General features: G+C 52.9%; 5 protein-coding genes across 5 annotated transcripts in view; 3 read left to right on the top strand and 2 right to left on the bottom strand.

Annotated features, from left to right (window-relative positions):
• Nucleotides 1–13,749: 13,749 nt before the first annotated feature.
• LOC136110723 (olfactory receptor 14J1-like) lies at nucleotides 13,750–14,682 on the bottom strand. The gene has a single exon (XM_065854323.1). The coding sequence runs from the start codon at nucleotides 14,680–14,682 to the stop codon at nucleotides 13,750–13,752; it is 933 nt and encodes a 310-aa protein (XP_065710395.1).
• An 11,760-nt stretch (nucleotides 14,683–26,442) lies between these two features.
• LOC136110753 (olfactory receptor 14A16-like) lies at nucleotides 26,443–30,443 on the top strand. Its single transcript, XM_065854369.2, has 2 exons — nucleotides 26,443–27,369; nucleotides 30,426–30,443. Exons 1-2 carry the CDS (start codon nucleotides 26,443–26,445, stop codon nucleotides 30,441–30,443), a joined length of 945 nt encoding a protein of 314 aa, XP_065710441.2.
• Nucleotides 30,444–36,575: 6,132 nt separating this feature from the next.
• Nucleotides 36,576–37,508, bottom strand: LOC136110722 (olfactory receptor 14A16-like). The gene has a single exon (XM_065854322.1). It carries the CDS (start codon nucleotides 37,506–37,508, stop codon nucleotides 36,576–36,578), a length of 933 nt encoding a protein of 310 aa, XP_065710394.1.
• Nucleotides 37,509–49,842: 12,334 nt separating this feature from the next.
• On the top strand, nucleotides 49,843–50,799 carry LOC136110645 (olfactory receptor 14A16-like). Its single transcript, XM_065854214.2, has one exon. It carries the CDS (start codon nucleotides 49,843–49,845, stop codon nucleotides 50,797–50,799), a length of 957 nt encoding a protein of 318 aa, XP_065710286.2.
• Nucleotides 50,800–68,126: 17,327 nt separating this feature from the next.
• LOC139829565 (uncharacterized) overlaps nucleotides 68,127–69,425 on the top strand; it is a 5,627-nt gene continuing 4,328 nt past the window's right edge. Inside the window, exons 1-2 of the mRNA XM_071817730.1 lie at nucleotides 68,127–68,224; nucleotides 68,896–68,957. Coding sequence (XP_071673831.1) covers nucleotides 68,161–68,224; nucleotides 68,896–68,957 — 126 coding nt within the window. The 5' untranslated portion in view covers nucleotides 68,127–68,160. The remainder of the gene's footprint in view (nucleotides 68,225–68,895; nucleotides 68,958–69,425) is intronic.

The raw sequence follows: 69,425 nt of genomic DNA, 5'->3' as shown, positions 1-69,425 counted from the left end.
CATTCTTTCTCCAAGACCTTTCTGGAGCTGCAGTGATAGTTCCCTTGTGCATGGGTGGAAGGGAAAAGAGCCCAGCACGGCAGCCACACCAGGGAGCACCAGTGCTTGTTCTTCCAGAGCTGTTCTGGTTCCCCTCCCACACTCTCCTTCTCATCCCTTGTGTTGGTGCAAGGCCTGAGTGCTCTGGCAGCTTGGTCCCCGTCCTGCTGTGTGTCAGTGCTGTGAGCGCAGGCAGGGACAGGCAATGGGCACTGCTGTGACAGAGCTGGCCTCTGTAACAGTACTTCTATAAAGAACAATTATCTTCCTAGGGCAATGTCAGAAGACTTAGATCTTCCTGAAATTTCTGTCAAGAACATGCCCAAGAAAGCGGCTCACAGATGCAACACCATTGTACAGCTGAGCAGTGTGTGTGTGCAGGGCTGGTACAGCAGTGTCCTTTCACAGCCAGGCCTCCTGCCAGAGACCTGCAGGACCAGCAGAGCAGGGGCTGGGCTGTGCCCCTGTGCCCTGGACACCCCATGGAAGGAGCCTCAGGACAATCATCATGGACTGGGCCCCCACAACCACCGTTTCCAGCACTGGCCTCTCACCCACAGAGGTTGTTCTTCCCTCCACAGAGGGACACTGAATGAGTAGTTCAGCAGTCCGTGTTTGCTTTGTACAGATGTCGAGGTTTTGATTGTGGGGTGACAACTGTGGCAGATGTAGCGTTAGCCCCCTCTCCTCTCCCTTCCTTCTTCAGCCCCCTCCTCTCCCCACTTCCCACTAAGGACAGGTGATCAGGAGAGAAATGAGGACAGAGAGAAGACAGTTGGAAAAAAATAAAAATGTGTTACTAATGCTACTAATAAAAATAGAGAAAACAATACAAAATATACAAAACCAATATTTAAAGTCCCAGCAACTGCTCAGGCAGATGAAGGGCTGGCAGCCGACACCCTGGACTGGACTCTGCAGCTGACCGCAGCTGGATTCAGTCTGTCACTAGGCCTCAGTTCGCAAGGATTGCTAGCAAGGTCCTCTCCTAATGTCGGCCATAAGCAAAAGGGATGAGATCCTTGTGGTTTCCCACTTCTATATGAAGTATTCAAATGAATGGGATGTTATATTCTGTTGGTCAGTTTCTGGTCACTTGTTTCACAGAGTCACAGAATGTCAGGGGTTGAAGGGACCTGGTAAGCTCATCCAGTGCAATCCCCCCATGGAGCAGGAACACCCAGCTGAGGTTCCACAGGAAGGTGTCCAGGCGGGTTTGAATGTCTGCAGAGAAGGAGACTCCACAGCCTCCCTGGGCAGCCTGGGCCAGGCTCTGACACCCTCACCATGAAGAAGTTTCTTCTCAAATTTAAGTGGAACCTCTTGTGTTCCAGTTTGTAACCATTACCACTTGTCCTGTCATTGGTTGTCACCAAGGAGAGCCTGGCTCCATCCTTGTGACACTCACCCTTTATATATTTGTAAACATTAATGAGATCACCCCTCAGTCTCCTCTTCTCCAGCTCCAGAGCCCCAGCTCCCTCAGCCTTTCCTCACACGGCAGATGCTCCACTCCCTTCAGCATCTTGGTGGCTGCGCTGGACTCTCTCCAGCAGTTCCCTGTCCTTCTGGAACTGAGGGGCCCAGAACTGGACACAATATTCCAGGTGTGGTCTCCCCAGGGCAGAGCAGAGGGGCAGGAGAACCTCTCTGACCCACTGACCCCCCCCCTTCTAACCCACCATAGGTACCATTGGCCTTCCTGGTCACAAGGGCCCAGTGCTGGCTCATGGTCACCCTGCTGTCCACCAGGACCTCCTGGTCCCTTTTCCCTACACTGTTCTCTAATAGGTCATTCCCCAACTTACACTGGAACCTGGGGTTGTTCCTGCCCAGATTCAAGACTCTACACTTGCCCTTGTTATATTCCACTAGATTTTTCCCTGCCCAACTCTCCAGCCTGTCCAGGTCTCTGATGGCAGCACAGCTTCCAGTGTCACCACTCCTCCCAGCTTGGTGTCACCAGCAAACTTGCTGATAATGCACTCTATTCCCTCAGTTTCTCGTTGCTCCTCTCCCAAGATGTACATCCGTTCTTATCAGTGACCTCACATTCCGTTGCTATGTTTACCAGAACATGTAACTGATTTTCCAGGAAAATGCAGCTAATATGAAGCTTTAGCTGACAGGCAAATTCACTAAAAGAGAAACTTGTTTTAAACAAAACCAGGACAACAGATGAGAAGTGAGCATGTACATGAGGTGACATGAACACAAGTGAGCACAAACATCATCAGCTATTCCTTGCCTGTGGTACAGACAAGGTCTTGAGTTCACTTCTTGTTGGGAGGAACATCCCATAGGAAATCACCTGAATGCAACAGTTATACTTCCTTGAACTGAGGTCCCTGTGTCCATTCCTCATGACATGGGACATGGGTGACACACCAGAGGCCTGAGGTGTCTCCTGTCCTTTGGGAGTGGCAACAGGAGGCCAGTGCCCCTGTGTGTAAAAGGGACTGACTCTGTCTCTGAATATCCCTGGGTGCATAAGAAGGCAAGTATTGGGAGAATTGCACATTGGTCAGCCTGCCTCTGTCCCTGGGAAGGGGGTTGGACACATCCTACCGTAGAGTGGGATTTCAGCTCTTTTTAAGGTGAGGAAAAGGTGGGTTGAGGCCTTGAACAACCTCCCCTGGTTCACCCGGCCTTGAGCAAGAGAGTGAGACAACATCAGTGAGACAAGGGCTCACTTCAAGCAAGGCAAAGAGTCGGGATGTGTATCTACAGCCTGTGAGGAAAGAGGGGCAGGTGCAGGACTGTGTAGGGCATGCTTCAATCTTGGTCATAATCCAGTCAGAAGTGTGTGGCTGTGAAGGGGCAGTGAGGTCAGTTCTGTCTCTGGAGGTGACAGCCCAGCAGCAGGGACATGGCTGGGAAAGAACCTCTGCCGAGGTACCCACAGGCCCTACCCAGGAAGAGGTCTTAGAGATGGGTTGTCATGTCCATCCCACCTGAGAACATGACGGGAGAGCAGCAGGGAGATGGTCGTGTCTGTCAGAGAAGCTGAAAGGCCAGTAGCAGTCATTTGATTTAGAAGGTCATGGTGAGGTCAGGTAAAAGACCACCAGAAGCCTAACGGGTTGGGTTCCCTGCATGAAGGGCAGATTCTGAGGTGGCTGAGTATTCCTTTGTAGTGGGAAAAAGCAGAGGAGAGAAAAAAATATCACAAAGTGCAGCTTGGAAGGTGAGGACTGGATATCAGGAGGCCGAAAAGTCACGGTAAAGGCAGTGCTGTGATGCGAGAGGTCACCCAGAGGGAGCTGGATCAGCCCATGGTTTGTGTTCCAAAGAGCAGCCAGTGAGGGTGCAGACACATCAGTGAAGGTGCAGAAATGCTGGGGTGAGAGCAGGTGGGGAAGCGAGATGGGTGTCTGCAGCCTGCAGGGAAAGAGGGGCAGGGGTAGGACCGTGTAGAACAGCCTGTGGTGGAGATGGAAAAGGGCGCTGGCAAGGCTGGAAGGCACCCACAGTACCCAGGTCTCTGTCCCCTTGGCCATGGCAGTTGTCTCTGCCACTGAGGCCCAGGAGAAGCCATGTTGTCCTCATGGCACTGGGGCCTCGGTGCCTCCTTGCAGCCCCGTGGGGAAGCTGGAAGTTGTTGTCCCAGTGTTGTCCTTCCCTGGGCCTTGCACACCCACATCCCACGGTCCCAGGAAGAGCCCTGAGCCGTCTGTGAGGGACAGGATCCCCCTTCCCATTGCCTGCAGGTCATGATTTCTCCTTTCTGCTTCAGAAAGCAAACAAAGGGGTTTCTCAGCATCAGAGCTGAAGAAAAGACTCAAAGTAGACCTCATGGTGGCTACAGCTTCCTCACAAGGGAAGAAGAAAGGGAAGGTACTGATCTCTTCTCTCTGGTGACCAATGACAGAACAGAGGGGAATGGCAGAAGATGAGCCAGGGGAGGGTCAGGTTGGACATGAGGAAAAGGTTCTTCATCCAGAGGTGCTGGACACTGAACAGGCTCCCAGGGAGGTGTCACGGCCCCAACCTGACAGTGTTCAAGAAGAGACTGGACAACGTCCTCAGACACACGGGGTGACCTGTGGGGTGTCCTGTGCAGGGACAGGAGTTGGATTCGATGGTCCTTGTGGGTCCCTTCCAACTCAGGACATTCTACAATTCTGTGAAATACTAGGTCAAAAGTCCATGTTTTCATTGTACAGATGAGTTGTAACCATACACATCATGTGCATGTCCACTGTGTGCATGTGGTGAGATGAACCCAAGGGAGCACAAATGCTGTCAGCTATTCCTTGGGGTGCCATAAAGGTCAGTGGGACAGAGATGGTGTTCAGCGGTCTCTTCCAACCTGCGGTATTGTAGGATTCCATGAATCTTTTCCTTGGACAGCTCTATCAAGAGAGATATAAAATGCCCCAGAGTAAATACAGCAGCTCCTCTCAGGAACGTTTCTCCACTCAAACCCTTGATAGGAAATCTATTGGATACATTTGATGAAAGCAGCTTAGTTTGATCTGCTCACACACTGGACCACAAGAAGGGTGATGTCTGGGTACGATGCCATGTGGTCACTTGTGTCTCAGGAGCTCATAGTCCAGTAGGAAGCCAATGGTTGTGGAGGGGACTGTGAGGTCACTTATGTCTCCGCAGGGCATAGGCCAACAGCAGGAACATGGCTGGGAAAGGACTGTGAGGTCACACATAAGAGACGAGCAATCAGGCCCAGTCAGCATGGGGGTGTGAAAGGCAGGTCCTGCTTGACCACCCTGATCTCCTTCTATGACAAGGTGACCGGCTGCGCAGATGAGGGAAAGTCTGTCGTGGGGAGTGAATCCGCCACACAGGCTGTGGGTGTTGTGTCCTTAGACTGCAGTTAAAGCCTTTGACACTGTATCCCACAGCATCTCCTGAAGAAGCTGCAGCTCCTGGCCTGGATGGTGTATCTGCGATGGGTAAAGAACTGGTTGGAAGGCATTTTGTCCCCTGGAGCCATTTGTTCCCTTCCTGTTCACATGAGCATCCCATGAATGCATCACTGCTCTCCTCCAGTGTAGACAGGCACCAGGCCTTCTCGACCTGGACCTCTCACCAATGCCACTGGTTTCTCCAGCACCCTCATCCTTGACTGTGGGATGTCCAGAACAGCCCTCCCAAGACAGTTTGACAAAGCCTTTTTTCTGCACCATCCTCACATCCCTGCTCAATCCCCTCATGTACAGTTCAAGGACCAGAAAGTTTGCATGTAAGTGGAGCATTGAGAAAAATGGTCAGGAAAGCTTTGAAGTGCACAGGGAGCCCATCAACATGTTGGCCTGCTGCTCTCTTCTGAACAGGCCCAGAGGACCTGGACAGGATTTGCTGTGTCCCAGAAACTCACCTGGAAGGTTGGGATATGGAGAAAAGGTTTGGTCTGGGAAGGGACAGACAGGTGCTGGTGGAACTGGCTGGTGTGACCGTGAGACGTCTCTCAAACACCTCAGAAAAGTCCTGGCTCTCAGGGAGGTTGCATGGTCCTTTGAGAAAGAAAATATCAAAAATGACTTGTCATAGAATCAGAGAATAATTGTGGTTGGAAGAGACCCTTAAGATCATCATTCCAAACATAACCTAAATCTGGCACTAAAACATGTCCCTCAGAGCATCATCTATCTGTCTTTTAAACACCTTCAGTGATGATGACTTCACAACCTCACTGAGCAGTCTGTTCCGTTGCTTCTAAATCCTTTCCCCTCAGAATTTTTTCTTAATATCCAATCTAAATCTTCCTGTGTGCAACTGGAGGCTATTTCCTCTTGTTCTATCACTTGCTACTTTGGAGAAGAGACCAACACCCACCACGATAAAACCTCCTTTCAGGCAGTTGTGGACAGTGACAAGGTCTCCCCTCAGCCTCCTTTCGTCAAGGCCGAACAGCCCCAGCTCCCTCAACCTCTCCTCATAAGTCTGGTGCTCCAGACCCTTCACCAGCCTTGTCACCCTCCTCTGAACTCTCTCCAGCACCTCAATGTCTTCCTTGCCATGAGGGGCCTAAAACTGACCCCAGGATTCAAGGTGCAGCCTCACCAGTGCCCAGTACAAAGGGATGATCACTTCTTTAGTCCTGCTAAAGCTCGGATTGGATCAAGGCTTGAACACCTTGGTGTGACCCAGTTTCTGACAGGTTGGACTGCAGACTCCTGAGGTCCCTTCAACCTCAGTTCTCTTATGATCCCATGGTGATGTTGGGCTCTGTTTCTAACTGGAGCAGAGCAGACAATGATGGGGCAGGATCCACCTGTGCTGTAGGTGACCATCAAACCAACATCTCAGCCAGTGAACCAGCCAACACCTCAGTGTGACTCGCTCTGGGCAAAGTGTGAGGAGTCCTAGGCAGGGAAGGTTCAGAGAGCATGGGGCGCTATGTAAGACACAAAATGATCTTGGCTTCTTGCTTGTAAGCTCATTGTATGTCAGCTAATGTCAATGAAATTTAAAATAAGAAGAACTGAAGACAAAGATCCAAAGCAAAGGAAGATGTCAACATACTTCTTATTTATTTATTTATTTATTTATTCATTCATTCATTCATTCATTCATTCATTCATTCATTCACTCATTCATTTAAGAGCCTTTCTAGGAGAGTTACTTTTCTTTGAAAGAGTTTTCCAGAACTGGGCATGGATTTAGGACACAAATGTCTTCAGCTCCAGGGACACAAACACCTGGTGCCAGTGTAGGTGCCCCAGGAACCTCTGCCCAGGCTCCACCTGCATTGCAAGGTGCTCTGGTCTCCCCAGGTCCTGTGTGATAGATGCCAATCCCAGGCAGGCACCTCAGGTACATTGGGGCCCCTAAAATAGCACTGTCTGTTTATGGTGGGACAACAGATGACTGATGTCTGCCTTGAAAGGTGCACTTCTTTGTTGTTCTTTTTTGGTTTTTGGTGGGTTTTTGGGGGGTTTGTTTGTTTGTGTGCGTTCTGTTTTTGTTTCTGTTTGGTGGTGGTTTTTTATGTTTTTTGTGAGTTTTTTTGTGTGTGTATTTTTTGGTGTGATTTTTGGTTTTTATTTTGGATTTTTTTACATATCAAAACAAACAAAGAAAAAAAAAAAACCAAAAAGTGAATTAATGGGAAGTGTACTAAGAGCAGGAGAAGAGATATTGGTCTTTCCCTGTACTTCTATTACCAACACTCTATTATTTCACCTCCCTTGTCATTCAGTTCCCCCCTCTCCTGATTCAATGTCCCTGTCAAAGCACAACTTTCCAGCACTGTATGGGCATTTGCCCTTCCCAGTGCTCTCAGGTTTCTCCTCCACTTGCTCTTTGGTCCTTCAGTGGCCTCTCAACTGTCTGGTTTCTGCTTCGAGCTTCAGGGAGTTACAAACTTGCCCCATTCTTCAGAGCTCTAATTAACATGGCAATCAACATGTTCATTGTGTTTATTTCTATCCTCTCCTGTCTCTCTGTCTAAACCAGTTCTTGTGTGGATGTCCCTTGTGGATGGTGGACCTCACCAGATCCAGCTTACACACACAGCTGAGGAAAGTGTTTTACTGTTTATTAAACTGTGCAGTGTTTGCACAGGAGAGCAGGTGGAGCTGGTGCGCAGGAGCTGCAGCATCTCCTGCAGAGCTCAGTGGAGAAGTCTGACGTGAGGAGAAGCGATGCAACCTCTGGTGGCCAATGAGGGAACCGGCAGACTGGGGGCAGGGGGTGAGGAGCAAGGTTGTCCATACAGTGTCCAGCCTCAAGGGACTGTTCTCCTGCCTGTCCAGATGTCTTCAGGAGACCCTCTGGATCAATGTCCAGTGTAGAATGTTGCTGTCACTTTTTCTATAAACTGAAAAATGACAGAAAATACCCTGGAAAGAAAATACCCTCCTTTATGAAATCTTTGAAATCTTCATCAGCAAGTGTCCCATTGAAACCTCTCCAGTTAGTTCTACAAGTCTAGAAGATTTGAATGAAATTACCGAAAGAAACACAGCTCGTTAGGGCTTTCTGTCTTTTAATGAGCCCCATGGTGTATTTGGTGGTGAGTCCATGAACCTCAGATACCAAGCACAGACTGAAGAATCTGCTCAAGAAGTCCAAGTCAGAGAAAACTCCAAAGTACATTGAAGCATTAATGGGCCCCACTGAGGGCTGTTACTGACAAAGCCTCCCCAGGGACTCGTTAGAGCAGAGAATTGGAGGCTGTGATTGCATCAGGCAAAGGCAAAGTGCAGCAGCTCTGATGCTGAGAAAACCCTTGGTTTGTTTGATGAAGGACAATGGCCAAGCCTTGAGCCCCTGCCCCTAGGAAGGGAGATCCTGTCCCTCACGTGTGGCTCAGGGCTCTTGGTGGGGACGTGGGGAGTGCAATGCCCAGTGCAGGACAATGGTGTGACACCTTCTGGCCTCCATGGGGAGTGCAAGGAGGCAATGGGTGCCATGGCTGTGACAACCATGTGTCTCCTCTTAGGCCTCGCTGTCAGGGACATCAGTCACAGCCAAGGGGACAGAGACCTTGGCTCTTTCAGGGACATCAGCCATAGCCAAGGGAACAAAGACCTTGGCTCTTGCAGGGACATCCAGCCTTGCCAATGCCCTTGGCCATGTCCACCACAGTCCATCCTACACTGTCTCAGGCCTGTGGCTGTTTCCCCACAGGCTGCAGACATCCCATGCGCTTCCCAACCTTGTTCTCACCCCAGTGTGTCCCCACCTGTGCTGCTGTCTCTCTGTCCTCACCAGCTGTTCCTGGAAACACAAAGCCATGACTGATCCAGAGTCCTTCTGAATGACCACAGCACTGTGCTCAGAATGACATTTCTTTATCCTGAGCTCCACTCTGGGCTTCCAGAGCTGCATTTTCTGATGGTTTTCCTTTCTCATGCTGTTTTCCTCTACCGTCTTGTAAAGAGATTTTCAAGATTTCTGAAGCTACTACTGCCCTTTCTTGTCATGGTTTTACCACAGCCACCAACCAAGACCATGAGAGCTGCTCATATCATGCTCCCAGTCCCCAAGTGGGATAAGGGAGAGAACTGAAAGGGAAGGGGAAACTTGTGGGTTTAGAAAAAATATAATAAGACAATGAAAATAATACATTGCTGCTACTAATATGCTTATACTAAAATACACATAAAGTAAAATATATGACACTCAGTGCAATCTCTCACATAACTCCAGTTGTGCTGAAAAGGCAGCCCAAAAGAAGAGAGCACCCTGGTCCTGAACAGCTGATCCCAGCAAGAGAAAGTAAAAGTGCAAAAGGCAGAGAGGCCCAAGGGCCAATTGAAAAACAACGAAACATCATAAAACTGAACTAACACTGAACTCCCAATAGAATGGAACTTCTGAACAGAGCTAAGCAAAGGAGCTGGAAAATTGAAATTAACTGGTTGGAAAAGGCATTTGCAGCTTTATACCGAGCATGACACTAATGGTAGAAAATAGCTCGTTGATTGTCCTTGATGTCAATCAAGGTTCTGTCTTGTCTGTGTCCCCTCCTACCAATTTGCACCTGCATCTGTATTCCAGAGAAGTCCTTGGTTTCACTGAAAATAGTCCACGTAAATTAAATAGAAATATATAAATTAAAATAAGAAAATCTACTCAGTGCAATCCCTCATGTAACTCCAGTCACACGGAACAATTAAATAGTCTGGACATCCATAAATCCATGGGCCCAGATGGGATGCATCTGCGGGTGCTGAGAGAGTCACTGCTGGACCACTCTCCATCATCTTTGCCAAGTCTTGGGAAACGGGAGAGGTGCCCGAGGATTGGAGGAAAGCAAATGTCACTGTAGTCTTCAAAAAGGGCAAGAAGGAGGACCCGAGTAACTCTAGACTGGTCAGCCTCACCTCCATCCCTGGGAAAGTAATGGAACAGCTTATCCTTGTTGCCATCTCAAGGCATATCAAGGATAAGAGGGTTATTAGGGGCAGTCAGCATGGCTTCACCAAGGGTAAGTCATGCTTGACCAACCTCATAGCCTTTTATGAGAATGTAACAAGGTGGATGGATGATGGCAGAGTGGTGGATGTGGTCTACCTTGACTTCAGCAAAGCCTTTGACACAGTCTCCCACAGCATCCTCACAGCTAAGTTGAGGAGGTGTGGTCTGGACAATAGAGTACTGAGGTGGGTGGCAAACTGGCTTAAGGAGAGAAGCCAGAGAGTGGTGGTCAATGGTGCGGTGTCCAACTGGAGGCCAGTATCTAGTGCTGTGCCTCAGGGGTCAGTACTTGGGCCGATATTATTCAATATATTCATTAACGATTTGGACGAGGGAATTGAGTGTACTGTGAGCAAGTTTGCTGGTGACACCAAGCTGGGAGGAGTGGCTGACACTGGAAGCTGTGCTGCCATCCAGAGACCTGGACAGACTGGAGAGTTGGGCGGGGAATAACCTGATGAAATTTAACAAGGGAAAGTGTAGAGTCCTGCATCTGGGCAGGGACAACCCCAGGTTCCAGTATAGGTTGGAAAATTACATATTAGAGAGCAGTGTGTAGGGGAAAGGGTCCTGGGGGTCCTGGTGGACAACAGGATGACCATGAGCCAGCACTGTGTCCTTGTGGCCAGGAAGGCCAATGGCATCCTCAGGTGTATTACAAGGTGGGTGGTCAGTAGATCGAGAGAGGTCCTCCTTCCCCTCTACTCCATCCTGGTGAGACGCCATCTAGAATATTGTGTCCAGTTCTGGGCCCCTTAGTTCCAGAAGGACAGGGAACTGCTGGAGAGGGTCCAGCGTAGGGCAACAAAGATGATTAAGGGAGTGGAGCATCTCCCTTATGAAGAAAGGCTGAGGGAGCTGCGTCTCTTTAGTTTGGAGAAGAGGAGACTGAGGGGTGACCTTATTAATGCTTATAAGTATATAAAGGGTGAGTGCCACAGGGATGGAACCAGGCTCTTCTCGGTGACAAACAATGATAGGACCAGGGGTAATGGGATCAAGCTGGAACACAAGAGGTTCCACTTAAATTTGAGAAAAAACTTCTTCTCGGTGAGGGTGGCAGAGCACTGGACCAGGCTGCCCAGGGGGGTTGTGGAGTCTCCTACTCTGGAGACATTCAAAGCCCGCCTGGACACCTTCCTGTGCGACCTCTCCTAGGCGTTCCTGCTCCAGCAGGGGGATTGGACTGGATGATCTTTTGAGGTCCCTTCCAATCCCAAACATACTGTGATACAGTGATACTGTGATGACCATGTTCCTGCTGCTGTCCCGTCATGTTCTCAGGTGGGATGGACATGACAACCCATCCCCAAGGCCTCTTCCTGGGTAGGGTCTGTGAGCACCTAGGCAGAGGTTCTTTCCCAGCCATGTCCCTGCTGCTGGGCTGTCACCTCCAGAGACAGAACTGACCTCACTGTCCCATTCACAGTCCCATGATGCTTACTGGTTTATGAGTTTCTGAGGCTCAACTGACCTCATAATACCACACCCATCCATCCCCCTGCTTAGCACCCAGGACCTGACCAAGACTGAAGCGTGTTCTACACAGTCCTACACCTGCCCCTCTTTCCCACAGGCTGCAGACACCCATCTCGCTTCCTCACCTTGTTCAGATTTGTCAAATATATTTCCTACTAACACTGTGAGAGAGAAGCACTCCTCACTGGAACTCCTGTGTTTCTGTATCTCCTCTTCTGCCCTTCCTTTTATTTTTTTTTATTTTTTATTTTCTACCTATTCTCTCTCCAGAAACCTCTCCAAGGCAAAAATTCTGACAAATCACAGAATAACTCAGGTTTGCAGAGAGCCCTTGTCTCACTCATCTTGTCTCACTCTCCTGCTCACGGCAGGTGAACCACATCAGGTTGCTCAAGGCCTCCACCCAGGTTTGCATCATCCTCAAAGGCACTGAAAGTTCACTCTGCTACATCATAGAAAGGGAGAATAAAGATGTTCAACAGTGTTGCCCCAGTGCTGGTCACTGAGAGATGACACCAGTAACTGGCTGCACGGAGGACTTTGGACCACTGATGATATTTGGGCTTGATGGTTCAGCCAACGTCCCACCCAGCATCCACTTCTTGAGCCCCATCAGCACCACTCTGACCAGAAGGAGACCATGTCTGAGCCTTGCAAACACCCTGAACACAACATGCCTTTCTTTCCCCTGTCCATTTGGATTCAGCAGTCCCTTCCTTGTCCTTCACATTCCTGGAAATGGCTGCAGGAGGACGTGTCCCATCCCCTTCCCAAGGAGGGAGGTAATGTGGCCAGCCTGCTATTCTCCCAGTTCCTATTCCTGCTCTTCTTGAAGATGGGTTTGAGGTCTGCATTTTTTAAGGACTCCAGAACCATTCCAGTTCCTATGGCACTTTTGAGAGCACAATCTGGAATCACAAGCAAGGGTGACAGAGCAGACAGGAGCACTTGCAATGATCCTGCCCAAGGCAGCTGAGATCAATCTCACTGGGGCATTGAGGTTTGTTCCTGGACTCACAAACACGAATGTCAGGGTCTGACAGGCATCCATGTCTAAGCTGGCCTCATGGACCCCTTCTGCACCCAGGGATGCTCAGAGACAGAGTCTGTCCCTTTTACACACACAGAGGCAGGAGTCACAGTGTCCCTGTGACCTCCTGCTGCCACTCACAAAGGACAGGAAGCACCTCATCCCTTTGGTGTGTCACCCTGCTCTGCACCCATCTGAGATGTCCCCTGACAGGAAGAATGGACACAAGGGCTTCAGTTGAAGGAAGCACAGCTCAGTGCTGCATTCAGGCAGTTAACAATGGGATGTTACTTCGATCATGATGTAACCTCAAGATCTTGTCTGAACCACAGGCCTTCATGGAACCCCAAAGAATAGTTGATGGTGTTTGTGTTCACTCGGGTTCATGCCACCTCACGTACATGGTGTGCGTGCTCTCATCTCAGCTGTACAATACAATCTTGGACTGCTGACCTACTCATTCAGTGTCCATGCATGGAGGGAAGAACAGCCTATGTGGGTGAGCCCTCAGTGCTGGAAATGGAGGTTGTAAGGGGGCCAGTCCATGATGATTGACTTGAAGCTCCTTCCGTGGGGTGTCCAGGGCACAGGGACACAGCCCAGCCCCTGCTCTGCTGGTCCTGCAGGTCTCTGGCAGGAGGCCTGGCTGTGAGAGGACACTGCTGTGTGCCAGCCCTGCACACACACACTGATCAGCTGTACACTTGTGTTTCATCTGTGATCCACTTTCTTGGGCATGTTCTTGGGAGAAGCTTTGCAAGAAGACCTAAACCCTCAGGTCCTACCCATAGGAGATCACTTTTCTTTATAGAAGAACTGTTCCAGAGGTCAGCTCTGTCACAGCAGTGCCCATTGCCTGTCCCTGCCTGCACTCACAGCACTGACACACAGCAGGATGGGGACCAAGCTGCCAGAGCACTCAGACCTTGCACCAACACAAGGGATGAGAAGGAGACTGTGGGAGTGGAACCAGAAAAGCACTGGTGCTCCCTGGCAGGGCTGCCAGGCTGGACTCTTTTCCCTTCCACCCATGCACATGGGAACTATCACTGCAGCTCCAGAGAGGACTTGGAGAAAGAATGTCAGTAAAAATATTGGTGAAGGACCCTTTATTTTGCTTAAACACAGAGAACATAATTTCACATTGACACAACCACTCACTGAGAAAAGAAAAGCAGGCAGTGAATTATAAATGGAATGAAAATATTATCATAAAAAAAAAATAAAACACAACTAGAGACAAAAAATACTGCACACAGGATAAACCTGCAATGGGAATGTCTTCTTATGTAGAAGAAGACAGAGACAGTTTATAGGTTCAGAAGAAATCCAGTCATCAGTTTCCTCAGGGCATCCTTGAGCTCCTGGTTCCTCATGCTGTAGATGAGGGGGTTCACTGCTGGAGGTACAACCGAGTACAGAACAGACACCACCAGATCCAGGCTTGGGGAGGAGATCGACAGGGGCTTCAGGTAGGCAAACATGGCAGTGCTGATGTACAGGGAGACCACGGCCAGGTGAGGGAGGCAGGTGGAAAAGGCTTTGTGCCGTCCCTGCTCAGAGGGGATCCTCAGCACGGCCCTGAAGATCTGCACGTAGGACAACACGATGAACACAAAACACATAAAAACTAAGCAGGCACTGACCACAAGAAACCCAAGTTCCCTGAGGTAGGAGTGTGAGCAGGAGAGCTTGAGGATCTGGGGGATTTCACAGAAGAACTGGCCCAGGGCATTGCCCTTGCACAGTGGCAGTGAAAATGTATTGGCCGTGTGCAGCAGAGCATGGAGAAACCCAGTGGCCCAGGCAGCTGCTGCCATGTGGACACAAGCTCTGCTGCCCAGGAGGGTCCCGTAGTGCAGGGGTTTGCAGATGGCAACGTAGCGGTCGTAGGACATGATGGTGAGAAGAGAATATTCTGCAGCAAATAAGAAACAAAAAAAGAAGACCTGTGCAGCACATCCTGCATAGGAAATGACCTTGGTATCCCACAGAGAGTTGTTCATGGATTTGGGGACAGTGGTGGAGATGCAGCCCAGGTCGAGGAGGGCGAGGTTGAGCAGGAAGAAGTACATAGGGGTGTGGAGGTGCTGGTCCCAGGCTATGGTGGTGATGATGAGGCCGTTGCCCAGCAGGGCAGCCAGGTAGATGCCCAGGAAGAGCCAGAAGTGCAAGAGCTGCAGCTCCCGTGTGTCTGTGAATGCCAGGAGGAGGAACTGGGTGATGGAGCTGCTGTTGGACATTTGCTGCCTGTGGGCCTGAGGACCTGTGCAAGGAGCAAAAGACTGTGACAAGTTAGGGGAGACTTCTCTGAAGTAAATAAATGGGCTGTTTCTCATCGAAAACCCCCTCCACAATGGAGGGATGTTTCTGCTCATTCCTTTCTACCAAGTGAGAAAAACAGTTCATCACAGTTTAAAATGCAGTTGGGCATGCAGTTTCCATGAACACAGCTCTGGGACAAAACCGCCTGAGTTGGTGTCAGAACAAAAACTGACCCACACTCCCACCCCAACCCCAGAGAGCAAGAGCACCAGGGACACGTGGAGAAACAGGGAAGGACACTGCAGTGCTACCAGAAAATAGAGCAAGGACAGAAAGGCAGACGAGCAGGCTGTGGAACCTTCTCCTTACCCGACTGTGCTGCTGCCACTCACTTAATGACACTGTAGAGCAAGTACTTTTAGCACCTTTTTTGTGTACCACGTTCCAGGAACCCTTCCCCTGGAGGTCCAGCTGCTGAGGTGGAGACTCGTGACCTGGACCCCATGGCTTTGGGGCAGAGGGTCTGCTGGGGAGGAGAGGAGACCAGGGGGTTGAAGTGGGAATCATTTGCACTGCACGAGATGGCACGGAGGGTCCTGAATCCCTTCCCCAGCATTTCTGGTCCATCTCCCTCTCCCTGCCCATGTCTGCGCTCCTGCAGCTGTGTCTCTGTCCCTGGGTCTGCTCCCTGTCAGTGTCACAGACCCCATCCCACTCGCTGTGTGCTCAGCTCTGTCCTGCTCACACCTCCTGGCACTGCCCAGGGGCAGCTCTGTGTGTGCAGGGGCTCAGGAGAAGCTCAGACAAGTCCTAACGAGAACTGGGGTCTCAGTGTCTTCTCCAAAGAGAGAAATAAATCCTCATCTCCCACTGCACACCCAGACAACCAAGAGTGGAAAACTGAAAGCACAGACTCCTTCCCTTGCAGCTGTTCCTGTGTTGATGTCATTGTTCAGAAGGACCCTCTGCCATGTCCGTGGGGTTGATCTGGAGCCCTGAGCAGCCTTGACCCACACAGCACCCTTCAACCCCACAAGCTCCCTGCCTGCCCTGCCGGGGGTCGCTCCTTCCACCCACAGCTGCTGCCATGGGATCTCCCCGGGCAGGCTGAGCGCTGACCCTGGCAGGTGGCAGAGTCCCTGCCCTGGCACAGCCCTGGGGTGCAGGGACCCTGCTCTGCAGGACAGCCCTGGGCACCCCTGGGTGCTCACCCGGTTTCACAGCTGTTCAACATTGCCTGACAAGAGCCCCCTCCTTACAGATCCCACCAGCTGTGCCTGTGCCAGTTTTAGGAGATGCCTCCAGGAGCTACAGCTGCATTGCCCTGCACCCAGAGACTTACCATGGCAAGGGCTGCAAAGGTTTCTCCTCCAGTGAGCTCTCAGTCATCCTCCCAATCCTGACCACCTTTAATCTCTCTCTGCCTTGCTCGTCTCCCTGAGATCCCCAGGCAGAGCCCTCAGCCCTGCTGCGTGTGCAGAGGAGCTGCTCCTGGGCAGAGCTGTCTCTCTGCAGCGCTGCCGCTTGCCAGGAGCTCCCTCTGTCCCAGGAGCCCAGCCCAGCTCAGTAGCACAGGAGAAGCCCAAGACACTTTAACGACCCTTCTGGTGGGTTTGGTGCTGATTCCATGAACCTCAGACCCTGAGGGGAAGCTGATGAAACCTCTCAAGAAGTCAGATTCAAACTCCAAAGTTTCTTGCAATGTTAATGAGTCCCACTGAGGGACACTACTGAGGAACAGACCCCAGGGTCTGGTTAGAGAAGAAAACGGGATGCAGTGACAACAGGTCAGGAAAAGCAAGGTGAAGTTCTCTTAGATGCTGAGTAAACGTGTATGTGTTTCATTAGTCAAAGGGACAAGCCCTGACCCCCAGCCCTGGGAAGGCAGATCCTGTCCATCAATGTTGCCCAGTTCCCTTCCTGGACAGTGTGATGTGGGGCTGTGCAAGGCCAAGGGCAGGACTATGGTCCCACACCTCCCAGGGTCCTGGCTGGGGACAAGGAGGCCATGAGGCCCCTGTGCTGGAAGGACAAGGTGTCTCCTCACAGGCATCAGAGGTGCAGACAACAGCCATAGCCAAGGAGAGGAGGAGCTCATGTCTGGTGGGGGCTTTCAACCTCTTTACATCCCTTGATCATCTCCACCACAGCCTGTCCTATGCTGTGGCATCCCCTGCACCTCTTTCCCTGCAGGCTGCAGACATCCCCCCTGCTGCCCCACCTTGCTCTTGTCTGAGCATCTTCCTCCCTTTGCTGAGATCTCTGCATCCTCCCCAGCTGTTCCTTGAAGCACAAAGCCTTGGGCTGATGCAGACTCCCTCTGCTGACCTGCTCCACCACAGCACTGCCCTTCCAGTCACATTCCTTCCTGCTCATCTCCAGCCTGGACCTCCCCAGCTGCCCTTTGTGCCATTATTTCTTTCTCATGCTGTTTCCCACTATGCAGAAAACCTCCACCGCCTCTGAAACCACCCTTCAAGCACTCTCAGGCTACTCCTGCACTGCTGCAGCCTCCCCAGCGCTGCTGGGCTGAAGCAGCCCAGGTCCCTCAGCATCCCACACCATGTGCACAAGGTGCTGAACCTGCCTTGGCACAGCCCTGCACTCTCCAGTTCCTCCCTGCTTCTCCAGACTGGGAAGCCGCACACTGGCACACCCCCGTGTGTGTGGGGTCACACCAGCGCTGAACCGAATGGGATGAGAACTCCAGGTGTCTGGGTCCCCACGCTCCTCCTCATGCAGCCCCGTGTGCAGCTGCCTTGTTCATGGTGAGCGTGCACCACGGGCTGGTGTGGGGACCTTGGAGTGCCCAGGCCCTTCTCCTCAGGGTCACTGCTCAGCGTGTCAGGTCCTGCTCTGTCCTGATGGATGGGGTTATTGTCCCACCCTGATACAGCACTGGTCACGTCTCTTTGTACAACTTCAGAGCTTTCTGATGGGTGAATACCAGATATTCACAAGGTCTGGACTCTCCCTGGACTGAAGCTCCATTTGCTCAGCTGTTAATGTTTTCATGCAGATGGTTTATCCTGATGAGGGTTTCTCTCCCAAGGTAACAGGATAAGGAGCTACAGGACACTACAAATACCATCTCCTGGAGAAACTGTGGGGTCTTGGGGATCTGCTACTCATAATGTCAGAGTTTTGGACTCACAGGGGTAGATTCCCTTTTTGTGAGAGAACAGCAGGAATGCATGAAGTTCAGCCTGGGGACAGACAATGTCAGCTGAAGTTTGAAGAGTCAGCATGAGAGGGCAGAACAACATGGGCAGTGTTGTGGTGACTGGACATCAACTACTGACTCACTGATGAGGAAGAGGAATTAGATGAGGCCTCCTTCAGACAAATGAAAGAAGCTTCATGTTGTCAGGGCGGTGCCCTCGTGTCAGACCTGAGATATCCCAATATCTGCATGGTACCAGCCATCCAGGAGGGGTTGGAGCTCATTGACAGCATCTTCCTGACATGGGTGACTGAGGAGTCAGTGGGGTGAGGTGCCCTGTGGGACTTCACACTTACAAACCACAAAGAGTTGGTCAGGATGGAACAGTCAGGGATGGGAAAGGGGAGCTGAGGCTCCTGGGAGATGATCACAAGGCCAAGAGCAGGATTTCAGGAGAGCAAGCTTTGGCCTGCTGAGGGACCTGCTTGGGTCCTATAGGATATGACCTTGGTGTCTGCAGTGCTTTTCTCTCACATTTCCTCCCTCCTCTCTCCCACCTGCTGTTGTGCAGCGTTTTTTACCGTTTCTCAAATACAATATCCCAGAGGTGCTGCCAGCATCACTGAGTGGCTCAGATTTGGCAAGGAGTGGGTCCATCTTGGAGCAGCTGAAATCGGCTCTGTCTGACGTTGGTCAAACTCTTGTTGTCTTCTCAGAGAGGTGGAACTGTAGCACATCCACACCCACCCCAGTTCTAAGACTTCGCCATGTAAATCCTGTTAGATGTTACAAACTACTTGATCATAGAGAAGAAATGGAAAACATCTTCTGTCAGCAGCCTTAGGATGTCTCCAGTCAATTAGCAGGTTCCTATGGGGAACTTTAGTTTCCCTGACATTACCTGGCCAGGCAAAGCTGCAGGTGCCAACAGTTCAAACGATCTTGGGCCAACATATGAAGATGTCTGCCTGGTGGGCCAAAAAGAGAGGTGCTCGCCTAGATCTGGTATGGAACGAAGAAGGAAGAGCTGGTGAGGGATGTCAACATCAGTGTCCACCTTGGCTGTTGTGACCAGGACACAGGGGGTCCCAGACACCAGAGAGGAGGGAGGAAGGCCAGCAGCAGAGCATAGGCTGGTGGGCTCTAGAGGAGAAGACTTTGACGTACTGGGGAATGGTGGGCAAAGTAGGAAGTAGGTCTGGAAGTAGGAAGTAGGTCTGAAGGGTGAAGGAGCTCAGGAAATCTGATCAGACTTACAGGGCAGCCTGCTCCAAGCAAAGAATTTTCTCTGCAAGTGCTCATGAAAAGAAGTATTTATGTCATTGAGGGTGCTTGTCTGAATTGATGGAGCTCCAGGGCAAAAAGGCAGCACACAGGAGGTGGGAACAGGGGAAGCTGCAAAAGAAGAAATTTATATCATGGATGTAGGAATGATGGCAAAGATTCCCTGGGCTTGATTCTTGAATGGGAGTCTGAGGGCAGCAAGACGAGCTGACATTGCTTCATTTGCAGTAAAAGAACAGACACCCTGTCTAGATCATGGGTCTGCTACTGAACTTCCTAAGAGTAGAATCAGACAGGACTGAGGTTCTTCATGGCTTCTTTGCCTCCATCTTTTTCAGCAAGGTTTCCTGGGACTTTATTCCTAAAGGAGAACACCCAGGAGTGGATTGGGCTCAAGTCAGGGGTGACCTGAACAAACTCAGACACCATTACGGAACAGGAGATGGGTCATTTGACCAGGTCCTTGAACACAAGTATCACTGTGCTGTGTCACCTGAGATTCCCAGGAACACCTTCTGGTCCAGAGGAGTATGACTCCTCTTGAGGTGTCCTGGCCTGTCTCCTCACTCACATGGTGATTTAGGCACCCACTTTTCCATTATATTCAGTCTTTATCAGGAGACGCTCCAGAACAATATGAACATGAAACTGCTGATACCACCTGTTCTGGAAAGGGAGGGAAGGGTGAGCAGGGAAGGAAATAGAAGAAATGTGGCTTTATTGCTGTTTATTATGGAAATGCTATCTGTTTGGCTATTCCTGAAATCTCTCTAATCATCCACACCAGATTTGAAACGTTTAGGAAAATGCTGCACAGAGCCTTGGCTTGTAAGAGCATTTTCGATGTTCATGAGCCCTCTGCTGCCATGATCCTGAACTGCAGCTACTGAAACAATGAACAAACCTCTGATGAAGTGAAAGGCAGAAGCAAACCCCAAGTTTCTGAGGGTGTGTGGGACCCCATGAAGGGCCATCACTGACACAGCTGTGAAGGAAACAACCAGTGCAGGTCCCTGTCCCTGGAGGCTGGTCAAGGAAAGACTTGGAGACACTGGTTAGAGGTGGTGAGGGCCATGTGGAGGTGGTTCTGATGCCATGTCAGCCCCTGATGCTTGTTCATCACCAGAATGGTTGAGACCTGACCCCTGGGACCTGGTAGATCTTTCTCAAATATTTATTAAGGTTTTTCCTGCGGACGGTGTGTTTTGTATTTTGGGAGTTGGTTTTATGTGAACTGCTGTTGCTTTAACTGCAAGGCTGTGGTTTTCTGTGGAGCTGCAAATGCCTGTGAGTTCCTCATAACTCATCCAGCTTCTTTCATACACCTGGCAATGGTCACCAATCACCTCAATGTCCCAGTCCCAAACTTGCATGAATCCTCTGTTTGGATCCATACCCATCACTCCAAGAGGTTCATGCATCCACCAGGCTCATGGATGATTCCTGAGGACCATCCAAGTGCGGGCAGTGTAAGAGAGGAGCAGAGCAGGGTCAGCTCATGGGCCATGACTGAGCACAGCCACCCCAGCAGCAGCCATTCCCCACATCCCAGGCACAGCCATGTTCACAGCATGCAAATGGCACTACCATTCATGAGTAGCCCAAGAGAGGCCATTCTTCCTTCCATATTCCCAGGAAAATCTTCCTTCTATTCCTCCTCCACCTGCAGGCATCAACTGCTTTCCATTTCTGGGCTCAGACATGGCTGGAAGGGTTCACTGAAGCCATCAGCCATCTCACTGCTTCTCCCTGACATGCCCTGACCCTCTCCCACACCTACACATGGCCAATCACGGCTGCTCAGGCCTCCCGCTCTTCAGAAGAGGCCTTGAGCTTCTTGGTTCTTCATGGTGATAATAATAAACTTCTTTGCTCTCTCAGGATTTCATGGTGAGCTTTCTTGTCCATAACAGCCCCCTATGGTCATGTCTTTCTTAATGGTTGTGTTTTTATGATCGTTTGTGCAGAAAAGGCAGTCACACGACAACACCCAATGTGTCAAAACTGATGACGAGTGAAATGCCGTAAAGACCTGGTGAGTTACCCCTGTGTCTAGATGAGTTACGCAAACATTTGAAGGACTTCTCATGCCTTTTAACCTGATTATCCTCAGAAGGCCACCAGCTTTGCATCTCAGGAAATGGGACGCCAGAGTTCAAGGGCAGGATGGTTTGGGCTCTGTCCTGGCATCTGGAAACTGAAACGTGCTCCCATCTCCCAGCCCCCTGCCCTCCTCAGTGAGGGTGTGAGACATTCTGCCAGCGAGGGCTGAACTCACAGTCATGACCAGTATCTTATGGCCAACTGCAGCCAATGGTGTCCTGCCAGCTCAGTATTTGGGGTTCCATCCCTGGAGGTATTTAAAAGATGTGGAGATGTGGCACTTAGGGATCTGGTATAGTGGTGGAGTTGACAGTGATTTACAGTTGGACTCCATGTTCTCAAGGGTCTCTCCCAGCCTAAGTGATTCCATGATTCTATGATTCTATGATTTGGGTTGGAACCACTTCAATTCCATCACCTCCAGCTTCCCTCAGAGGCTGCTGTTGTGTGGCACAACTGTCCTGGCTCTCCAGGCAGCTTGGGCACAGGTTTGGTGTCTGCATTGGGAGTTTTCCCCTTCCTGGGCTAGAAGGCTGTTGAGGAGAGACAGTTGTAGAGATTTGGGTCACAGGGGTTTGAAGCAATCCTTTCAAAATCTGAGCAGGCTGGGCTTTGGTACAAAGGCACAAAGGAAGCCAGAATCTTTATGTGGTGTGCACTGACACACACTGTCACCTGCACTTCCAGTCTCTGCAGTCCCAACCGTGCAGCAGAGTCTGGAGTTCTGAGCTCCCTTCATCTGCCCTGTGTGACGCGTGTAAAATGCAACTACCCCAGTCAAATGGCTGATTTTGATTCTCCTCACAGCCTAAAGCACCACGTGGGTCAGGAGACAAGTCACCCATCGAGGACTCATATGCTCTGCACTTACAGTTCAGGTGTTCCCATGAATCTCAGCAGACATGTCAGGCTGATATCTGGGTTCAAGGAGGTGGTCAAGAGCCTCGTCTCCATTTCTGTAATTGTGGCTTTGCTGCCTGGCTGATGTGCAGACTCTGTACATGGATGCTGACACCTCTTGAACAACCTGCCCTGAAAGGGTTAGCAATATGGACAGTTCTTTCTGCAAGGGAATTAGGACAGCAAAAAAGACCCTGGATTGGGGCAAAGGAAAAGCGATGCAAAAGTTGTGGTCAGGGCTGTTTAGGGCACTTGTAAAGCAGCCCTGCACCTCATGTGAATTATTCCTGTGGTCAGGGAGCACCTGAGAGCTTTGTCTAAACTGAAAATATGAAGGGGATGAAAGGACAGCGTCATTCAGGCTGAATGTGATGACAGGAAATGTCTTGATCAACCTCCCGCTCAAGGCAGGGTCAGACCAGATTACTCAGGGCTTGATCCAAACACATCTTGGTCACTTTCTGGGGTAGAGTGGATGCACACACCTGGGACACAGCTTCCAGTGCTTGACTGTCCTCATGACTGGAAAGTTTCTCCCTTTCTACAGCTCCTTTCCAAGCCCAACCATCCAGATTGCCCGTCTACTTACACACTGACACAGACCATAATATCCTACCTTGAACACAGTAATATTGTGGGGGATGACACTGAATGCCTTGCCGACTTCCAAGCATCAGACCACCACTGCTCTGCCCACATCCAAACCCTGTCCTTTCCTCACAGAAAGCAAAGAGCATGGACAGGCACAACCTGTCCTGGGTGAACCCCGTCACCTTCTCTTCCAGACACCCAGAAATGGGGTCCAAGTGGACATGTTCTGGGGCACAGCCCTTAGTTCCCCTGCTCACCCATTGGCCATTTTGAAAAGTGCACACACTGTGTGAGAGCTGCCAGTGGTCAGGGAGTCCCCCCAGTCTCCATGAGCTTTCCAAGATGGTGCAGAGTGGCCTCCCTGTGACACCGTCCTGCTGTCTCAGCTCCTGGGATGCTGCCCCTGCTGTCCCATAGACTGGAAAGGATTGTGTTAGATCCAGTGGCCCGTGACTTGATCCCATACACTGCTGGTTGTTCTGCCTCCAGTCACAGAGGCCTGAGAGATCTTGCTGGTGAAGATGGAGGATAAGAGACACAAATAATACACTTTCCCTTACTGCATTAATCAGTGGCTACAAAGTGTGTTTCTTTCTCCTTTAACTGTTCCTGCAGTAGTAACAGCTTATTATGGGCCCTTGAATTGCCATGCAGGTCCAGACTGAGTTCTGATCTGGGCTGTTCTGTGCTTGGAGGCTGCTGTCCTTGCAGACCACATGAACTCACTTCTGCCACCCTGCCTGGCAGTTCATTCCACCCGTGTCACAGCTCTGTCTGCAGCACTGACAGCTCCAGCTCCCCAGTCAGGTCCCTGGCTGAGGCCATTGCCTCACATCTGGGCTGAACCACCCCAGATATGGCACCAGCCCAGCTCTGACCTGCCACAGGAAACCTGGTACCAAGTGTCCAAGAGCCCATGTGTGCAAAGGCTTTGCCTCAGAGCACAGACATGGCATGGCCAAAGATTGATGAATGTCTCTCTAGACATAGGATATAAAACCAGAATACAATGCCTTAACTCATTCAACTGAAGATATTCCTCCTCTAGCTTTGAGGAATTAGATACTTTGCTGTAAGATTCCTGGTGTCCTGCCTAATGATGGGACAAGAAAATATGATTCTCATAGTGCTTTATTTTTTAAAACTAAATCTACAGTGCTAGAAAGAAGTGTCTCTGAAGAGGAGAGAGAATCAACATCACTGATTACTTCAACTTTCAAGTTGTGCCCCTGGAGCCCCAGAAGCATGTGGAGGGAGCCCAGAGGGAACAGAGAAAGGGACATCATGGGCTGCTCCTGTGCTGCTGAGCTGGGCTGGGCTCCTGGGACAGAGGGAGCTCCTGGCAAGCGGCAGCGCTGCAGAGAGACAGCTCTGCCCAGGAGCAGCTCCTCTGCACACGCAGCAGGGCTGAGGGCTCTGCCTGCAGCACGGAGGGCACAGGAGCCAGGCAGAGAGAGGGAAACACAGGCTGGGGTGGGAGGATGCTGAGAGATCGCTGGAAATGAAATGTTCACAGATATGAAGCCTGTGGCTGCAGGGCATTGCATCTGCAAATCTTGGTAGGATCTCAGAAAGCTGTCACATTGCAGAGCCTGCGAGAGATGTAAGTACAACTCTCAGAGATTCTCTGATGCAGAGGAGAGGATGTGCTGCAGAGCAGGGATTGCCTTCTGCACTGTCAGAGGGACAAGACGTAAATGCTGCGTTCTCCCCAGCATGGCTGTGGGGTGTAAATGTAAATGTGCAGGCAGGGGTGCCCAGGGCTGTCCTGCAGAGCAGGGTCCCTGCACCCCAGGGCTGTGCCAGGGCAGGGACTCTGCCGCCTGCCAGGGTCAGCGCTCAGCCTGCCTGGGGAGAGCCCAACAACAAGCTGGGAATACGTGTCGCATTAAGGAGCAAACACTATTGGGCAGGAAAGCTGCTTCTGCTGTGGAGAGGGTGCTGTGTGGGTCAGCAATGCTCACAGCTCCAGATCACCCCCAGGATGTTTGCAAGTGGATGCCTCAATGAGAAGATAAATGCAAGGATTAGCAGACAGACAAGGAGCTTTCCTGAGCCTGTCTTTTCAGTTTCCTCTCCCAAGGGGTGAGAGGTACAGGAAAGGATAAAATGAAAATGAGTTCTCATGATTAAACAAGTCACTGAGACTCCTGAACTGCAGCTCTGAGTGATCAGTACATCTGCCAGAAGGCTCATAACATCCCTTCACCACCCCTGTGCCTGTGCACAGCACCTGCATCACCTTTGCTGGACTTGTCAGCCTAGTCTGACCTGTCCTGTTTTCCAGCCTGCAAACACGAAGATGCCCTCAGGCAGTGCCCTGTGAACAGGCAGGATCTGTAGGGCCAGGGGGAGGGCACAGAGGGTGGGATGGGGTCTGTGAGCACTGACAGGGAAGAGACATGGACAGGGAAACACCTCCCAGGGGGAGAATCTCCAGGCAGCAGGGAAATGATCAGAAATGAGAGGAAACTAAACCCGGAATTGTTACGGGAGGGAGAACAGAGAAAAGTCCCTGTGATCCCCTGCAGTGCAGATCCCTCCTGTGAGCCACCCCTGGCCAACTCTCCCACCCAGCAAAGCCTCTGCCCTCAGGGCCGGGGACTCCAAGGCATGAAGCAGCTCCTGTGCAGCCAGAGCTCCAGTTCCTCTGCAGAGCACAGGGGCTGAGAGCAGCTGCCCGGCAATGTTGGTGTCTGGGAGGTGGCTGCACAGCTGGGGAAGGGTGACGCTGTCTGAGTGCCCGGCTGCCTCTGCCCTGGCCTCTCTCACACCCACCCTCACCGCATTGTCCTTCTTGCTCCCCTGCTCTGGGTCACTGCTGTTGGGATCTTGTTCTTGCTGTCAGGCTCTCTGGAGATGGCAGTTTCATCTGCAGAGTCACAGCCTGATCTTGTGGGTCCTTTCCTGCAGGTGTGTCCATGGGAACACATGTCCCAGCCTTGCTCTGACCTGTGGGGTGTGGGCAATGCAGTCTGTGGGGCTGGGGACTGAGCCGTGTGTGTCTTGGGCTAAACGTGGGGTTCTGAGACCTTGGGAAAGGTTGGAAATATTGTTCTCTGAGGTGGATCCCTGTGCTCTCAGCAGTGCCTGGTGGCTTTGCAGGGTAACATGGGAGTGTGATCAGTCTCCATCTCAGAAAGGTGCCAGCCCAGGGCAGCTGGAACAAGACAGAGGGACAGAGCAGCTGCCCTCACTCTGCACTGACCCACAGGCATCCTCTGGTCTCTCAGAACTCGCTCTGTTCTCCCTGAGTGCAGAAGAAATGCGGAGGGTTTCTGACACTCAACAACACTCCCCAGGGTGGGAGGGCAGAAGCAGCTGTAGAAAGACCAGACCTCTCCAACTCAGTTTCTCTAGGCCTGGGGGTACAGATGCTGACAGTCCCTTCTGCACCAGGAGCGGTTCCAGCTGACAAAGCTGAACCCCAGGACTGGCCCCTGCCCACCCAATCACACAGGGTCAGGCTGACTGCTCAAGAGCCCCTGGGCAGAGACCCTGCTCTTCATTGCACACTCATCAAGCACACACGAGGGCTCCAGCCAGGACGTTCTCTTGGAAAACATAAATGAGTCTCTGTATGTGATGGGGTGGGAGGGTCTGTGGGAAATGGCTTTAGGTTTTTCCCAGAGACGTCTCGTCAAAACCATCACTGTCTTTTCTGCCTTGCACAGGACCTCATGTCCACAGACAGCAAATGTCCAACAGCAGCTCTACCACCCAGTTCCTCCTCCTGGCATTCACAGACACACGGGAGCTGCAGCTCTTGCACTTCTGCCTCTTCCTGGGCATCTACCTGGCTGCCCTCCTGGGCAACGGCCTCATCATCACCACCATAGCCTGGGACCAGCACCTCCACACCCCCATGTACTTCTTCCTGCTCAACCTCGCCCTCCTTGACCTGGGCTCCATCTCTGCTATTCTCCCCAAGTCCTTGGTCAACTCCCTCTGGAATACCAAAGCCATCTCGGTTTTGGGATGTGCTGCACAAGTCTTTATGTTTCTCCTTTTTATTGCAGCAGAGTATTTTCTTCTCACCATCATGTCCTACGACCGCTACGTTGCCATCTGCAAACCCCTGCACTATGGGACCCTCCTGGGCAACAGAGCTTGTGTCCGCATGGCAGCAGCTGCCTGGGCCACTGGGTTTCTCTATTCTCTGCTGCACACGGCCAATACATTTTCACTGCCACTGTGCAAGGGCAATGCCCTGGGCCAGTTCTTCTGTGAAATCCCCCAGATCCTCAAGCTCTCCTGCTCGGGCACCTACCTCAGGGAACTTGGGCTTCTTGTGGTTAGTGTCTTTTTCGACCTATGCTGTTTTGTGTTCATTGTGGTATCCTATGCGCAGATCTTCAGGGATGTGCTGAGGATCCCCTCTGAGCAGGGACGGCACAAAGCCTTTTCCACCTGCCTCCCTCACCTGGCCGTGGTCTCCCTGTTTGTCAGCACTGGCATGTTTACCTACCTGAAGCCCCCATCGATCTCCTCCCCATCCCTGGATCTGGTGGTGTCTGTTCTGTACTCAGTGGTGCCTCCAGCAGTGAACCCCCTCATCTACAGCATGAGGAACCAGGAGCTCAAGGATGCCCTGAAGAAACTGATCACTGGATTCTTATCAAAGGCATTAAACATTCCATCTTCTGCATATCACTTATGATAAAACTCATGACAGATCCTACCTGTCTTTTTTATAGTTTGTAGTTGTAGATGATTGTTTGGAGTTGGGGGACGGATTGATTGGTTTGCTTTTTAAACTATGACAATATTGCCCACAAAGAGATGTCATTAATCATCCCACTTCTAATTCTCCGTCCACATTTATAGTTCAAGTCATAGACCTTGTAAATGAGAAGTCTTGCTCTCTGTGTATTTAATCAAAATAAATGTCCCTGCATTGAAATGTTTGTCTGAGATCTTTCCTCTCTGTGGAAAGATGGAGCAAACAGTCCCAGCAGAGCAGCTCTGCCAGGCAGCACCAGCCTTGTTCTTTCCAGAATCCTTCTCTTTCCACTCCCACACTCTCCTTCTCAGCCCTTGTGTTGGTGCAAGGCCTGAGCACTCCCAAGGCTTGGTCACCGTCCTGCTGTGTGTCAGTGCTGTGACCAGGACAGCCAATGGGCACTGCTGCGACAGAGCTGGCCTCAGAACAACATCTCCATCAGCAAGGGAATCTCCTTAGCACAGTGCCTGAAGGTTCAGATCTTTGAGAGCTGTTTCAAAGAACATGCCTAAGGAATAGACTCTGAAGATGCTCGTTGCTTTGCTTGTTTCTCTGTGGACTCAGTGTGATGGGATCAGGGTCCCAGTGTGGCTGTTGAGGGACTTCAGGCTGGTTGTTCAGGTGTTGCTTGTTGGTGGCCAGCACCCACACAGATGGTGAATAAGGCAGGGTCCCTCTGAGCACCCTCCATGGCCACCCAAGAGTTTGTGTGGGAGGTTGTTAGTGGCAGTGACCACCATCAGCGGGGGCTGCCTCCCTGCCTGACCAGTATGGCCCCGCAGAGTCACCACAGCCCGGGCACCACCGCCCACTTGATCTACAGAGCAAAACCCCAACTCGGGGCTGTGGGGAGCATGGGGACAGGGGGCAGGAATGGCAGCCAGGCCAGTGCAGGTGTGCTCTCCCTAGGGAAAGGCTCTGTGGGAGATGGGATGTCCCAGGAGAAGAGCAGGACACAGTGTGTGTGCAAGAGAGACCTGGAAACAGTCTGTCATGCTGCCAGGTGCCAGCCTGGGGCTGTTGCCTCTTGCAGCCACCATTTTGATCACTGTCCTCTCACCACAGCTCAGAGAGCTTGTTCTTCCCCCCATGGAAGGACACCAGATATCTAGGTCAGAAGTCCAAGTATGCACTGAGGGGACATGTGAGCATCCACATCCTGTGTGGGGAGAAATGAACCCAAACGAGCACAAATGCCATCAGCTATTCGTGTGGGGGCCATGGAGGCCTGTGGGGTGGTGTATCAAGGTCACTTCATGTTGAAAGTGACTTCACCAAGTAACCACCTGAATGCAGCACTGGGATGTGCTTCCTTGAACCGAGGTCAGTGTGACCTCCCTGGAGACCCGATACAGCTCCACCACCCGGACCCAGCTACTGCCCAGTTTTCTGACTGACAGCGGCACCATCTCTGCTCACAGACGTGCTAGGATTATTTCCTGCAACTCTCACATGTACTGTTTGCATTTTAGAGCCATTTGTCCCCTCCGTGTTCACATGGGCATTGCATGAATGCATCACTGCTCTCTACCCCAGTGTAGACAGGCACAAGGCCATCTCCACCAGTTCCACTCACCTCACCAGTGCCACTGTTTTCTACAGCACCCTCATCCTTGACTGCAGGATGCCCAGAACAGCCCTCTTGAGACAGTTTGACACAGGTTTTTTTCTACACCATCCCGACATCCCTGCTCAATCCCCTCATCCACAGCTTAAGGACCAGAAAGGTTGGGTAAAAGTGAGGCATTGAGAAAAATGGTCAGGAAAGCTTTGATGTGCACAGAGAGCCCATCAACATGTTGGCCTGCTGCTCTCTTCTGAACAGGCCCAGAGGACCTGGACAGCATTTGCTGTGTCCCAGAAACTTGCCTGGAAGGTTGAAATATAGAGAAACCTTTTAGTGCGGGAAGGGACAAACAGGTGCTGGTGGAACTGGCTGGTGTGACTGTGAGACATCTCTCCAACACCTCAGAAAAGTCCTGGCTCTCAGGGAGGTTGCATGGTCCTCTGAGAAAGAAAATATCAAAAATTACTTACCATAGAATCATAGAATAATTGTGGTTGGAAGAGATCCTCAAGATCATTGAGTCCAACCATAACCTAAATCTGGCATTAAACCATGTCCCTAAGAACCTCATCTACCTGTCTTTTAGACACCTTCAGTGATGGTGACTCCACCACCTCTCTGAGCAGTTTGTTCCATTGCTTCAAAACCTCTTGGTGAAGAAATGTTTCCCACTATCCAATCTGAACCTCCCCTAGCACAACCTGAGGCCATTTCCTCTTATCCTGTCACTTGGTACTTGGCAGAAGAGACCAACACCCTCCATGCTCCAACCTCCTTTCAGATAGCTGTAGGGAGTGATAAGGTCTCTCCTCAGCCTTCTTTTCTCCAGACTCAATCCCCCAAGGTCCCTCAACTGCTCCCCATCACACTTGTGCTCCAGCCCCTTCACCAGCTTTGTCATCCTCCTCTGATCTCTCTCCTGCGCCTCTGAGATCACCTTCCTGAAGAGAGAACAGCCTTCCTGGACTCCGTTGTCTTTCTGGACTGCCTCCCAAACGACTCTGCCAACCAGCCTTCTGAACAGATCAAAGTCTGCCTTTCGGAAGGCCAAAGTAGCAATTCTGCTGACCACCCTCATGGAGTCCAACTCCTGTCCCTGCACAGGACACCCCACAGGTCACCCCGTGTGTCTGAGGACGTTGTCCAGTCTCTTCTTGAACACTGTCAGGTTGGGGCTGTGACACCTCCCTGGGAGCCTGTTCAGTGTCCAGCACCTCTGGGTGAAGAACCTTTTCCTCATGTCCAACCTAAACCTCCCCCAGATCATCTTCTGCCATTCCCTCGGGTCCTGTCACTGGTCACTAAAGACGAGAGTTCAATGCCTGCCCTTCCTCCTCCCCTTGTGAGGAAGCTGTAGACCATGATGAGCTCAACTCTCAGTTTTCTCCAGGCTGAAGAAAACAAGTGACCAGCCACTTCCCATACGGCTTCCTCTCCAAACCCTTCATTAACTTCCTAGCCTCTTCTGGACACTCTCTAGCACATAATATCGTTTTAATACTGTGGCACCCAGCCCTACAAACAGTGCTCCAGGTGAGGCTGCAGGAGAAGACTCTAGAACATAGGAGAGACCCTAGATCAGCATCAATGCTGCAATCACCTCTTCTCCACACTGAAAAATAATAAACTATACACTTTACTAAAAAAGAAAAAAAAATTTATTACAAGCTTTTGAAATAATTCTCTGTAACTAGACTAGGAAAACTCTTTAATTAACTGTACAAGGCTAAAAGGAAATTACACAAAGAGACAAAGTCAGAAGAAAAAAGTACTAAGTACCTTGAAGTATTAATGAGTTCCACTGAGGGCAAGTATCAGCAAAACCTCCCCAGGGACTCGTTAGAGCAGAGAGTTGGAGGCCATGAAGGCAGATAAACAAAGGGAAATGTGCAGGCAGCTGAGGTGCAGAGAAAAGCCTGGTTTTGTTGGGTGAAGCAGAGAGGCCAAGGCCTGACCCCCAGCCCCTGGGAAGGCAGATCCTGTCCCTCACACATTGCTCAGGACTCTTCCTGGGCCAGGGGGATGTGGGCTGTGTGATGCTGAGTGAAGGACAATGGTGTGACAGCTCCCAGCCTTCCTGGGGGTGTGCAAGGAGGCCATGAGGTGCCCCAGTGCCTCAGGACATGTCTCCTCACAGGCCTTGGTGGCAGAGGCGATGGCCGTAGCCAAGGGGACAAAGACTTGGGTTCTCTTGGTGACATCCAGCCTTGCCAGTGCCCTTTGCCATCTCCACCACAGGTTGTCCTACACTGTCCCGCAGCTGCTTCTGTTTCTCTGCAGGCTGTAGACACCCATCTCGCTTCCTCCCCTTGCTCTCACCCTGGTATTTCCATGCGTTGACTGATGTGTCTGCACTCTCATGCTCTGTTCCTGGAAACACAAGGACATGGACTGATCTCATGCTCCTTCTGGATGATTTCTTGTCCCCCTCCTCTGCACTCACTGCAGCACCTCAAGGTCTTTCCTATAGTGAGGGAGCCAAAACTGAACCCAGGATTCGAGTTGTGGCCTCACCCACACCGAGTACAAGGGGATGATCGCTGCTTTGATTCTGTCCACTACACTATTCCTTATACAAGCCAGGATGTTGGTTGCCTTTTTGGCCACCTGGGCACACGGTGGCTCATGTGCAGTTGGTGTCAATCAACACCCCCAGGTCTTTTTCCACCACGCAGATTTCCAGCTGCTCTTCCCCAAGTCTGTAATGTTGCAGGGGGTTGTTATGATCCAAGTGCAGGATCCGTGCATGGCCGTGTTAAACCTCAGACAATTGGTCTCAGCCTAATGAACCAGCAACTCCAGATTCATCTGTAGAGCCTTCCTCCATTCCAGCAGATCAATACTCCCACCCAACTTGGTGTCATCTGCAAACTTACTGAGGGTGCACTGGATCCCCTCATCCAAATCATTGATAGAGATTAAACAGAACTGGCTCTAATACTGATTCCTAGGCAACACCATTCGTTATTGGCCATCAACTGGATTTGGCTCTGTTCACCACAACTCTTTGGGCTCGGCCCCCCAGCCAGTTCTTTACCCATCGCAGACACACCATCCAGGCCATGAGCTGCAGCTTCTCCAGGAGATGCTGTGGGATACGGTGTCAAAGGCTTTACTGCAGTCTAAGGACACAACACCCACAGCCTGTGTGGCGGATTCACTCCCCACGACAGACTTTCCCTCATCTGCTCAGCCGGTCACCTTGTCATAGAAGGAGATCAGGGTGGTCAAGCAGGACCTGCCTTTCACAAAGCCATGCTGATTGGGCCTGATTGCTCGTCTGGTATGGGTGACCTCACAGTCCTTTCCCAGCCATGTTCCTGCTGTTGGCCTGTCCCCTGCAGAGGCAGAAGTGACCTCACAGTGCCCTCCACAGCCATTGGCTTCTACTGGACTATGAGTTCCTGAGACACGAGTGACCACATGGCATCGTACCCAGTCATCATCCTCCTTGTGGCCCAGTGTGTGACTAGATAGACTTTAGCTGCTTTCATCAAATGTATCCAATAGGTTTCCTATCAAGGGTTTGAGTGGAGAAACATTCCTCAGAGGAGCTGCTGTATTTACACTGGGGCATTTTATATCTCTCTTGATAGAGCTCTCCAAGGAAAAGATTCATGGAATCCTACAATACCGCAGGTTGGAAGAGACCCCTGAACACCATCTCTGTCCCACTGACCTTTATGGCACCTCAAGGAAGAGCTGACAGCATTTGTGCTCCCTTGGGTTCATCTCACCACATGCACACAGTGGACATGCACATGATGTGTATGGTTACATCTCATCTGTACAATGAAAACATGGACTTTTGTCCTAGGATTTCATAGAGTCATAGTATGTCCTGAGTTGGAAGGATCCACAAGGATCATGGAGTCCAACTCCTGTCCCTGCACAGGACACCCCACAGGTCACTGCGTGTGTCTGAGGACGTTGTCCAGTCTCTTCTTGAACACTGTCAAGTTGGGGCCGTGACACCTCTCTGGGAGCCAGTTCAGTGTCCAGCACCTCTGGGTGGAGAACCTTTTCCTCATGTCCAACCTGAACCTCCCCTGGCTCATCTTCTGCCATTCCCTTGGGTTCTGTCATTGGCCACTAGAGATAGGAGTTTGGTGCCTCCCCTTCTTCCTCCCCTTGTGAGGAAGCTGTAGCCACCATGAGGTCTACTTTGAGTCTTTTCTTCAGCTCTGATGCTGAGAAACCCCTGGTTTTCTTTCTGAAGCAGAAAGGAGAAGCCATGACCTCCAGCCAATGGGAAGGGGGATCCTGTCCCTCACACACAGCTCAGGGCTCTTCCTGGGACCATGGGATGTGGGTGTGCAAGGCCGAGGGAAGGACAACACTGGGACAACAACTTCCAGCTTCCCCAAGGGGCTGCAAGGAGGCAACAAGGCCCCAGTGCCATGAGGACAACATGGCTTCTCCTGGGCCTCAGTGGCAGAGACAACTGCCATGGCCAAGGGGACAGAGACCTGGGTTCTGTGGGTCCCTTCCAGCCTTGCCAGCGCCCTTTTCCATCTCCACCACAGGCTGTTCTACACGGTCCTACCCCTGCCCCTCTTTCCCTGCAGGCTGCAGACACCCATCTCGCTTCCCCACCTGCTCTCACCCCAGCATTTCTGCACCTTCACTGCTGTGTCTGCACCCTCACTGGCTGCTCTTTGGAACACAAACCATGGGCTGATGCAGCCCCTCTGAGTGACCTCTTGCACCACAGCACTGCCCTTCCACTTACATTTCTTACTCCTCATATCCAATCTTCACCTTCCAAATTGCACTTTGCATTTTTTTTTTCTCTGTTCTGCTTTTTCCAACTACCACGGAAAGCTCAGCCACTTCAGAAACTGCCCTTCATGCGAGGAACCCAACCCATTAGGCTTCTTGTCGTCTTTTACCTGACCTCACCATGATCTTGTAAATCCCACGAGTGCTGCTGGCCGTTCAGCTTCCCTGACAGACACAATCATGTTCCTGCTGCTGTCCCGTCATGTTCTCAGGTGGGATGGACATGAGAACCCATCTCCAAGGCATCTCCTACCCATCTCCTGGGTAGGGCGTGTGGGTACCTCGGCAGAGGTTCTTTCCCAGCCATGTCCCTGCTGCTGGGCTGTCACCTCCAGAGACAGAACTGACCTCACTGTCCCCTTCACAGTCCCATGATGCTTACTGGTTTATGAGTTTCTGAGACTCAACTGACCTCATAATACCACACCCATTCATCGCCCTCCTTATAGACCAGGACCTGACCAAGACTGAAGCGTGTTCTACACAGTCCTACACCTGCCCCTCTTTCCCACAGGCTGCAGACACCCATCTCACTTCCTCACCTTGTTCAGATTTGTCAAATATATTTTCTACTAACACTGTGAGTGAAAAGCACTCCTCACTGGAACTGCTGTACTTCCAGTAACACCTTCTGTATCTCCTCTTCTGCCCTTCTTTTTTTTTTTTTTCTTTCCTACCTTTTCTCTCTCCAGAAACCTCTCCAAGGCAAAAATTCTGTCAAATCACAGAATAACTCAGGTTTGCAGAGAGCCCTTGTCTCACTCTCCTGCTCATGACAGGTGAACCACGTCAGGTTGCTCAAGGCCTCCACCCAGGTTTGCATCATCTTCAAAGGCACTGGGAGTTTAATCAGTTACATCATAGGAGGGGAGAATAAAGATGTTCAACAGTGTTGCCCAAGTGCTGGTCACTGAGAGATGACACCAGTAACTGGCTGCACGGAGGACTTTGGACCACTGTTGATATTTGGGTTTGATGGTTCAGACAACTACCCACCCAGCATCCATTTCTTGAGCCCCATCAGCACCACTCTGACCAGAAGGAGACCATGTCTGAGCCTTGCAAACGCCCTGTACACAACATGCCTTTCTTTCCCCTGTCCATTTGGGTTCAGCAATACCTTCCTTGTCCTTCACATTCCTGGCAATGGCTGCAGGAGAACATGTCCCATCCCCTTCCCAGGGAGGGAGGTAGGGTGGCCAGCCTGTTATTCTCCCCGTTCCTATTACTGCTCTTCTTGAAGATGGATTTGAGATCTGTGTTTTCTAAGGACTCTGGAATCTTTCTGGTTTCTATGGCACTTTTGAGAGCACAATCAGGAATCACGGGCAAGGGTGACATAGCAGACAGAAGCACTTGCAATGATCCTGTCCAAGGCAGCTGAGATCAGTCTCACTGATGCATTGGGGTTTGTTCCTGTACTCACACATAGAAATATCAGGGTTCTGTCGGGTGTCCACATCTGAGCTGGCCTCATGGACTCCTTCTGCACCCAGGGATGCTCAGACACAGAGTCTGTCCCTTTTACACACAGAGGCAGGAGTCACAGTGTCCCTCTGGCCTCCTGTTACCACTCACAAAGGACAGGAGACATCTCAACACTGCACTGTGTCACTCTTCTCTGCACTCATCTGGGATGTCCCATGGCAGAAAGAATGGACACAGGACCTCAGCTGAAGGAAGCACATCCCAGTACTACATTCAGGCAGTTAACAATGGGATGTTACTTTCATCACGAAGTAACCTCAAGATCTTCTCTGAACCACAGGCCCTCATGGAACCCCAAAGAACAGTTGACGGTGTTTGTGCTCACTTGGGTTCATGTCACCTCACGTACATGGTGTGTGTGCTCACATCTCATTTGTACAATACAATCTCAGACTGCTGACCTTCTTATTAAGTGTCTCTCCATGGAAGGAAGAACAATATTTGTGGGTGAGAGGCCAGTGCTGGAAATGGTGGTTGTGAGGGGCCAGTGCATGGTGATTGAGCTGAGGCTCCTTCCGTGTGGTTTCCAGTGCACAGGGGCACAGCCCAGCCCCTGCTCTGCTGGTCCTGCAGGTCTCTGGCAGGAGGCCTGGCTGTGAGAGGACACTGCTGTGTGCCAGCCCTGCACACACACTGATCAGCTGAACAACGGTGTTTCATATGTAGGTCACTTTCTTGGGGATGTGGTTGGGAGAAACTTTGCAAGAAGACCTAAACCTTCAGTCACAGCCTTGAGGAGATCACCTTTCTATCCGGAAGGGCTGTTGTGAGGCCAGCTCTGTCACAGCAGTGCCATTGCCTGTCCCTGCCTGCGCTCACAGCACTGACACACAGCAGGACGGGGACCAAGCTGCCAGAGCACTCAGGCCTTGCACCAACACAAGGGATGAGAAGGAGAGTGTGGGAGTGGAACCAGAACAGCTCTGGAAGAACAAGCGCTGGTGCTCCCTGTCAGAGCTGCATTGCTGGACTCTTTTCTCTTCCATCCATGGACACAGGAACCATCCCTGCAGCTCCAGAAAGTTCTTGGAGAAAGCATGTCAACTAAAAAATTTGGTGAAGGACCCTTTATTTTGCTTAAACACAGAGAGCACAATTCCTCACTGACACAGCCACTCAGTGTGAAAAGAAAAGCAAGCGGTGAATTCCATAGGGAATTAAAATATTATCATAATAACAAAAGCACAACTAGAGACAGAAAAACCTTCACACTTGATGAATCTGCAAGGTGTTACATTATAACTCTTATATAGAAGAAGACAGAGGCAGTTTATATCTTCAAAAGAAATGCAGTCATCAGTTTCCACAGGGCATCCTTGAGCTCCTGGTTCCTCATGCTGTAGATGAGGGGGTTCACAACTGGAGGCACAACCGAGTACAGAATGGCCATCGTCAGGTTCACGGATGGGGAGGAGATGGAGAGGGGCTTCAGGTAGGCAAACATGCCAGTGCTGATGAAAAGGGAGACCACGGCCAGGTGAGGGAGGCAGGTGGAAAAGGTTTTGTGCCGTCCCTGCTCAGAGGGGATCCTCAGCACGGCCCTCAAGATCTGCACATAGGACACCACGATGAACACAAAACACCCAAATGCTGCTAATATACAAATCACAAGAAGTCCAATTTCCCTGAGATAGGAATGTGAGCAGGAGAGCTTGAGGATCTGGGGGATTTCACAGAAGAACTGGCCCAGGGCATTGCCCTTGCACAGGGGCAGTGAAAATGTATTGGCCGTGTGCAGCAGAGCATTGAGAAACCCAGTGGCCCAGGCAGCTGCTGCCATGTGGACACAAGCTCTGCTGCCCAGGAGGGTCCCGTAGTACAGGGGTTTGCAGATGGCAACGTAGCGGTCGTAGGACATGACAGTGAGAAGATACAACTCTGCTGAAATGAAAAAGACAAAGCAAAACAGTTGGGCAGCACATCCCATATAAGAAATGTCCCTGGTGTTCCAGAGGGAATTGGCCATGGACTTGGGGAGACTGGTGGAGATGGAGCCCAGGTCAAGGAGGGCGAGGTTGAGGAGGAAGAAGTACATGGGGGTGTGGAGGTGCTGGACCCAGGCTATGGTGGTGATGATGAGGCCGTTGCCCAGCAGGGCAGCCAGGTAGATGCCCAGGAAGAGCCAGAAGTGCAAGAGCTGCAGCTCCTGTGTGTCTGTGAACAGTAGGAGGAGGAACTGGGTGATGGAGCTGCTGTTGGACATTTGCTGTCTGTGGGCATGAGGACCTCTGCAAGGAGGAAAAGACAGTGATAGTTTAGATGAGACCCCTCTGGGAGAAACCAAAACCATTTCCCACGGACCCTCCCACAAAGAGACCCATTTTTTTCTTTTTCCAGGAGAATGTCTTGGCTGGAGCCCTCGTCGGTCCTGGATGAGTGTGCAATGAAGAGCAGGGTCTCTGCCCAGGGGCTCTTGAGCAGTCAGCCTGACCCTGTGTGATTGGGTGGGCAGGGGCCAGTCCTGGGGTTCAGCTTTGTCAGCTGGAACCGCTCCCGGTGCAGAAGGGACTGTCAGCATCTGTACCCCCAGGCCTAGAGAAACTGAGTTGGAGAGGTCAGGTGTTTCTACAGCTCCTTCTGCCCTCCCACCCTGGGGAGTGTTGTTGGGTGTCAGAAACCCTCAGCATTTCTTCTGCACTCAGGGAGAACAGAGCGAGTTCTGAGAGACCAGAGGATGCCTGTGGGTCAGTGCAGAGTGAGGGCAGCTGCTCTGTCCCTCTGTCCTGCTCCAGCTGCCCTGGGCTGGCACCTTTCTGACATGGGTACTCATCACACTCCCATGTTACCCTGAAAAGTCAGCAGACACTGCTGAGAGCACAGGGATCCACCTCAGACCATGAAATGTCTCACCCTTTCCTAAGGTCTCAGCTCCCCATGTTTAGCCCAAGACACACACGGCTCAGTCCCCAGCCCCACAGGTCAGCAAAGCACGTGTTTCCATGGACACACCTGCAGGAAAGGACCCACAAGATCAGGCTGTGACTCTGCAGCTGAAACTGCCATCCCCAGAGAGCCTGACAGCAAGAACAAGATCCCAACAGCAGTGACCCAGAGCAGGGGAGCAAGAAGGACAATGCGGTGAGGGTGGGTGTGAGAGAGGCCAGGGCAGAGGCAGCCGGGCACTCAGACAGCGTCACCCTTCCCCAGCTGTGCAGCCACCTCCCAGACACCAACATTGCCGGGCAGCTGCTCTCAGCCCCTGTGCTCTGCAGAGGAACTGGAGCTCTGGCTGCACAGGAGCTGCTCCATGCCTTGGAGCCCCCGGCCCTGAGGGCAGAGGCTTTGCTGGGTGGGAGAGGAGGCCAGGGGGCTGCTCACAGGAGGGATCTGCACTGCAGGGGATCACAGGGACTTTTCTCTGTTCTCCCTCCCGTAACAATTCCGGGTTTAGTTTCCTCTCATTTCTGATCATTTCCCTGCTGCCTGGAGATTCTCCCCCTGGGAGGTGTTTCCCTGTCCATGTCTCTTCCCTGCCAGTGCTCACAAACCCCAGCCCACCCTCTGTGCCCTCCCCCTGGCCCTACAGATCCTGCCTGTTCACAGGGCACTGCCTGGGGGCATCTTCCTGTTTGCAGGCTGGAAAACAGGACGGGTCAGACTAGGCTGAGGGGTCCAGCAAAGGTGATGCAGGTGCTGTGCACAGGCAGAGGGGTGGTGAAGGGATGTTATGAGCCTTCTGGCAGATGTACTGATCACTCAGAGTTGCAGTTCAGGAGTCTCAGTGACTTGTTTAAGCATTAGAGCTCATTTTCATTTTATCTTTTCCTGCACCCCCACCCCTTGGGAGAGGAAACTGAAAAGACAGGCTCAGGAAAGCTCCTTTTCTGTCTGGTAATCCTTGCACTGATCTTGTCCTTGAGGCATCCGATTGGAAAAATGCTGGGGGTGATCTGGAGCTGTGAGCAGTGCTAACCCACACAGCACCCTGTCCGCAGCAGAAACACATTTCCTGCCCTATAGGGTTTGCTCCTTCATGCGACAGCTTCTCCCCTCAGTGTTGTTGGGATCTCCCTGGGCAGGCTGAGCGCTGACCCTGGCAGGCGGCAGAGTCCCTGCCCTGGTACAGCCCTGGGGTGCAGGGACCCTGCTCTGTAGCACAGCCCTGGGCACCCCTGGGAGCTCCCCCTGCAGTCTCCATCAGCAGAAGGTGCCATGATGCCCTTCCCCACTGACAGTGCCGCAGGGAAGCCCTGCTCTGGAGTGTGTTCTTCTCTACAACAGAGATACTGTGAGAGAGACCTGACAGATCCTGCAAACTGAGTCATGTACCAGCTTTAGGAGATCCCTCCAGGAAATGCATGATGTCCCACATGCAGAGACTTACCGTGTTAGGACTGTGAAGATTTGTCTCTCAGTGAGCCCTCAGCAACGAACCACCTACATTGCCTTTCCCCTCTCTGTGCCTGGCTCCTGTGCCCTCGGTGCTGCAGGCAGAGCCCTCAGCCCTGCTGCGCTGTGCAGAGGAGCTGCTCCTGGGCAGAGCTGTCTCTCTGCAGCGCTGCCGCTTGCCAGGAGCTCCCTCTGTCCCAGGAGCCCAGCCCAGCTCAGCAGCACAGGAACAGCCCATCATGTCCCTTTCTCTGTCCCCTCTGGGCTCCCTCCCCATGCCCCTGGGGCTGTTGGGGCACATCCTTTCAAACAGCCTGAAGTAATCAGTGATGTTGATTCTCTCTCCTCTGAACAGACACTTCTTGCCAGCATTGTGTTCTCTGTATTAAAAAATAAATCAGTATGAGAATCATGTTTTTTTGTCCCATCATTAGGCAGGACACCAGGAATGCTACAGCAAATTATCTAATTTCTGTAAACTGTGGATGGGAATTTCTTCATTTGAATGAGTTTAAGCATTATATTCTGGTTTTATACTCCTAGGTCTAGAGAGACATTCATCAATCTTTGGCCATGTCATGTCTGTGCTCTGAAGCAAATCCTTTGCACACATGGGGTCTCGGACACTTGGTACCAGGTTTCCTGTGGCAGGTCAGAGCTGGGCTGGTGCCACAGCTGGGGTGGCTCAGCCCAGATGTGAGGCAATGGCCTCAGCCAGGGACCTGACTGGGGAGCTGGAGCTGTCAGTGCTGCAGACAGAGCTGTGACACGGGTGGAATGAACTGCCAGGCAGGGTGGCAGAAGTGAGTTCATCTGGTCTGCAAGGACAGCAGCCTCCAAGCACAGAACAGCCCAGATCGGAAGTCAGTCTGGACCTGCATGGCAATTCAAGGGCCCATAATGAGCTGTTACTACTGCAGGAACAGTTAAAGGAGAAACAAAGACAGTGTGTGGCCATTGATGAATTTAATAAGGGAAAGAGGTGAGAATCCCTGTGTCCTCTTGTACTCCATCTTCACCAACAATGTGTCCCAGGTCTCTGTGACTTGAGACAGGAATCTGGAGAACAACCAGCAGTGGATGGGGATCCAGTCAGGGGTCACTGGAACTAACACAATCCTCTCCAGTCTATGGGACAGCAGGGGCAGCATCCCAGGAGCTGAGACAGCAGGACGATGTCACAGTGAGGCCACTCTCCACCATCTTGGAAAGCTCAGGGAGACTGGGGGGACTCCCTGACCACTGGCAGCTCTCACACAGTGTGTGCACTTTTCAAAATGGCCAATGGGTGAGCAGGGGAACTAAGGGCTGTGCCCCAGAACATGTCCACCGGGACCCCATTTCTGGGTGTCTGGAAGAGAAGGTGACGGGGTCTACCCAGGGCAGGTTCTGCCTGTCCATCCTCTTGGCCTTCCTTGAGGAAAGGACAGGGTTGTGGACGTGGGGAGAACATTGATGGTCTGTTACCTGGAAGTCAGCAAGGCATTCAGCATCATCCCCCACAATATTCTTGTGCCCGAGGCAGTATATTATGGTCTGTGTTAGTGTGTAACAAGACAGGAAAAAGCAATCTGGATGTTTGGGCTTGAAAAGTTGCTATAGACAGTGAGAAACTTTCCATTCCTGAGGGCAGTCAAGCACTGGAAGCTGTGTCCCAGGTTTGTGTATCCACTCTACCCCAGAAAGTGACCAAGATGTGTTTGGATCAAGCCCTGAGTAATCTGGTCTGACCCTGCTTTGAGCAGGAGGTTGGTCAGAAACCTGCTGAGATCCCTTCCAGCCTGAATGACGCTGTCCTTTTATCCTCTTCATTTTTTCAATTTAGAGACAGCTTTCAGGTTCTCTCGACCACAGGAATAATTCAGAGAAGGTCCAGGGCTGCTTTACAAGTGCCCTCAAACAGCCCTGACCAAAACTTGTTCATCCCCTTTCATTTACCCCCACCCAGGTTCTTCTTTTTTGCTGTCCTCATGCCCACCTTGTTCATCCTTTCAGAGCAGGTCGTTCAAGAGGTGTCAGCCTCCATGTACAGAGTCTGCACATCAGCCAGGCATCAAAGCCACCATTACAGAAATGTTGAAAAGGCACTTAACCAGATCCTTGCACACAGGAATCCGAATGCCATGTCTGCTGAGATGGCAGTAAACACCCAAACTGTAAGTGAAGGGAATGTGAGGATTTTTTGGGTATCCTGGCTTGTCTGCTGACCCGTGTGGTGCTTCAGGTTGTGAAGGGAATCAAAACCAGCCATTTGACTGGGGTAGTTCCATTTTACACGTGTCACACAGGGCAGATGAAGGGAGCTCAGAACTCCAGACTCTGCTGCACAGCTGGGACTGCAGAGACTGGAAATGCAGGTGACAGTGTGTGTCAGTGCACACCACATAAAGATTCTGGCTTCCTTTGTGCCTTTGCACTGACCTGGGATCTGTTCCTTGGCCACCTTGCTCTCAAGAAGGCAATATTCTCCTATGCCACCTCCACCTCAAACACGGAAAAGCAAAAAAAACCCAAAAGTTATGAAAGAAGCATGATTTTGGGCTAATTCTGTCCAGGAGGTGTATTTTTAAAATCATTTTTAAAAGGAAAAAAAGGGAAAAAAAAAAAAGGAAAAAAAAAGGAGAAAAGTTACGAAAGATGCGTGATTTTGTGTTATTTGTGCCCAAGAGGTGTAGTCTTTACATGATTAAAAAGAAAAATATGGGAGAGAAAAAGCATTGTTCTAAGAACTTCTTTCAAGACACAACTACTGAGGTGTAGTAGATTTTTAGAAAAGCAAGAATGGCTGCTAGGAATGAACTTAAAGAGCTTCAGTTTATCATCATCATCAGTGAGAATAAGGAGTTCCCTGTTTCTGTTACTAGTGACAGTACCACTGTTCAAAAACATCCTTCAGAGCATCTCCATTTTTCCTGGGCTCCAAAGCCCAGCCTGCTCAGATTTTGAAAGGATTGCTTCAAACCCCTGTGACCCAAATCTCTACAACTGCCTCTCCTCAACAGCCTTTTACCCCAGGAAGGGGAAAACTGCCAATGCAGGCACCAAACCAGTGCCCAACCTGCCTGGAGAGCCAGGACAGTTGTGCCACACAACAGCAGCCTCTGAGGGAAGCTGAAGGTGATGGAACTGAAATGGTTTCAACTCAAACCATACAATCATGGAATCACTTAGGCTGGAAAAGACCCTTAAGAACATGGAGTCCAACTATAAATCAAAAACTGCCAAGGCCACCACTAAACCATGTCCCAAAGCGCCACATTATCATGACTTTTAAACACCTCCAGCAATGGAAATTCCAGCCCTGAGCTGGCAGGACACCATTGGCTGCAGTTGGCCATAAGATACTGGTCATGACTGTGAGTTCAGCCCTCGCTGGCAGAATGTCTCACACCCTCACTGAGGAGGGCAGGGGGCTGGGAGATGGGAGCACGTTTCAGTTTCCAGAGCCCAGGACAGAGCCCAAACCATCCTGCCCTTGAACTCTGGCGTCCCATTTCCTGAGATGCAAAGCTGGTGGCCTTCTGTGGATAATCATGTCAAAAGGCATGAATAATCCTTCAAGTGTTTGTGTAATTTCTCTAGGAATGTCAGTTTTTAAAGAAAAATAAAACTTTAATATGCTTATATTTAAATATCTGTGAAATAGTAACCTGCATCTGTGGAAGCCCCTCTGGCAATATCAATTAAATAGGTATTGGCACTATAAGACTTCAAACCTCATCCACAAGCACACATCTAAGTGGTTCAGATGAAGGGTGGTCTGGCAAACGTCACCCTTTGTGTCCCCAGGTGCACGGACACTGCTCATGTGCCTCTGCAGAGAGTGGCAGGAGCTGGATCCCCTTCTCGGGACTCTCTCCTTACAGGAGAGACACAGACACAGGGGTAACTCATCAGGTCTTTACTGCATTTCACTCGGCATCAGTTTTGACACATTGGCTGCTGTCCTGTGACTGCCCTTTCTGCACAAATGATCATAAAAACACAACCATTCAGTAAGACATAGTCATAAAGGGGCTATTATGGACTAGACAGCTCACCATGAACTCTGGAGAGAGTGAGGAAGTATATACCAAGCACCAGGAAGAACCAGGAAGCTCGAGGCCTCTTCTGAAAGCGGGAGGCCCTGAGCAGCTGTGATTGGCCATGTGTAGGTGTGGGAGAGGGTCAGGGCATGTCAGGGAGAAGCAATGAGATGGCTGATGGCTTCAGTGAACACTTCCAGCCATGTCTGAGCCCAGAAATGGAAAGCAGTTGATGTCTGCAGGTGGAGGAGGAACAGGAGGAAGAATTTCCTGGGAATATGGAAGGAAGAAAGGCCTCTCTTGGGCTACTCATGTATGGCAGTGACATTTCCATCCTGTGGGCTTGGCTGTGCCTGGGAGATGGGGAATGGCTGCTGCTGGGCTGGCTGTGCTCAGTCATGGCCCATGAGCTGACCCTGCTCTGCTCCTCTCTTACACTGCCCACACTTGGATGGTCCTCAGGAATCATCCATGAATCTGGTGGATGCATGAACCTCCTGGAGTGATGGGGTATGGATCCAAATAGAGGATTCAAGCAAGTGTGGGACTGGGACATTGAGGTGATTGGTGACCATTGCCAGGTGTATGAAAGAAGCTGGGTGAGTTGTGAGGAACTCACAGGCATTTCCAACTCCACAGAAAACCAGAGCCTTACAGATAAAGTAACAGCACCACCTGTAACCAGTGTCTCCAAGTCTTTCCTTCACCAACCTCCAGGGACAGGGACCTGCACTGGTTGTTTCCTTCACAGCTGTGTTAGTGATGGCCCTTCATGGGGTTCCACACCCTCAGAAACTTGGGGTTTGCTTCTGCTTTTCACTGTATGAAAAGTTTGTTCATTCTTTCAGCATCTGCAGTTCAGGATCATGGCAGCAGAGGGCTCATTAACATCGAAAATGCTCTAACAAGCCAAGGCTTTGTGTAGCATTTTTCTAAGTGATTCAAGACTGGTGTGGATGATTAGAGAGATTTCGGGAATTGCCAAACAGAGAGAATTTCCATAATAAACAGCAATAAAGCCAAATTTCTTCTGTTTCCTTCCCTGCTCGCCCTTCCCTCCCTTTCCAGAACAGGTGGTATCAGCAGCCTCCTTTTCATACTAATCTGGAGTGTCCCTTGATAAAGAATTATTTTTTTTTAGAAAAGTGAGTACCTAAATCACCATGTGAGTTAGAAGACAGGCCAGGACACCTGAAGAGAAAACACACTCTCCATTGGACCAAAAGGGCATCTACAATGTCACAGCATGGCCACAATTGTGTTCAGGGAGCTGGTCAAGTGACCCATCTCCTGTTCTGTAATGGTGTCTGAGTTTGCTCAGGTCACCCCTGACTTGAGCCCCATCCACTGCTGGGTGTTCTCCAGAATCCTGCTATCAGGAACAAAGTCCCAGGAGACCTTGCTGGTGAAGATGGAGGCAAAGAAGCCATGAAGTACCCCAGTCCTGTCTGATTCTACTCTTAGGAAGTTCAGCAGCAGGCTCACAATCACCCTGTCTATTCTTTAACTGCAAATGAAGCTATATCAGGTCATCTTCCTGCCCTCAGCCTCCCCTGCAGGTATCAAGTCCAGGGCAGCTTTGGCATCATCCTCACAGCCGTGGACAAGGTTTCTAAATTCCTCCATTACAGCTTCCCCTGCTTCCACCTCCTGTGTGCTGCCTTTTTGCTCTCGAGCTCCAACAGTTCAAATGGACAGCCTCATAAGATAAATGCTTCTTTTCATGAGAACTCAGAGAGATCATTCTTGTGCTTGGAACAGGCTGTCCTGTAAGGCTGATCAGATTTCCTGAGTTCCTTCACACTTCAGACTAACTTCCATGTCACCACCTCTGTCGGACGCTGTCCCTCGGTATGTGAAAGTCTGGAGCCCACCAGCCTGTGCTCTGCTGCTGGCCTTCCTCCCTCCCCTCTGGTGCCTGGGACCCCACTGTTTCCTGGTCACTACACCCAAGGTGGACACTGATGTTCACATCCCTCACCAGTTCTTCTTTGTGTCCCTGTTCCAGATCCAGGTGAGAGTCACTCTTGTTGTCCCACCAGGCAGCCACATTAAGAAGTTGTCACTAGATCTTCTGGACTGTTGGCACCTGCTAAGTTGCCTAGCCAGTGAATTTCAATGCAATTACAGATCCCCATAGTAACCTGCTCATTGACTCGAGAGTTTCTCAGGTTGCTGACAGAAGACCTTTTTCCATTTCTTCTCCATGATCAAGTCATTTGTAACACCCCACAGGTAGTCACTCTGTATTGCGTCTTGGAACTGGGGGTGGATGTGGATGTACTACAGTTGTCACCTCTCTGAGAAGACAGCACGAGTTTGACCAACGTCAGACATAGCTGATTTCAGCTGGCTCCAAGATGGATCCACTCCTTGCCAAATCTGAGCCACTCGGTGATGCTGGCAGCACCTCTGGGATATTGTATTTGAGAAAGGGTAAAAAACGCTGCACAACAGCAGGTGGGAGAGAGGAGGGAGGAAATGTGAGAGAAAAGCACTGCAGACACCAAGGTCATATCCCAGAGGACCCAAGCAGGTCCCTCAGCAGGCCAGAGCTTGCTCTCCTGAAATCCTGCTCTTGGCCTTGTGATCATCTTCCATGAACCTCAGCTCCCCTTTCCCATCCCTGACTGTTCCATCCTGACCAACTCTTTGTGGTTTGTAAGTGCGAAGTCCCACAGGGCACCTCACCTCACTGACTCCTCAGTCACCCGTGTCAGGAAGATGTTGTCAATGAGCTCCAGCCCCTCCTGGATGGATGGTACCTTGCAGATACTGGATATCTCATGTCTGACAGGAGGACAGCACCCTGACAACATGAGGCTTCTTTCATTTCTCTGAAGGAGGCCTCATCTAATTCCTCTTCCTGATCACTGAGTCTGTAGCTGATGTCCAGTCACCACAACATTGCCCATGTTGTTCTGCCTTTTCCTGATGACTCCTCAACCTTCAGCTGACATTGTCTGTCCCCAGGCTGAATTTGATGCATTCCTGCTGTTCTCTCACAAGAGGGGAATCTACCCCTGTGAGTCCAGACCTCTGAAAGTATGAGGAACAGACCCCCAAGACCCCACGTTTCTCCAGGAGACAGTATTTGTAGTGTCCTGTAACTCCTTATCCTGTTATCTTGGGAGAGAAACCCTTATCAGGATAAATCATCTGCATGAAAACATTAACAGCTGAGCAAATGGAGCTTCAGTCCAGGGAGAGTCCAGACCTTGTGAATATCTGGTATTCGGCCTGCAGAGAGCTCTGAAGTTGTACAAAGAGAAGTGACCAGTGCTGTACCAGGGTGGGACAATAACCCCATCCATCAGGACAGAGCAGGACCTGACACGCTGAGCAGTGACCCTGAGGAGAAGGGCCTGGGCACTCCAAGGTCCCCACACCAGCCCGTGGTGCACGCTCACCATGAACAAGGCAGCTGCACACGGGGCTGCATGAGGAGGAGCGTGGGGACCCAGACACCTGGAGTTCTCATCCCATTCGGTTCAGCACTGGTGTGACCACACACACGGGGGTGTGCCAGTGTGCGGCTTCCCAGTTTGGAGAAGCAGGGAGGAACTGGAGAGTGCAGGGCTGTGCCAAGGCAGGTTCAGCACCTTGTGCACATGGTGTGGGATGCTGAGGGACCTGGGCTGCTTTGGCCCAGCAGTGCTGGGGATGCTGCAGCTGTTCATGAGTAGCCTGAGAGTGCTCGAAGGGTGGTTTCAGAAGTGGTGGAGGTTTTCTAAATAGTGAGAAATGGTATGAGAAAGAAATAATGGCACAAAGAGCAGCTGGGGAAATCCAGGCTGGACATGAGCAGGAAGGAATGTGACTGGAAGGGCAGTGCTGTGGTGGAGCAGGTCAGCAGAGGGAGTCTGCATCAGCCCAAGGCTTTGTGCTTCAAGGAACAGCTGGGGAGGATGCAGAGAGCTCAGCAAAGGAAGGAAAATGCTCAGACAAGAGCAAGGTGGGGCAGCAGGGGGGATGTCTGCAGCCTGCAGGGAGAGAGGTGCAGGGGATGCCACAGCACAGGACAGGCTGTGGTGGAGATGATCACGGGATGTAAAGAGGCTGAAAGCCCCCACCAGACATGAGCTCCTTCTCCCCTTGGCTATGGCTGTCGTCTGCACCTCTGATGCCTGTGAGGAGACACCTTGTCCTTCCAGCACATGGGCCTCATGGCCTCCTTGTCCCCAGCCAGGAACCTGGGAGGTGTGGGACCATAGTCCTGCCCTTGGCCTTGCATAGCCCCACATCACACTGTCCAGGAAGGGCCCTGAGCAATGTGGGAGGAACAGGATCTGCCTTCCCAGGGCTGGGGGTCAGGACTTGGCCCTTTGGTTAATGAAACACATTCAGATTTATTCAGCATCAGAGTGACCTTTCACTTGCTTACCCTTTGTTCTGCTTCAAGTTTTCCGCCCCAGCTGCCCTGGGGATGGTTTCTCAGGTTTGTCCCTCAGCGGGATTCATTAACATTACAAGAAACTTTGAAGTTTAGATCTGAGTTTGACTTCTTCAACTTGCCCTCAGGGTCTGAGGTTCATGAACTCAGCACCAAAGCCACCAGAGGGGTCATTAAAGCGCCTTGGGCTGCTCCTGTGCTGCTGAGCTGGGCTGGGCTCCTGGGACAGAGGGAGCTCCTGGCAAGCGGCAGCGCTGCAGAGAGACAGCTCTGCCCAGGAGCAGCTCCTCTGCACAGCGCAGCAGGGCTGAGGGCTCTGCCTGGGGATCTCAGGGAGACGAGCAAGGCAGAGAGAGATTGAAGGTGGTCAGGATTGGGAGGATGACTGAGAGCTCACTGGAGCCCTTTGCAGCCCTTGCCATGGTAAGTCTCTGGGTGCAGGGCAATGCAGCTGTAGCTCCTGGAGGCATCTCCTAAACCTGGCACAGGCACAGCTGGTGGGATCTGTGAGGAGGGGGCTCTGTCAGGCAATGTTGAACAGCTGTGAAGCCGGGTGAGCACCCAGGGCTGCCCAGGGCTGTCCTGCAGAGCAGGGTCCCTGCACCCCAGGGCTGTGCCGGGGCAGGGACTCTGCCGCCTGCCAGGGTCAGCGCTCAGCCTGCCTGGGGAGATCCCATGGCAGCAGCTGTGGGTGGAAGGAGCGACCCCCGGCAGGGCAGGCAGGGAGCTTGTGGGGTTGAAGGGTGCTGTGTGGGTCAGGGCTGCTCAGGGCTCCAGATCAACCCCACAGACATGGCAGAGGGTCCTTCTGAACAACGACATCAAGACAGCAACAGCTGCAAGGGAAGGAGTCTGTGCTTTCAGTTTTCCGCTCTTGGTTGTCTGGGTGTGCAGTGGGAGATGGGGATTTATTTCTCTCTTTGGAGAAGACACTGAGACCCCAGTTCTCGTTAGGACTTGTCTGAGCTTCTCCTGAGCCCCTGCACACACAGAGCTGCCCCTGGGCAGTGCCAGGCGCTGTGAGCAGGACAGAGCTGAGCACACAGCGGGTGGGACGGGGTCTGTGACACTGACAGGGAGCAGACCCAGGGACAGAGACACAGCTGCAGGCAGCACAGGCATGGGCAGGGAGAGGGAGATGGACCAGAAATGCTGAGGAGGGGATTAAGGACCCCCCTGCCATCCCCTGCAGTGCAAACATGATTCTCAGTGCAACCCCTGGTCTCCTCTCCTCCCCAGCAGAGCCTCTGCCCCAAAGCCATGGGGTCCAGGTCCTGAGTCTCCACCTCAGCAGCTGGACCTCCAGGGGAAGGGTTCCTGGAACGTATTACACAAATAAGGTGCTAAAAGCACTTGCTCTACAGTGTCATTATGTGAGTGGCAGCAGCACAGCCGGGTAAGGAGAAGGTTCCACAGCCTGCCCGTCTGCCTTCCTGTCCTTGCTTTATTTTCTGGTAGCACTGCAGTGTCCTTCCCTGTTTCTCCACCTGTCCCTGGTGCTCTTGCTCTCTGGGGTTGGGGTGGCAGTGTGGATCAGTTTTTCTTCAGACGCCAGCTCAGGGGGTCCTGACCCAGAGCTGTGTTCATGGAAACGAGATGTCCAAGCTGCAGTTTAAGCTGTGATGAACTGGTTTTTTTCAGATGATAGAAACAGAATGAGCTGAAACATCCCTCCATCAGGGAGGGGGTTTTCCATGAGAAACAGCACGTTTATTTTCCTCATAGAAGTCTCCCCTTAATTGTCACTGTCTTTTGCTCCTTGCACAGGTCCTCACGCCCACAGGCAGCAAATGTCCAACAGCAGCTCCATCACCCAGTTCCTCCTCCTGCCGTTCACAGACACACGGGAGCTGCAGCTCTTGCACTTCTGGCTCTTCCTGGGCATCTACCTGGCTGCCCTCCTGGGCAACGGCCTCATCATCACCACCATAGCCTGGGACCAGCACCTCCACACCCCCATGTACTTCTTCCTCCTCAACCTCGCCCTCCTCGACCTGGGCTCCATCTCCACCACTGTCCCCAAGTCCATGGCCAATTCCGTCTGGGACACCAGGGCCATCTCCTACACAGGATGTGCTGCCCAGCTCTTTCTCTTTGTCTTTTTCATTTCAGCAGAATATTTTCTTCTCACCATCATGTCCTACGACCGCTACGTTGCCATCTGCAAACCCCTGCACTACGGGACCCTCCTGGGCAGCAGAGCTTGTGTCCACATGGCAGCAGCTGCCTGGGCCACAGGTTTTCTCTATTCTCTGCTGCACACGGCCAATACATTTTCACTGCCACTGTGCAAGGGCAATGCCCTGGGCCAGTTCTTCTGTGAAATCCCCCAGATCCTCAAGCTCTCCTGCTCACACTCAAACCTCAGGGAACTGGGGCTTATTGTGGTTAGTGTATTAGTAATATTTGTCTGTTTTGTTTTCATCCTACTCTCCTATGTGCAGATCTTCAGGGCCGTGCTGAGGATCCCCTCTGAGCAGGGACGGCACAAAGCCTTTTCCACCTGCCTCCCTCACCTGGCCGTGGTCTCCCTGTTCCTCAGCACTGCCATGTTTGCCTACCTGAAGCCCCCCTCCATCTCCTCCCCCATCCTGGATCTGGTGGTGTCTGTTCTGTACTCGCTGATACCTCCAACACTGAACCCCCTCATCTACAGCATGAGGAACCAGGAGCTCAAGGATGCCCTGTGGAAACTGATGGCAGGATGTATTTCAAAAATAATAAAGTGTTCAGCATCCTCTCTTTAATGGATAACAGTTTTAATGGAACTTATTAGAGGCCCAGACCTCTGTGTGTGTGTGGTGGTGGTAGTGGTTATATTTTCATAAATCCTTTTATTTTTGTCATCCCCTTTGTAATTCAGTGTCTGCTTTTCCTTTTCAACCCACTGGCGGTATAAATATGGAGCCATGCTCTCTGTGTATTTAAACGAAATAAAGGGCTCTGCAGTGATGTTTTTCTCTGATATTGTTCCTGCAAGGCTTTTCTGGAGCTGCAGGGACAGTTACTGCGTGTGGGAGGAGGGCGAAAAATGTCCAGCCTGGCAGCCCTGCCAGGGAGCACCAGCGCTTGTTCTTCCAGAGCTGTTCTGGTTCCACTCCCGCACTCTCCTTCTCATCCCTTGTGTTGGTGCAAGGCCTGAGTGCTCTGGCAGCTTGGTCCCCGTCCTGCTGTGTGTCAGTGCTGTGAGCGCAGGCAGGGACAGGCAATGGGCACTGCTGTGACAGAGCTGGCCTTTGTAAAAGTACTTCTATAAAGACAGATTATCCTCTTAGGGTGGTGTCAGAAGACTTAGGTCTTCCTGAAGTTTCTGTCAAGAACATGCCCAAGAAAGTGGCCACAGATGAGACACGAGTGTACATCTGAGCAGTGTGTGTGTGCAGGGCTGGTACAGCAGTGTCCTCTCACAGCCAGGCCTCCTGCCAGAGACCTGCAGGACCAGCAGAGCAGGGGCTGGGCTGTGCCCCTGTGCCCTGGACACCCCACGGAAGGAGCCTCAGCTCAATCACCATGCACTGGCCCCTCACAACCACCATTTCCAGCACTGACCTCTCACCCCAGCTCAGAGCTCTTTGTCCCCCCATGGAATTACACTGAATGAATAGGTCAGAGGTCCATGTTTGCATCGTACAGATGAGATGTGAGCACGCACATCATGTACGTGAGGTGATATTGTTAGCAATCAGGACACATAACCACGGGTGTAGTTCCATGCGGTGCTTTATTTCAGCGCTGGGAAACCAGGGGTTCGCACCCAAAGCTGGCTTCAGCGGCCAGTTTAAGTTGCACAGTATTTATGCAGTCCATTCACATACATATTCATATATTCATTAGGATCATTAGAATATGTAATAGTTACTCAACATTTATTGCGACATCAATTGCAACACCTTGGAATTACTTTGATCACGCGCAGTGTCCTCTGGTGGTCTTTAGGGGTCTTCAGGATGAAGTAAGTAGTCTTCATCGCTGCTGTCCTTTTCACCTTTGGGTGCTGCACATGCGCACTACTCTATAATTGCACAACTGCTGACGAGCTTAATTTCGAGAGATACTGTGTATATTTCTTCTCATTCTACGCATATTTGAGCTAAGATAAACGCTAGGTTGGCAAGATAAGAATTTACTCAAATCCCGTATTAGGTAAAACGCAATATGCAAAGGATGAATCAGTTTTGCACCTGTTCCAGAAGGGAACATCTAATAAAATTGATTCTGTTACCAACATTTCTAGTAGAATTGATTCTGTTGTTAATTCTGTTACTAACATTTCTAACAGTGCCACAATGGGCCCTGGGGACAAAGAGGGTCCCCACGGTGTCACAATGGGCCCTGGGGACAAGGGGGTCCCCATGGTATCACAATGGGCCCTGGGGACAAAGTGGGGTCCTGGGATGTCACAATGGGCCCTGGGGACAATGGGGAGTCCCCAGGAAGTCACAATGGTCCCTGGGAACAATGGGGGTCCTGGGATGTCCAATGGGCCCTTGGGACAAGAGGGGGTCTCCACGGTGTTACAATGGGTCCTGGGGACAAGGGGGTCACCAGGATGTCACAATGGGCCCTGGGGACAAGGCGGGGGCCCCATGGTGTCACAATGGGCCCTGGGGACAAAGGGGAGTCCTGGGATGTCACGATGGGTTCTGAGGACAAGGGGGAGTCCCGGTGTCATAATGGGTCCCCAGTGACAATTTGGGGGCCCCATGGATGTCACAATGGGTCCTGGGGACAAAGGGGCGCCCCCAGGATGTCACAATGGGCTCTGGGGACAACGGGGGGTCCTGGGACGTCACAATGGGCCCTGGAAACAAAGGGGGTCCCCAGGATGTCACAATGGGCCCTGGGGACAAAGGGGGGTCCTGGGATGTCACAATGAACCCTGAGGACAAGGGGGGGTCCCCAAGGTGTCACAATGGGCCCTGGGGGGAAAGTGGGGTCCTGGGATGTTACAATGGTCACTGGGGACAACGGGGGGTCCTGGGACGTCACAATTGGCGCTGGGGACAAAGGAGGTCCCCAGAATGTCACAATGGGCCCTGGGGACAAAGGGGGTCCCGGGACAACACAATGGGCTTTTGGAACAAAGAGGGGTCCCCAGGATATCACAATGGGCCATGGGGACAATGGGGGGTCCTGGGATGTCACAATGGGCCCTGGGGACAAAGGGGGGTCCCCAGGATGTCAGAATGGGCCCTGGGGACAAAGAAGGGTCCCCTGAATGTCACAATGGGCCCTGGGGACAAAGGGGATGCCCACGGTGTCACAATGGGCCCTGGGGACAAAGTGGGGTCCTGGAATGTCACAATGGGCCCCAGTGACAAAGGGGGTCCACATGGTGCCACAATGGGCCATGGCGACAAAGGGGGTCCTGGGACATCACAATGGGCCCTGGGGACAAGAGGGGGTCCCCAGTATGTGACAGTGGGCTCTGGGGACAAAAGAGGTCCCCACGGTGTCACAATGGGCCCTGGGGACAACGGGGGTCCCCAGGATGTCACAATGGGCTTTGGGGACAATGAGGGGTGCCCAGGGTGTCACAATGCGCCCTGAGGACAAGGGGGAGTCCCCATGGTGTCACAATGGGTCGCCAGTGAGAAGGGGGGTCCCCATGGTGTCACAGTGGACCCTGGGGACAAGGGTGGGTCCCCAGGATGTCACAATGGGCCCCGTTGACAAAGAGGGGTCCCCTGAATGTCACAATGGACCCTGGGGACAAAGGGGGGGTCCCCATGGTGTCACAATGGGCCATGGTGACAAAGGGGGCCCTGGGACGTCACAATGGGCCCTGGGGACAAAGGCGGTCCCCAGGATGTCACAATGGGCCCTGGAGACAATGGGGGGTCCTGGGACGTCACAATGGGCCCTGGGGACAAGAGGGGGTCCCCAGGATGTCACAATGGGCTCTGGGGACAAAAGAGGTCCCCACGGTGTCACAATGGGTCCTGGGGACAATAGGGGTCCCCAGAATGTCACAATGGGCTTTGGGGACAATGAAGGGTGCCCAGGATGTCACAATGGGCCCTGGGGACAATGGGGGCTCCTGGGATGTCACAATGGGCCCTGGGGACAAAGAGGGGTCCCCTGAATGTCACAATGGGCCCTGAGGACAGGGAGGGTCCCCACAGTGTCACAGTGGGCCCTGAGGACAAAGGGGGGGCCTGGGATGTCACAATAGGCTCTGGGGACAAAGGGGATCCCCATGATGCCACAACGGGCCCTGGGGACAATGGGGGTCCCCTGAAATTCACAATAGGCCCTGGGGACAAAGTGGGGTCCCCAGGATGTCACAACGGGCCCTGAGGACAATGGGAGGTGTCCAGGACGTCACAATAGGCCCTGGGGACAATGAGGGGTGCCCAGGATGTCACAATGGGGCCTGAGGACAAGGGTGGGTTCCCATGGTGTCACAATGGGTCCCCAGTGACAAGGGGGGTCCCCTGACGGTCACAATGGGTCCTGGGGACAAAAGGGGCTCCCCAGGATGTCACAATGGGCCCTGGGGACAACGGGGGGTCCTGGGATGTCACAATGGGCCCTGGGGACAAAGGAGGTCCCAAGGATGTCACAATGGACCCTGGGGACAAAGGGGGATCCTGGGATGTCACAATGGGCCCTGGGGACAAAGGGGGTCCCCAGGATGTCACAATGGGCCCTGGGGACAAAGGGAGGTCCTCATGGTGTCACAACGGGCCCTGAAAACAAGGGGGGGTCCCTATGGTCTCAAAATAGGCCTTGGGGACAAAGTGGGGTCCTGGGATGTCACAATGGTCACTGGGGATAAGGGTGGGTCCTGGGACGTCACAATGGGCGCTGGGGACAATGGGGGTCCCCACGGTGTTACAATGGGCCCTGGGGACAAAGGGGGGTCCCCAGGATGTCACAATGGGCCCTGGGAACAATGGGGAGTCCTGGGATGTCACAATGGGCACCGGGGAAAAAGGGGGGTCCCCAGGATGTCACAATGGGCCCTGGGGACAAAGGGCGGTCCTGGGATGTCACATTGTGCCCTGGGGACAAATGGGGTCCCCACGGTGCCACAATGGGCCCTGGGGACAATGAGGGGTGCCCAGGATGTCACAATTGACCCTGGGAACAAGGAGGGATCCCCGTGATGTTACAATGGGTCCCCAGTGACAAGGAGGATCCCCACGGTGTCACAATGGGCCCTGGAAACAAAGGGGGTCCTCAGAATATCACAATGGGCCCTGGTGACAAAGGGGATCCCCACGGTGCCACAATGGGCCCTGGGGACAATCGGGAGTCCTAGGACGTCACAATGGGCCCTGGGGACAAGAGGGGCTCCCCAGGATGTCACAATGAGCTCTGGGGACTATGGAGGGTCCTGGGACATCACAATGGGCCCTGAGGACAAAAGGGGGTCCCCATGGTGTCACAATGGGTTCCCAGTGACAAGGGGGGGTCCCTATAGTGTCACAATGGGCTCTGGGGACAAAAGGGGTCCCCAGGATGTCACAATGGGTCCTGGGGACAATGGTGGGTCCCCTGAATGTCACAATGGGCCCTGGGGACAAAGAGGGGTCCCCAGGATGTCACAATGGGCCCTGTGGAAAAAGGGGGTCCGGGGACGTCACAATAGGCCCTGGGGACAAAGGGGGTCCCCATGGTGCCACAATGGGCCCTGGGGACAAAGAGGGGTCCCCAGGATGTCACAATGGGCCCTGAGGACAAGGGGGTTCCCCATGGTGTCACAATGGGCCCTGGGGACAAGGGGAGGTCCCCATGGTGTCACAATGAGCCCTGGGGCAATTGGGGTTCCTGGAATGTCACAATGGGTCCTGGGGACAAGGGGTTAGGGGGTTGTGTTAGGGGCTTGGAGGATTAGGTGGTGCAGGATTTGGGGGTGCAAGGCTGGGGGAGCAGGATTTTGCGGGGCCTGATTTGGGGCTACAGGGTCTGGGGTTGCAGGTTCCAGGGGTGCAGGATTTGGGGGTTCAGGGTTTAGGGGTGCAGTGTTTTGGAGTGCAGTGTTTTGGGTGCAGGGTTTGGGGAAGGAGGATATGGGGGTGCAGGGTTTAGGGTGCAGGATCTTGGGGTGCAGGGGTTTGGGGTGGGGGGTTTGGTAGGGCAGGATTTGGGGGTGGAATTTTAGGGGGTAGGGCTGGGGGTGCAGGATTTGGGGGTGAAGGGGTTGTGGGGTGCAGGGTTCTGGGGTGCAGGCTTTGGGAGATCGGTACGTGGGGCTGGAGGATTTGGGGGTGCAGGGTTTGGAGCACCAGGATCTGGGGGTGCAAGATTGGGGGTAGCAGGGCTTTGGGGAGCAGGGTTTAGGGGTCAGGCTTTAGGGGGACAGGGTTTGGGGGGCAGGGCTGGGAGGGATGATTTGGGGGTGCAGGGTTTAGGGCAGCAGGATCTTGGGGTGAAGGGGTTTGGGCTGAAGGGTTGGGTAGGACAGGATTTGGGGTGCAGGTTTTTAGGGTGCAACTTGTGGGGCTCAGGATTTGGGGTACAGGGTTTGGGGGTGCAGAGTTTAGTGGTGCAGGGTTTGGGGGTGCAGGTCTTGTGGAGGCAGAATTGGGGGTTCAGGTTTTTGGAGTTCAGGGATTTGGGGGTGCAGATTTTGGGTGTTCAGGCCCTGGGGGTGCAGGATTTGGGGATGTAGGTTTGGGGGTGCAGGGCTTAGGGTTTCAGTATCTTGTGTTGAAGAGTTTTGGGGTGAAGGGTTGTGTACTGCAGGATTTGAGGGCGCAGGGCTACAGGCTGAGGCTTTGGGGGTGCAGGGTTCGCATGTTCAGGACCCGGGGGTGCAGGATTTGGGTTTGCAGGTTTGGGAATTTTGGGGTAAAGGACTTGGGGTGCAGGGTTGGGGGACGCAGGATCTGAGGGTGCAGCGTTTGGGGTGCAGAGTTAGGGGCTGCAGGGTTTGGGGTGCATTGTTTTCGTGGGGAAGGATTTGGAGGGTCAGGTTTAAGGGTTTAGGATTTGGAAGTGTAGAATTTTGGGGTGCAGGGTGTTGGGGGGAAGGATTTGCAGGTGCAGGGATGTTGGTGCAGGGTTTGAGGGTGCGGGGTGGGGGGGGAAGGATTTTGGGGTTCAAGACCTAGGGGTACAGAGTTCGGGAGGAAAGGATCTTGGGGTGTAGGGGTGTAGGGCTTGGGTGTGCAGGACACGGGGGTTCAGGGTTTAAGGCAGCCGGATGTTGGGGTGCAGGGTTTGGAGGTGGAAGATTTAGGGGGACACAGGATTTGAGGGTGCAGCGTTTGGGGTGCAGAGTTAGCGGCTGCAGGAACTGGGGGTGCAGGGTTTGGGGGGCACTGTGTTGGGGGGAAGGATTTGGGGGATGCAGGGTTTAAGGGTTTAAGATTTGGAGGTGTCGAATTTTGGGGTGCAGGAGGTGCAGGATTTGCGGTTTGCAGGATTTGGGGGAGAACAGTTTGGGGTGCTGGGGTTTTGGGGATGCAAGATTTGAGGTTGCAGGGTTTCGGGGTTTGGGACATGGGGCTGGAGGATTCGGGGGTGCAGGATCTGGGGTGCAGTGTGTGGGGGTGCAAAATCTTGGGGTGTATGACCTTTGGGTGTGGGATTTGAAAGAAAATTATTTGGAGGTGCAGGGATTGGGGGTGCAGGGTTTGGGGTTGCTGCTTTTGGAGATTTGGGATGTGGAGGTCAAGGATTTGGGGGTACAATGTTTGGTTGCAGGATTTGGGGTGCAGGATTTGGGGTGCAGGGCTAAAGGGGGCAGGATTTGGAGGTGCAATATTTGGTGGTCTGGGGTACTGGGGTGCAGGGTTTTGGGGTGAGGGATTTGGGGTCAGGATGCGGGGGGGAGGATTTGAGCGTGCGTGCTGTTGGGGCACAGAGTTTCGGGGGACAGATCTGGGGGTGCAGAGTTTGTGGTGCAGGATTCAGGGCTGTAGGCTTTGGGGGTGTAGGTTTTGGGGAGGATTTGGGGTGCAGGGTTGAAGGGTTTAGATCTGGAGGTGCAGAGTTCTGGGGTGCAGGGTGTTGGGTGCAGGATCTGGGGCTCCAGGATTTATGGGTGCAGGCTCTTGTGGTTTAGGGTAGGAGGATCTTGGGGTGCAGGGCTGAAGGGTTTGGTAGGGCCGGATTTGGGGCTGCAGGGCTTTAGGGTGAGGCTTTGGGGGTGCAGGTTCCATGTTTTTAGGAACTGGGGTTGCAGGATTTTGTGGTGCGGACTTTTGAGTGCAAGTTTGAGGGGCCTTGATTTTGGGGTGCATGGTTTGGGGGGCAGGTTTCCAGGTGTAAGGTTTTGGGGTGCAGGACTTGGGGGCGCAGGTTTCACGCGTTAAGGAACTGGGGCTGCAGAGGTTGGGGGTGCAGCGTTTTGGGGTGCAGGGTTGAAGGGTGCAGGATTTAGGGGTACAGGTTTTGGGGGTGCAGGAGCTGGGGGTGCAGGCTGTAGGGATCAGAATATGGGGGTGCAGGGTTCTGGGGTGCAGGATCTGGGTGAGCAGGCTGTTGGGGTACAGAACCTTGCAGTTCAGCGTTTAGAGGCAGGATTTGGGGGTGCAGGGCTTTGGGGTGAGGGGTCTGGGGTGAGGGGTTCAGGTGTTCAGCACCTGGGGGTGCAGGACTTGGGGGTTGGAGGATTTGGGGGACAATGATTTCGGGGTGCAGGGATATGGGGTGCAACTTGTGGGGTGCAGGGTTTTGGGTATAGGGTTTGGGGTGCAGAGTTTTGGGGAGGAGGATTGGGGGAACAGGGTTTTGGGGTGCAAGGTTCAGTGGTGCAGGGTTCTGGGGGTGCAGGGTTTAGCGCCAGAATTGGGGGTGCAGCATTTGGGGGTGCAGAGTTTTGGGAGGCAAGGACCTGGGGGTGCAGGATTTTGGGGTTCAGTGTTTAGGGCAGCACAATCTTGGGGTGCAGGGGTTTGCAGTGAAAGGCTTGGTAGGCAGGATTTGGGGTGCAGGATTCTGGGGTGCTGGGTTTTGGGGTACAGGATTTGGTGTTGCAGGGATGGGGTTGAAGGGCTTGGGTTTCCAGGCCTTTGAGGTGCAGGATTTGGAGGTGCAAGGTTTGGGAGGGAATTCTTTGGGGTGCAGGGTTTGGGGTTCCAGGAGGTGGGGGAAGGACCTTGGGGTGTAGGGTTTGGGGGGCAGGGTTTTGGGGGAAGGATTTGGGGGTGCAGGGTTTTGAAGTGCAGCGTTTCAGGAGGCCATGATTTTGGGGGTGCACACATGGGGGTCCAGGTTCGGGGGGTGCAGAGTTTGTGAATGGAGGATTTTGGGGTGCTGGGTTTGGGGCTGCCTAATTTGGGGGTGCAATGTTTGGCTGTTCAGGACCGGGGGTGCTGCGTTTGGGAATGCAGGCTTTGGGGGTGCAGGGCTCAGGATTTGGGAGGGCAGGACTAGGGGTGTGAGATTTCAGGGTTTAGGGGTGCAAAGTTTGGTAGGGCTGAACTTAGGGGTGCAGGATTTGGGGGGCAGGGTTTGGTGCTGCAGGATTTGGGGGTGCAGGGTTTGGGGGTGCAAGATTTGAGGGTGCAAGGTCTGGGTGTTCAAGATTTAGGGGAGCAGGATCTTGGGGTGCAGGGTTTGGGGGTGCAGGGCTTTTGGGTGAGGGATTTAGGGTTCAGGTTTAGGGTGCAGGGTTTGGGGGCGCAGGGTGTTGGGGAAGGATTTGGGGGTACAGGGTTTGGAGGTGCAGTTGTTCAGGGATCAGGGTTTGGGGGGCAGAATTTGGGGTGCAGGGTTTGGGATGGCAGGATTAGGGGGAGCAAGACTGTGGGGTGCAGGGGTTTGGGGTGAAGGGTTTGGTAGGGCACGATTTGGGGTGCAGGCTTTAGGAAGGAAGGAAGGAAAGAAGGATCTGGAGGTGCAGGATTTGGGGGTGCAGGGTTTAGGGGTGCAGGATTTAAGGGTGCAGGGGCTTGGGTGAAGGGTTTGGTAGGGCAGGAATTTGGGGTGCAGGGTTTGGGGGTGCAGGGTGTTTGGGGAACGATCTGGGGGTACAGGGTTTGGGGTGCTGGGTTTGGGGGTTAAAGGATTTGCGGGGGCAGGGTTCAGGTGTTCAGGACCTGGGCGTGCAGGGTTTGCGGGTTCAAGGTTCCAGGTGCATTGTTTGGGGGGAGAGGATTTGGGGGTGCAGAGTTTTGGGGTGCAGGGCTTGTGAGAGAGGAATCGGGGGTGCAGGATTTGGGGGTTCAGGGTTTAGGGTAGCAGGATCTTGGGGCGCAGGATATGGGGGTGCAGTGTTTGTGGGTGCAGGGTTCTGGGGGTCAGGATCTGGGGGTGCATGATTTGGGGGCTCAGGGTTTGGGGATGAAGGGTCTTGGGGTGCTGGGCTTTGGGGTGCAGTGTTGGGGTGCAGGGTTTAGGGGGGCAGGTTTTGCGTGTTCAGGAACTGGGGGTGCAGGGTTTTGCGTTGAAGGGCTCTGGGGTGCCAGGGTTGGCCTGCAGGGGTTGGGGTGCAGTATTTTGGGGCGCAGGGGTTTGGGGTTCAGGACCTGTGGCTGCAGGGTCTTAGGGAACTGGATTTCAGGGGTGCAGGATTTAAGGGGTGCAGGGGCTTTGGGAGAGGGATTTGGGCTTCAGGGTCTGAGGGGTGCAGGGTTTGGTCGGGAAGGGTTTGGGGGTGCCTGGTTTAGGGTTGCAGGATTTGGGGGTCAAGGGTCTGGAGGTGCCAGGGTTTTGGGGGGCAGGATATAGGGGTGCAGGATTTGAGGGTGCAGGGTTGTGGAGTGCAGAGATTTGCAGGTGCAAGATCTGGGATTGTAGGGTTTTGGGGTGCAGGTTTTGGGGAGGAAGGATTTGGGGTGCAGGGTTTAAAGGTTCACGATCTGGAGGTGCAGCGTTTTGGGGTGCAGGGTTATGGGGCTATGGGTTTTGGGAGGGAAGGATCTGGGGGTGCAGGGTGTAGGGATCACAGTATGGGGGTGCAGGATTCTGGGGTGCAGGATCTGGGGAGCAGGATCTGGGGGAGCAGGGTTTGGGGTGCAGAACCTTGTTGTTCAGGGTTTAGAGGCAGGATTTGGGGGTGCAGGGCTTTGGGGTGAGGAGTTGGGGGTGCAGGGTTCAGGACTTGGGGGTTGGAAGATTTGGGGGTTGGAGGATTTGGGGGTGCAGGGTTGGGTAAGGAAGGATCTGAGGGCACAGGGTTTGAAGTTTCAGGACTTGGGGTGCAGGATTTGGGGGTACAGGATTAATGGGTGCAGGGTGTTTGGGGAAAGGATTTGGGGGTGCAGGGTTTTGAAGTGCAGGGTTTAAAGGGGCAGGATATGGGGTGAACGATTTGGGGGTGCACATTTTTGGGGTGTGTAAGATTTGAGAGTGCAGGGATTTGGGGTGAGCGATTTCAGGGTGCCGGGTTTGGGGGGGAAGGATCTGTGGGTGCAGGGTTTGTCAGTGCATTGATTGGGGGTCAGAATTTGGGGGCGCAGGGTTTGTGGGGCAGGATTTTGGGTGTAGGGTTTGGGGAGCAGGATCTGGGGGTGATGGATTTGGGTGACAAGGTTTCACAGGCGGGCTTTGGGGGAGCAGAGTTCAGGGGTGCAAGGTTTTGGGGCACAGGTTTGGACATAAAAGATTCGGGGGCGAATGGTTTGGGGGAACGATTTTGGGGTGCAGGATTTGGGGTGCAGTATTTGGGGTTGCAGGTTTGGGGGGTGCAAGTTGTGGGGCGGCAGGATATCGGGTATAGGGTTCTGGGCTGCAGGGTTTGGGGGTGCAGGATTTCAACGTGCAGGGTTCTGGGGTGCAGTATCTGGGGGTCCAGGGTTTGGCAGTGCATTGGCTTTGGGGGCTGAAGGATTTGGGGGTGCAGGGTTTGGGGATGCAGGATTTGGGGGTGCAGGATTTGGGGGTGCAGAGTTAGGGGGGCAGGATTTTCAGTGCAGGGCTTCAGGGTACAGAACTTGGTGGTGCAGGATCTGGGGGTGCAGGTTTTCGGTGGGGAATTTGGGGGTGCAGGGTGTTGAGGAAGGATCTGGGGGTGCAATATTTGGGCTTTAAGGGTCTAGGGGGGCAGGATCTGGCAGTGCAGAGTTTGGGGACAGGACCTGGGGGTGCAGCGATTGGGGTTACAGGTTTTGGGGGTGCAGGGTGGAGGGAATTGTTTGAGGTGCAGGGTTAGGAGAGTGCAGGATTTCTGGGTGCAGAGTTTGGGGTGCTGGGTATGGGGCAGCAGGATCTGGGGGTGCAGGTTTTGGGGGTGCATTCGTTTGGGGGGAGGATCTGGGGGTGCAGGGTTTAAGGGTTCAGGATTTGGAGGTGTAGGGTTTTGGGGTACAGGGTTCTGGGTTGAGGTTTTGGGGTGAAAGATTTGGGGGTGCAGTGTTAAGGGGTGGAGGCTTAGAGGTGCAAGATTTGGGGGTGCAGGGTGTTCGTGTGTCTGATTTGGGGGTGCAGGGTCTGGGGTGCAAGATCCTGGAATTCAGGATCTGGGGGTTCAGGATTTGGGGCTGCAGGGTATGGGAGGGAAGAATCTGGGGCTTCAGGATTTGGGGGTGCACTGTTTGGGGTGCAGGGTTTAGAAGTCAGGTCTAAGAGTGCAGGGTTTGGGGTGCAGAGTGTGGGGTGCACAGGACTGGGGCACAGGATTTGGGGGTGCGGGGTTTCAGGGTTCAGGATTTGGAGGTGTGGAGTTTTGGGGTGCAGGGGATAGGGGTGCAGGGTGGTGGGGGTGAGAGATTTGGGTGCAGGATTTGGGGGTGCAGAGTCTTGGGAGGCAAGGACCTGGGGCTGCAGGATTTGGGGGTTCAGTGTATAGAGCAGCACAATCTTGGGGTGCAGGGGTTTGCAGTGAAAGGTTTGGTAGGGCAGGATTTGGGGTGCAGGATTCTGGGGTGCTGGGTTTGGGGTACAGGATTTGGTGTTGCAGGGATGGGGTTGAAGGGCTTGGGTTTCCAGGCCTTTGAGGTGCAGGATTTGGAGGTGCAAGGTTTGGGAGGGAATTCTTTGGGGTGCAGGGTTTGAGGGCAGGGTTTAGGGGTGTAGGGTATAGGACGGAAGGATTTGGGAATGCAGGGTTTGGGGTGCAGGTTTCGGGGTTCAGGAAGGTAGGGAGGGCAGGATTAGGGGGTGCAAGGTTTCAGTTGTAGGGTTTAGGGGTGCAGAGTTTTGTAGGGCCGAATTTGGGGGTGCAGGATTTGGGGTGCAGGGTTTGGGAAGACAGGATCGGGGTGGAGGATTTGGGGGTGCAGGATTGAGGGGCAGGGTTTTGGTGCAGAGCTTGGGGTCAGGATCTGGTGTGCAGGGTTTGGGAAGAGTATTTGGGGGTGCAGGATTTTGGGTGCCGTGTTTGCGGGGCAGGTTTGGGGTGGTCACTGCTGATCCGCACACACTCGCTCTCTCTGGTATTCACCTCCACTCCTGCTCCTCCACCTCCCCACTGTTCTCTCCATCTCCTCTCTTCTCGTTTCCACCACACTCTGCACACAGACCCCACCACTGAGAATGTTCCAGAACACGCTGATCCAAACCCCGCTGGGACCTCCGGGCTCCATGGCAATGTGAAAATTGAGTGTGCCACAGAATCCCTTTGGGTGTCAAACACCTTGAAGGTGCTGGAGTCCAAGCACAACCCCCCGGCACTGCCCACGGCCCTCAGGAGCTCCTGTGGAAACCCCTCCAGGGATGGCGGCTCCAGCCCTGCCCTGGGCAGCCCGTTCAGTGCCCGACAGCCCTCGCTGGGAGGAACAGCTCCCAGGCTCCAGCCAGAAGCTCACCCGGTACCGCTGGGGCCGTCTCCTCTCCTCCTGCCGCTCGTTCCCGGGCAGAGTCCCCGAAGCCCGCTCTCCGGGCGCTCTGCGGGCGGCTCCTGGCCCGGCCGCCCCCCGCACTCCCGCTCTGGCTCCGCCCCAAGGCTCAGGCGGGAACGGCCGCTGCGGCCCGGCCGGCCAATCGCAGCTCGCCGCCTCAGCCCCGCCCCCTCAAACCAGCCCTTGGCCCCGCCCCCTCCCCCCATCCCCTCCGGAGGAGCCGCACCCGCTGTTGCTGAGCGCGGAGCTGCTGGCGCCACTCGGAGAGGCTCCAGGGAACACCCCCAAAGGCGATGGAGCCCTGCCCTGTTGGGCAGAGGGGGAGGACCTGAGACAGCCCCTGCCCTGTCGCTGTCGGGCACCGCTAGGGGACCGAAAAGATGACGAGGGTTGGAGGCGAGTTCCAGTTCGGCGCCACAGGCATCCTGGGAAAAATAGGCAGGCTGACCCAGAAAGGTACAGCGACCGAGAAGAGCTTAGCTGAGAGAAAATCACTGAAAGAGACCCGGTCTGGTTTGTGACAAAACCAGGACACCCCCAAATTGTGTACTTTGCCCAAAAAATGGGCCCCAAAAATGCTTTTTCCCCATAAAAATGGGTTCCCCGCAAAACTGAGTGTTTTCCCCCCAAAATGGACCTCAAGTAGTGGAAGTATTGGTGTTTTCCCAAAACAATGGGTCTTGTTCCCTCCAGAATGGGTACTATCCCACGAAAAATGGGACTGAAAATGGGTGTTTCATTCCAAAAATGTGTCCAAAAAATGGTGTTTACCCACAAAATGTGGGCCCAAAAGTTGTTTTTTCCCCCCCAAAAAAATGAGTGCACCCAAAACTGTGTGCACCCTCCGAAAATGGGTCCAAAGATGGGTGTTTCTCCCCAAATATGGCGCTAAAATTGGGGTTTTCTCCAAAATATGCACTTGTTTCTAATAAAAAAATGTGTTTCCCCCGAAAAAATGGATCAAAAAATGAGTGTTTCCCCCAAAAAGGTTATAAATTTTTTTGCAAATTTGCCAAGTTTGGGCAAAATTACGGATTTTCTTGTCAAGATTTGTAGATTTTGGTGCAAAATTGCAAGGTTTTGGGGCAAGATTTGCAATTGGGGGGGAAATTAGTATTTTGAGGCAAGATTTGCGCATTTTTTGGTTAAATTACAAATTTATTTGCGAGAGTTTGGAAGATTTGCAATTTCTTTTTGGCAAAACTACTCAGTTTGGGGGCGTTATTGTGCAAGATGATGAGAGAGGTTCTCCTGCCCCCCTGCTCTGCCCTGGGGAGACCACCCCTGGAATGTTGTGTCCAGTTCTCCCTCAGCTCCAGAAGGACAGGGAACTGCTGCAGAGAGTCCAGCGCAGCCACCAAGATGCTGGAGGGAGTGGAGCATCTGCCGTGTGAGGAAAGGCTGAGGGAGCTGGGGCTCTGGAGCTGGAGAAGAGGAGACTGAGGGGGGACTCATTCCTGGGGATCAATATGGAAAGGGGGGTGTCCCGGAGGCACCCCAGGTTCGTTTAAGGGACAACAGGGTCCAAAACAACTTCTGTTAAACCGGTGAGAAACAGGGTTTTAGCATCCAAAAGTGACTCGAATACAGGTTCGGATACCAGTTGAGGAAAATGATGAAGGGGCAGCAACCAATACGACAGGCGGTGCACAGAGTGCATGCACGTGGCTTCACCAAAACAGTGCCGGAGCCGTCCCTGAGTCCGGGAGGAGTCCACACTTGCCTGAACACGGTGTGGGGTTATTTTGAAGAGATACACGTGCTGTAGTGAGTACGGAAAGTGCACACTCGCGATTCTGCGAGGGTAAATTTACAATACACTCGCAATCCTGCGAGGGTTAATACACGTGCAGATGTGCACGGAAAGTTACACGTGCTTGTGCGGAAGCAGGGGAGGAAAATACACCCGCGATTGTGCGAGGAAATAATTGATACACGTGCTTGTATTAAGCACAGAAAGTACGCGTGGAAACGTGCACGGTGTTACAGACGATCACGATAAACAGCACGCACTCGTCGGAATAAATTGCTTAGAATTTATTGCAGCAAGCGGGCAAAAGAGCGCTGGGCGGCCGGGGAGCCTGCGCTGCACCACGGCGCCTTTCCAGGAGCGGCCAGCTTGGTTACATGTGGTAAATGATTACATATTCATGGTTATTCCGGGAACGCCTACACACATTCATAACTTTTCCTCGAAAAGGCCGTTCTTATTAAAATGAGTTCCAAGGAATTATATCTATAGTCTTCAGCTCTGGCTCCTTCCTGTTGCGCCTGCGCAGTGTCTGCGGGTGGTCATGGGCGGGGGTCTTTTGGATGAAGGCTGCGGTCCGTTCTTTTGTGCATTTCTTATCTTTGGCCTATTGGCCAGGGCTCCAAGGCCTTGAGCTGGTTTTCCTCCCGCTTTGTGCTGAAGACCCGTTATCCCGTTCACACAAGGATGCAACTGGGCCCTTCTCTCTGTCAGTCTCTTCCTGAATGTTCTGCAGGGTACGCTAAATTAGGCTTTTACACGTATCTGTGGAACAAGTTTTTTACAAAGACTACGTACAGGTTGCATTGTTTAATGGCAGCATATACTAATATCACACGCTCAGGTTTCACAACCACTGATAACATATCCATTTAGACCGGTTTGATTAACAAATATATCGTTAAGTCTATTACAGTCCCTAACCCCAGGAAAAATACACCCACGTGTTTAGAGAGAAATTATCTTACGGATATACGCTTGCCTGAATCTGGCAAGGAATTCTTCAAGAAAATCCACAGGTCCACAAGGCAGAAAGGCCGGGGCACTGCCTGTGCGGCCCCAGGGATGGGTCCCCAGCTTGGTGACCTGCAAACCACATTTTTGTGCAGACGGGGAGGAATGGGGACTGAATCATTGTTAGGGAGGACGAGACAGGAGGGTGCTGGGGACCCGGAGGGTTCTGAGAAAAGGATTGTCAGCGTTGTGGCGATGAGGAACGATTCACACAGACGCAGACGGGGCGCACAGGCACAGGGTTCTTGTTAGCAGCAAGAGCAGAGCCGGGCAGAGCTGAGCTCTCTTTTATTAACGGTTCTCCATTTATAGATTTACAGGGATGAGCTTGGGCTAAGAGGTTAGACAAATGACTTTGTTCAATAATTGTTATTCTAAACACACCACACTCCTATTGTGACTGGTTTCAGTCACGTTCCCATGCGTATCTTGTGGGCGGCATTCCGACCCACTCGTTCACACGCCCAGGCCCAACATTCACACATCGCACACACCGGGGTGGTTTTCTGACCCGAGATATCGTTCTCACCGGTCTGGGCCATCACGTCTTACACCCATAGAAAACACTTCCGTGTAATCTGTCCAAGGCCCTTTAGCTGGAACCGCACACCCTGCCACTCCCGCAAGAGTTATCGACCCTGAGCCCTTCGACGGCCCGTGGGACCAGGCGGGCGGCCTGGAGCCGGGCGACCTGTGGCACGGAGCGTTAATGAGCCCTAGGGCACCGCGAGTGCTGCTGCATGGACAGGCCTCTCTCCTGGGAACACCAAGGGAGCAGCGGCCATCCATCACCACCCTGTTTGGTTCGGCAGCCTGAACCCCCTCCCCGAGTTTGGCAACGGCACCCCCCTCAGCACCTTCAGCAAATCAGAGCAGTCCTCTCCATGGCACTGGGAACCGTGAGCAGCGGGAGCTGCAGCGGGACCCGTGTGGGAGCAGGTCCGGTGCTGCCGGGGCCGGTGGGAGAGGGGTGCAGCCGGCTCCAAAGCCAGTGTGAGCAGCCATCGCCTGCCCAAGCTGCGCCAGGCAGGGCAGCCGCGCTCCCCGCTGCAGACACGTTGGGTGAGAGGGGCAGGAAGAAGCGGGGAAGGGTGGAAGGAAGCCCATCGGCCCTTGCAGCCCGGTGTCCCCATGTGGGGACATGGCAGGGGTGGCCTGTGGAAACCCCTCCCGCTCAGGAGACAGTGGGGTGGGGGCAGCTCCCGGAAGCCCCTGCCCACTGCAGAGCCCCTGGCAGGGCCTGGGGGGAGGGTGTGTGCAGCCCCTCTGTGACACGGTCCGGGGTCACAGTGGGACAGCCACACGTCACAGTGGTGACAGCCCCCCTGTCCCTGTCGTGACCAGCGTCTGCCCCACTCACCCGGTGAGGCCGAGTGGACTCCAAGTGCTGAGAGCTGCTCTTGCACCGCTCTGCTCTGGAGTAGCTGCTCTGCAGTGAGGAGGAGAAGGCGGAGAGAGGGAGCAGGACAGCACCAAGGAGGTGAAGGGTGGAGAAGGAGAAGGAGGAGGAGGAGAGAGAAAAAGAAGGAGGAGGAGGAGGAGAAGGAGAAGGAGAAGAAGGATCAGGAGAAGAAGGAGGAGGAGAAGGACGAGGACAAGGAGAAGCAGTAAAGCCATTGTCCAGCCACTCTCTGCAGTTGTTGACTTGAAGCAGGAGTGGAACGAAGATGGCAAGACAGCTCTTCTTGCAGCCTCACCTGAGCCCAACTATTGAGAAGCTGGAGCGTTATGGTAAGGCCTTCAGGCCCAATTTCACATGTGTGTCTGGGTCAAGGACATCTCTGAAATCAGGCATGGAAACCCGAGGACTGTGGGGGGTGGTTGCTCAGGAGTGGTGAGTGCAAGGAGGGACCTGCTTGACCATCCCAAAGGGCTGAGGGGCTGATGTGGCAGCCAGGGCTCCTGGTTCCCTCCCTGACGTGGCCCCTGCCTTCCTGGGGCAGCCCAGGCAGAAGCCCCTGACCCCAAGGGGCTGCCCTTGCCTGGCGCTGGGCATTGCCCACGCTGAGCTCACGTCTGAATGGAAGAGCTGAAGGTGCTCGTGGGCCACGTGGGCTCTGTGTGTTCAGAGATGTGACCCGGCAAAACCGGCCCCTGCTGGGGAGACACCAGGGCCTGCCCTGAGCCTCCGAGAGCCGCGTGGAGCGCAGCCCCGTGCCCCCGCGGGCAGGGCAGAGCACTGCCGGCTTCCCGTGGGAGTGGGTCACACCCTGGAGAGCTGCACCCGCAAGGAAAGGAGCCCCTTGGAGGCAGCATGAGGTGTCCCTTGGTTCTTGCCGGGCTGGAGAGAGACCACCTGAAATGCCTGAGTGGAAGATGCATCGCTCCTTGGACAGGAGTGGGCCGAACGGTCTTGAGCTTGCTGCCTCAGAGCATGACGGGTCTTTCCCTTGTTCTTCCAGAGTTCGCTAAGATTTGGGCCAGCACATCGTATCACCTCAGCCTGCAGCTGGCTCTCCACCAGGTGGGCCTCACCTCCTTCTCCCCTCACACCCTGATGGACGCTGATCAAGTCCTGACAGCCCTTTGCCATCGGGTGCAGCTGTTCTTCCCGTGCGTTGAAAGCAGGAGCAACGCCCCAGCACAACACTGCAATGCACACCGTGACATGGACACCTTCTCTGTCCATTCAGATGTACAAGAAGGTCCCCCCGTCAGAGTTGCATGTGAAAACCTGGAAGCCCGGGACACATCTGGATTTATTCCAAGCGTGGGAACCCCCTGCCTTCTATCTGATTGAGCCAGAGGGTGTTTGTCAGCTTTCCCTCACCTATTTGGTTCTTCGTAGCTGAAGGGGGGTGCGAGGGAAAAGCGCAGCCCCTGTTTGTGTTCTCCCAAGGAGCCCATCTTGCTCCTTTGTACCTCAGGCCAGGGCAGGGCACTAAGCACCATCAGCCTCCTCTGACAAGTCACCCGTCTGCCCCTCCAAGGC

Source organism: Patagioenas fasciata, chromosome 21 (assembly GCF_037038585.1).
Source record: "Patagioenas fasciata isolate bPatFas1 chromosome 21, bPatFas1.hap1, whole genome shotgun sequence".
Taxonomy (NCBI): domain Eukaryota; kingdom Metazoa; phylum Chordata; class Aves; order Columbiformes; family Columbidae; genus Patagioenas; species Patagioenas fasciata.
This window is presented reverse-complemented; position numbering and strand designations above follow the sequence as displayed.

Excerpts from the sequence above, each read along its gene's own strand:
- LOC136110723 (XM_065854323.1), bottom strand. The coding sequence starts at position 14,682 with ATGTCCAACAGCAGCTCCATCACCCAGTTCCTCCTCCTGGCATTCACA.
- LOC136110753 (XM_065854369.2), top strand. The coding sequence starts at position 26,443 with ATGTCCAACAGCAGCTCTACCACCCAGTTCCTCCTCCTGGCATTCACA.
- LOC136110722 (XM_065854322.1), bottom strand. The coding sequence starts at position 37,508 with ATGTCCAACAGCAGCTCCATCACCCAGTTCCTCCTCCTACTGTTCACA.
- LOC136110645 (XM_065854214.2), top strand. The coding sequence starts at position 49,843 with ATGTCCAACAGCAGCTCCATCACCCAGTTCCTCCTCCTGCCGTTCACA.